The following is a 72,089-nucleotide window of genomic DNA, read 5'->3' on the forward strand; positions in this document are numbered from 1 at the left end:
AACAAGGTATGAAGAAATGGAGCAGCAAGCTCTCTCTTTGGTGTTTTCCATCAGAAAGTCTCGCTCCTATTTATTACCTCGACCATTTTTCTTCCTTACCTCTCAGTCTGTATTAGCATATCTAGTTCGCAAGCCTAATCCTGTGGGGAGATTTGCAAAATGGTTGTCAGAGATTCAAGAGTTCTCTTTCTCTTTTGTCACTGAAAATACCACTAGGTCCACTATGGCAGATTTGCTCACAGGACGGGAGGATCTAGGAGAAGAAAAGAAATGTAAGGAGAATATTAAAGATGAAAGGGATTTGTTTTGTATTTTGATGGGGCTTTTAGTCCTTCATGCCAACAAGGAGCCGGGGGGATAGTCTTGATGAATCGTGAAGGTCAAGAGGTATGGGCAAGAGGACAAGAGCTTCCAGGTATCACAACTAACAATGCAGCTGAGTATAATGCTTTGATTCTTGATTTAGAGGGTTGTCTTCAAAGTCAAGTTAAAGAATTGGAAGTAAGAGGAGATTCTCAGCTTATTATAAAGCAAATGCAAGGGCATTACAAGACAAGAAGTCCTCATTTGAAGGAGCTTAATCAAAAGGATATGGCACAATGTAGTCGGTTTGATTTTTGCAGGTTTGTTCATATAAACAGAAAAGAAAATCAAAGGGCAGATGAGTTAGCTAAAGCCATTGTAGTGCCAGACCGGGGGGTGGTTTTTTGGGTAGACACTGGATGGCCAAAACTACAAGATGTTCAGAAATATGTGGAAGAAGGCATGTTGCCTCGAGGGTTAACTCCACAACAGAAGCAGAGATTGGTTACTTTTGGCCATGCCTTCATAAGGATGTATATGAATGTCACAAATGGAACCTATCAGCTTGAGGATGTTGATGGCATGGTGATACCCGGATGCACCAATGAGTATCACCTTAAATTCTTCTATGCTCGACCACCTTGAGGGCCAGCAGACCCTCTCTGTACTAGAGAGGATCTGCTGGGGGGGGAAAGATGTGACGCCAAAAATTGATATTTTTAATTTGGCATTGGTATTGTTTTTCTCTATGTTTGATAAGAGTTTGAGTATCAAGTGATAGCCTAGCGGCTTTCACTTATTTCTATTTTCTATGATATTGTATGGGATGGAGAGCATGAGTGGAATGGCTCATTGTAAATACCATAGGTATGAATTATAAATACCTTGGTATGGGGTGAGAGTTATTTGTGTATTGGATATTATGGAGTTTTTAGAAAATAGGAAGAGTGAGTCATATAAAGAGGTGGGCTCATGTCCATGTGTTCCAATAATATAAGAGAGGCCACATGCCAAGCATGTGGAAGGCATGTGGAGGAGTGTGAAGTCAAGAGGAATCCTTCTAGAACTCCTATGTGGAATAAGGAGGATGTGCACATGTGGAAAAGAGAGGGTCCCTATGGGCTCCATGTGAGGAGACTCTTGACTTTCTCAATATTTTAAGAGTCATGAGCATCTTGTGATGGGACACATGGCAAGAGTAGCCAAAAAGGACATGGATGGTGACATACGTGCTTATGTGATTGATGGGGAAAGGAATCTACAGGCAGCAATTGTAAATGGGTGAAGGAGGGTAACAAAATCTCTATAAAAGGAGCCCTCCTCTCCCTCGTTCATCAATCTCTTCCACCATTAGGCCTCATGTTGCTGTAGCTCTAGTCTCCCCAAGCCTCTTCAATGAGCCTTCTCTCCCTCTTGTAGATATTCTCTTATGTAGACTCTTGAGTCCATCTCTCTCTAGTTTATTCTCTCTCTATGAGTAGTCTTGGAGCTTCCGCTCCCTCTTGTATGTATGAAACCTCTTTTTCTCCCTTGTGTTTATAGTGTTGGAGTGGATTCTCACTCTATTTGTAATGAAGGTCACTTCAGGTTCTCTCTCTCTTGACTGTCTCATCCCTTTTCTCTTTTAAAGCCTTGAAAGTTCTTTCTATTCGGCCACTCACTGTGCATACATGGTCCATTTGTTTCTCGAGCCACCATGCAAACTTCTTCCCCTCTTCTAGGCAAAATCTATGAGGGGTGGATCGTTGATGAAGGTGGAGTCTTGAGGGAGCATCCTGCTCAGGCGAAATTAGCCTGGTGGCAGTTTTCATGACAGTTTGACCCCCTGTTAGTATTTTGCTCATAACTTTCTGTTCGGTAGTCCGATTGTAATGAAATTTATATCAGCGCGAAGCTCTCTTCAAGGCGCATGTTTATATGTGATCAGATCTTGAATCAGATACTATTGCAAAAAGTTATGAGTCTCTGTGTCTGACAGTCTGTTTTTATGATAGTTTTTACCCCCGTCTAGTAAACTGTCCATAACTTTTAAACCGCTTCTCTATTTCTTACGAAACATATATCAGTGTGACTCTCTTTAAAGCGCATGTCTCTGTGTGCTTAGATCTTGAATCAGATACGGCTGCAAAATGTTATGAGTCTCTGTGTTTGACAGTCTGTTTTCATAACAGTTTTTACCCCCTTCCAGTAAACTGTCCATATCTCTTCAACCGTCTGTCTGTTTTCAATGAAACTTATATCAGCGCGAAGCCCATCTCAAGGAGCATCTCTTTGTATGCTTAAATATCTGATATCATGTCTCTACTGAAAGTTATAGGCCTCTGTGTCTAATGACAGTTTGTAGAGTATTTTGAGCTAAGTGTAAAGGTGTCTATGAAGGAGGTGCAATGTTTCCTCGGAATCTACCCATCCGACCTAATCAGCCCCTTCAAACTCCTCGATATATATCAGTTCATGTCATGTTGAGCTGCAAGATCTTCTTTTAACAACATATCGCTCTTCTCTTTGGTGTAGATCGGCTCGCTGAGATTATGGCCTCTACTGACCCTTTCCTTCTCCCTATGCTTGATTACAACATCACTTGGGATGTTACCATCTTCATTCTCATATGAGGGAGGAAAATATGGTGTGGTATCTTGGCATAAAAGCTTTTTTCTAATGTCCCATTCTCAATGATAAATATCTTTGGCTGTCAGTTTGAAAGTAGCAGGAAGTGAAGAGGTGTGTGAAGTTTATTACCCCCAACTTCATGTCACACTATCAACCAAGAAACAAAAAAAAAAGGATGTCGCAAACCATCAAAAATTGTGTAATTACATGAATCAACAGCACAAACATAGATAAATGAAAAATGAACCTTCAAATTAATTGACAACATACCTATAAACCACCCTATGGGCAGCCATGTCCAACTCAGATAGTCCATCTCGTTTTTTTCCACCCTTGCTCTCCATCTTTGTTTCCTTTGATCTTAGCACCACAAACATATGTTTTCTCCCCTCCAATTTTATATCCTCCATGTATTGCTGCAATGTGTAATCCTTAGGGGTATCCAAAGGCATGCCCATTGTTGTGATCACCCTCAAATCTTCAAGCACTTTCAATGACTGTCTCTCCACCTTCTCCAAAAATATCTCTCTACTAATCCTCCTAAAAACTAAAAGTTGACGCAATTTTATAATAAAAAAACAAGAGTCATGCCATTGGCAAGAAACAAACAAACACCATGAAAGATTATTTGTATTGGTAGAAGAAACACACCCTCTGTACTCAAGGTTGCCCACAGGCATGAAGTACATGTCTCGCATAGGTTTAGTGGCTTCTAACAAAGAAAGGAAAATATTTTTTTTTTCTAATCTCAAATCAGACTTTGTAATGAGTTGGAGCTTCTCCTATGTCATGCAAGATTCCGTACCATCAAAGCGCAAGGCAAACAACTTTTCCAACCAAGCCTCTCCAAGACCAAGATCTATACAATTCAACACCTATCCAAAGATGACATGTCAGTCACTTAACTTCAAAATAAATGCAACAAAGTATAGAAAATTCAATTCACACCTTTCCCATCCTATCAGCAATTCTCTTTTGAATTATGGTACGCTGCTTTCCTTCTGCCTCTCCCCTTTGATCTAAAGGTAGCTTTGTAGATATTTTGTCCATTGCTTTTTTAAGCTCTGTATTGTACTCAACCTACATACATAAGTTCCAATTAGAGAAAGCAAAGGAGTGATAAAGATCTAAGCATCAATACAAATGCAACATTCTACCTGGAAGACAAGCCTTGCCAGATAACCTCTTGTCAATGGAAACCATGGCTTCTTCCCTTTACTCTCTTGAGCCCTCCAATTCTCTATTGATTTGATCTCACTCGAAGACAATGTTCTCATAAACACCATAGAGTCACACTCACAAATGTTGTGTGCATTTATGAAAATGTCCCTTAGACTGGGTTTGATAATGGCATGTTCATTCATGCTAGAAAACAAACAGCAAAGTACACAACCCAATCAATAAATGCAAAGTAGCATAAAACACAAATGTGGAGAAGATTCAAAGAGTCCATGTACTTACGAATTCATTCGTTGTAGCCTTGGTAAGAGAGCAATCTCACTAATTTTCCTTGGGTCAATTATTGTGCATACCACTCGTACATGTCTTTTCTTGTTTGTAGGAAAGATTTCCTTGATAATACTCATCCATGAAGTGGTCCTATGATTGCCCTCCCAAACAAATAACATCTTTTGCGACATAAAATGAAAGTCAGTGTTAGACATCACATCTTTCTCAAACTCCCCATCCACCTCTCTCCAGGTGGGAGACCAACTCTTCCTCATATCATCTGTTACAACTATCTCCTCTCCATCACTCTTGCAGACAGATACAATGAAAGACCCTTTCTCTGGGAGATAGCCCTCCACTTGAAATGTACTTTTGAGTGAAAATACATCATCACGAAGTCCTCTCACTCTTGCATAAGGTATCAACCTACACAAGGGAATGCGAGGACACTGATCTGAATCAAGCATCCTACATTTGCCAATCACATCACCTCCTCCTTCCACCTGAACTTCACTATCATCCAACTCATCCTCCTCTACTCTTGGACCTTCATCTCTTTGAGTTGATGATACTTCAACCTCTAGACCCACCACAGTTTCTTGCTCTTCTGTTCCACCTACTGATGATTCAACATTGTGATCTACTTTTGCTCCTCTTGTCACCTTTGTAGAATGTGCCACTTGAACTTTTCTGCCTTTTTTTCCTGTCATCCTGAAAAGACAAAAAACACGGCATTTTTCCAATCATAGTTCTCAAAACCTTTTCAATAAAAACCAAAACTAAAAACAAATACATGTATCTACCAATGCAATTGATTTCCAGTTTAGGGAACATTCACCCACTTGTGTCCTAAAAGAAAAAGGTTCATCTCCAATGCACAGAGTATATCAACTTGCAGTGGTATCTATACACTTGGATATATGGAATTGCAGTGGTAAATATCCACTTCTATGCCTACTCCTTACCCTCATGAAAAGACACCTTGAGATGCGAAAAAGGATAGCGCGTTAACGCGCTATCCTTTTTGGCATCTCAAGCTGTCTTTTCATGAAGGCTTTTCTACTCAATCCTCCATGTATCAATACTTTCTTTCATACTCACAAAAGGTTGCTTCGACCATTTCATCTTTTGTCTACAAGTATGCTTTGGTGTACAGGTCTAATGGTCTTTGGAATGCTATTGGACTCTTGGAGGGATAGGTCACATGGTCTTTTGAACGCTATGCAAGGAGGGGACTATTGGACTGCCCGAGGGACCAAAATAGGCAGCACGTTAACGCGCTGCCTCTTTTACTACCCCCGACAGTCCAAGTTCCCCTCGCTTGCATCTGATTCGCACAACAACTCGCTCCTCAATCGAGTTGTTGTGCGAATCAGAAACTCACAAGAAAGAAAAACGATCTTTTAAAAATCACACACACATATCTGTGCTTTGAGGTTGGATTATATTCACCCATTTAGATCTAAGGGCTCTAATTCATTCCATGGTCCTACCATTTAGATCTTAGGACTCTGATTCATTTTATGGTCCTAACCGATTAGCCTCGTTAATATAGAAACAATGTATTAAGTTCCTCCATAGAAACAAAGAAATGGTAATGCGAAGCTTCACAGGGTTTTCTTTAAACGCCATGATCTTAGTATGAGCAGAGAAGAAAGCTTCTGCACAGATGCTGTGTAGAAAAGGCTTATGGGCGAGAAGCTAATAACATCCATAGCCAGGACATTGACAAAACACTTCATATAAATGCAGTCCAAACACAGATATGGTCGGTTCCTCTTTGTCCCATAACGTGAATGGCAGATCTTTTGCTTAATCTAAAGGCGCTGCACCCAGTTCAAGAAGCAACGTAGGACCAAGATGTATGTGGCTCCAAAAACACCAGCGACCAAGCCCTGAGAATCGAGATGGGCAAGATCCACGATGCAAGTCATGCGACTATTTGCCACCTTGAGGAAGTTGATTTTGGGACCCAATGAGAGAGAGCAAAGGCAAAAGATTTGTTAATCGATGGAAGCAGCAGCGGTGGTGCCATCGAAATCCGCAGCGAAGTCTGATGGAGCGACGCTCGGCATCTTAGAGAGGCATAGCATTTACATGCACGTGCAAAGGCAAACGATCACCGATCATCTACCTTGCTCAGGAAGGCAGTCCAACTTCCTTCCTGGACTGCCTGGGGCAGCAAAAGAGGCAGCGCGTTAACGCGCTGCCTCTTTTGCTGCCCCAGGCAGTCCAGGAAGGAAGTTGGCAGTCCAGGAAGGAAGTTGGCGCTGCCTCTTTTGCTGCCCCAAGCAGTCCAGGAAGGAAGTTAACGCGCTGCCTCTTTTGCTGCCCCAAGCAGTCCAGGAAGGAAGTTGGCAGTCCAGGAAGGAAGTTGGCACTCCAGAAAGGAAGTTGGTGGTTGGATTGCCTTCGTGAGCAAGGTAGATGCTGGTTTCGGGATCTAGATGTGTTTCGAGATCTAGATGGTATTGTCAGGCGCATCTTGCAGTTTGGCTTTGAAGTTATAGGACCTCGCAGAGAATGCGTTCTCGTAGCTTAGTTAATTCGGCGATCATGAACGGATCTCTGATTCAGATCTATGGCTTCGGTGGATGTTTGCAGGCCTCGACAAGTTGTCTGCAAGGCACTCTCGAAGCTCCTCGTGCGTATGGATTCGCAACTCTCAATTAAAGCAACGCCAAGCTCCTACGACTCAGCCCAGCCTTCAAAACCAATTGTGTATTAAAGGATACAGGCTTTTGCTCAATAAAAGACGTTGCAAGAAGTGACTCCCTTGGATCCTAGTACATTGTATTTCGAGGAAATTGTGCACATTGCTCAAGAGAACTTAACTTCACCTCTGCGAAGAGCGAGAAGAACCTTAGGAAACGCTTGAGCAGCTGGAATTCTCAAAACCTCCTGATACAGAAGAAGCGATGCTGCATCCTTTGGCAAGCCGTTCCCTGCTCTCTCTATCCTGATGACCTTACCACAAATGGGGTTGAAATAAGAGCAGTCAGAGACCGCATTCGAGCAGCCCTCCTTTCCCAAGCCATACAGTGCACACAGAAACGAGAGACAAACAATAATCTTGCAACAGTAGTAGCAGCAACATCAAATTCTAGGTTGATGGTGCAAAGCAGAGACGGAAGATTGATGTAAAAGAGAAATGGATGGAGTACCGAGCGCGAGGCTCTGCGGTAAAACTGATAGAAGCGAATGCAAGGTGATGAGAGGAACGGCGAGGGAAATGAGAGGGGAAGGATGGAAGGAAGGAAGGTGGGAGATGGTGAAGGCGATGAAAAGGAGGAGGAGGAGGAGCAACTGAGGAGGAGGAGGAGGAGGAGAGCCTGCATCTCCTCCAAGTGCCAAGTTCCAAGTAGAGCTTGAGCTGCTTGTTATCAGTTCGAAGAGCTTCAGCTTCCCTGGATAACTGCTCTTTCGGTGGTCATTGTACAAATCATATACCATTTCGGTGATACATTCCTTACTCTTAAATCTGATGCCGGCTCATTCCCTTCCAACACCTGACCAAGCCTACCACATTTATGATGGGGATTTGGTTTCTAGCCAGGCAGAACTATCCTCAGAAGCAAAACAAGTCACATTAAGTTTGCGTAACCGAAGCTGTACAAGGAAATTCTGAGAATGCAATAGATCAATGATGCGCAAAGAAAGCAACAAAGAATTGCAAGAAAATACATTTTCATCGTACTCTGATGCAAAGGCAGAAACGAGGAATAAGAGGAACTGACCATAAAGGAGACACCACGAAGATTGCTAAGCACAAACGAAAATGAAATACAATTTGCTAAGCACAATCGTATTTCATAAAGGAGAATAAAGATTGCTAAGCACAAACGAAGCCAGGATTAATGGAAGCGCTACCATTGCGCCACGGATCCCCTTGAATGTAAACGTATAGTAGAGCTCCCACTACCGCGATTGTGCGAAAAATTGTACCTCCCATCTTTGCATGTTCTGAAGAGATGTTCAAAGAGATTCAAGCTCCAAACAATGACACCTGAGGGAATTTGTAAATTTGTTGTCAAGCTCGATTTTGGTCGTGTTGTCCATGGAGATCGCACATCCAATTTTATTTTCTTGTAGGCGTGGCATCTCCCTACACGGTCTTCAAGGGACAATGGACACTCAGGCCACTCAGGCCGAACCTCCACGCACTCAGGCCACTCAGGCCGACTCTACAAAGGCTTGACAACCAAGCTCTTCTCGAGGAGAAGCCCAAGCTAATCTTTTGCCTCTTCACTACGTTGCTTCAAAGAAGGCAACCTTTGCAAGCAAAGAACATAATCAGAGAAGCTAAGACCATTGTAGGGAGAGTGTGCAAGCCCACGAAATTCAGCAACAGGCCATGCAAGCGATAGAAAAATCGGGAAGATGCACTCACAGCAAGCATTTTGTCTCTGATGCGAAAATGTTCACGGATAAAGCTTGTAAATCCCCTAAATCCCCATGTCCAAGGCTAACGATTCACAAAATCTCCACAGAGACCATACGAGACGTTACAACTTCAACACTCAGCGTTGGAACTGAAAACAGCATGCAAAGGGACACAGGACTCAGGAGTTGAAGGCAGGCAGTGCACCCAAGTCTTGCTTTGGGCTTGAAGATTCTCCATTAGCTATGGTGGCCACAAGCTTGCATCTTCTTTCTTTCAAGCTCTCTATATTCTACTACTGTGTGTAATCGCAATATATATATCTTACTCTTTTCCTTCTTCTTCTCCATCGACTTCGTATCGTCTACTTCATCTTCTCTTCTTCTCTTCGTACGTAGCTCCATTGACTTCGTATCTTCTGCTTCTTCTTCTTCTCCATCGACTTCGTACGTTCTGCTTCTTCTCCTTGTGCTTCTGATCATCGTCCGGGATTCGTCCCATGGATCCATTGCTCTCCGAGCTCCCAGCTTCTTCTTCTTCTACCCTCATCCTCCCCCCTCGTCTCCTCCACTGCCCTCCAACTCATGTAAATGCAAAGGCAAACGATCCACTAGCAAAGGCAGTCCAACTTCCTTCCTGGACTGCCTGGGGTAGCAAAAGAGGTGGGGTAGCAAAAGAGGCAGTGCATTAATGCGCTCGCATTAATGCGCTGCCTCTTTTGCTACCCCAGGCAATCCAAGAAGGAAGTTGGACTGCCTTCCTAAGCAAGGTAGATGATCGCTGGTTTCGGGATCTAGATGGTATCGTTAGGCGCATCTTGCAGTTTGGCAATCATGAATGTGTTCTCGTAGCTTAGTTAGTTTGGCGATCATGAACGGATCTCTGATTCAGATCTATGGCTTCGGTGGATGTTTGCAGGCATCGGCAGATCTCCTAATATAGATTTTTTATAGAAACAATCCCAATCCTTCGCACACTTCCTTCGCCTCACCCATCCTTCCTTGTCTTGCCACTCCCTCTGCTTGCCCCGTTGCTTTGCCGTTATCTCACCGCATGGACACCTTCGCTTTGGCATTAATGGTGATGGACGCACCCATTCAGAATTTTCGACCGTCGTTTCTTTGCCATCGCCTCCAAACAATTCCTCCCTCCCTTCAGTACGTATGAGAGAGAGAGAGAGAGAGAGAGAGAGCTGTGTCAAGTTCAAAAGCAAATTTAGCGACTCCATGTTGGGAGCCTCTTTAGTAATCCGTTTGTCTAATATAACAATAACTTTGAATCGAATTAACATCATTTTTTAGCAATCCATGTCCTAGTGTACTTTGTTATCTCAAGCACTCCGACCATACAAGTGTTGTGCCTATACGTTTGCAGAAGCAATGGGACAATTCAAGGGTTGAGCTGTTAGATTTGCACATTGAACATTTCAGTTCACTCGAGTCGTCCTATGAAGTTGCTAGTGGAAATTTGGAGTACTTTGCTAATTGCTTGTTTCTATAAAAAATCTATATTCGATGGATGTCTGCAAGGCATCTCGAAGCTCCTCGTGCATATGGATTGGCAACGCCAATCTCCTACGACTCAGCCTAGCCTTCAAAACCAATTGTGTATTAAAGAATACAGGCTTTTGCTCAACAAAAGACATTGCAAGAAGTTACTCCCTTGGATTCTTTCAAGCTTGATCTGATTTCCTGAACAGAAGACGTTGCAAGAAGTTACTCTTCATCATCGTAACAAACAAACATCCTCGCCACTGCAACAGAAACCTCCTCATTTCATCCATCTCACTCCTCAATCCTCACCTCACGATTTTGTAGTTTTGAATTCATGACTCCTCAGTACTCTACTCTGTAGCCTAGGCTCTAGAATCTAGCTCCGGTTTGTCTCACGTAGGTTGGATTCTGAAAGCATGCTTGTGAGTGAGTCCTCGCGAGTTTAAATATAGCAGCTGCTGCTTTCTCTTCCACTAAGTCCTGAAACCGACCAGAGGGCTTTTGGTTTTCGTTATGGACTTCAGCCGGTGCTCGATGATCTCGTACTTCTGTCTTTATGAGAATACGCGCTCAGCTACTCTTCTCATGTTTAGCAGAGCATCAAAAATCATCCGACATTTCACTCCTCCATTCCATTTCACGCTTCCGAGCCTCGAGCAAAAGAGGACTGCCTTCCTTCCTTCCTGGACTTCCTGGGGCAGCAAAAGAGGCAGCGCGTTAACGTGTTGCCTCTTTTGTTGCCCCAGGTAGTCCAACTGCCACCACAGCGAGTCACCTTTGGACTGCTTGTGATTGATCGTCTTCCTCATCGTTCTCTTCTAAGAATCTATACGAACATGCTTACCCTGCCCCAGGCAGTCCAGGAAGGAAGTTGGATAACCTTGCTCGCTGTGGTGGAACTTCCTTCCTGGACTGCCTAGGGCAGTAAAAGAGGCAGCGCGTTAATGCGCTGCCTCTTTTGCTGCCCCAGGCAGTCCAACCGCCACCACAATGAGCCACCTTGCTTCATATCTCTTTCGGCTCACTTTGCTTCATATCTCTTTCTTGCTTGCACTCTTACCGTTACACTTGCCTCCCTAGGCTATGGTCGTTGAATTTTTGAAGAGAAAAGAGGAGTACTTACCTCAAAAGCTCTTTGCTCGTTGATGTTTGTTGAAGGCCGCAAGGATGTCGATGTCGTTGAAGTTTGTTGAAAGCACAAGGAGCTTGATGTCACGGCAGGCATCTTGGAAAGGAAGGAGTCGACATCGCCAAACTTTTGAACTGTGGGAAGATGAGAGGGCGGGAATGGAAGGGGGTGGGGAGTGTTGGAGGAGTGTGAGGAGCATTTGGGGGAAGCTTCAAAGCTGGAGAGAAAGAGAGATAAAATCGCTTCAAGGCTGGAGAGAAAGAGAGATAGAATCTGACCCAGCCCACCACGCCCTTCCTCATAATATCTCCAGATTTTGCAAGAGATTTTGTAGTAATGATTTTGCAAGCGATGGTCATTATTAGATAGATTTTGCAGGCGTAGCCTTTAGAGAAACGATTTTTGAGGGATTTTGTAGGCCTGGTCATTATTAGACGGTAGGAGAACGCCGCATAACTAACACCTTGTAATAGTGAGGAGAACACCATGTAATGACTCATGATGGAAATAGTAATATTGCTCGTTCATGCAAATGTGAAGTAAACTAACACATTTCGATAGTTTTCATTTTAGATATGGATTTGAAGATACTACTCATTCTAACTATTGCTAGTAAAATATAGTAATTATAAATCTTTAATTTTTTTCTTGATATTTTAGTCTTTCAATACCAATATATAAATTTGAAAGTTACTTCTCCTTTTATTCATTTATATTAAATGTACACCCTTACTGAATGAAATGCATGGAAGTGTCATTCAAGTTACTATATGCATGAAGGCATCTTGTTCAAAGATTACCATTATTCTAAACAAATAAACACATATTGTTCAATAAAGACCTGCAATTAAACGACCACCTTGGATGCTAATAGTGACATCCATTTGCATTTGACACTTACAAAGATGAACTTGCTTCTCTCCCATAATTCAATGCAGTGGCTCTTTCAACACTTCTCTTTGCTCCATTCTCTTTGGTCTCCAACACATCTATGCCATTTCTTCTTTTTCCTCCCTGCTTTCGGACCCTTTGTGTAGCTAGCTTTTCACTTGTTCTTTGGTTGGTGTCGTCTGATGCTACATCTTGGCTCTAGCATTTGAATCATGCCTTTCTCAGTTTTCATTTGCTTTGGAGAACACGAATCATTGACCATTCATTTTGACACTCCTTTCCTGGAGGTTTCATTGGTGGAGCTTAAGGAACACTTTCACATTGAGAACGAGGACATTGAGCTGCATCAAGAAATCGGAATAGATGATCTTGCCATTGTACTTCCAGTGGTGAACTTAGAGGATGGTCAGAAAGGGTTCAAGATTAGTGGTGGCCAACAATCAACCTTAAGAGTTCACATGTCCTATAAGAGAGGTACTCATGGTGACTTTATGAATCATGAACTGAATAGTGTGGTTTCACTTATAGAGAGGATGCCTTTGAATAGTTCTCTTCATAATGCACTCAAATCTGCAGTTCCGGTGGAGAAGGTTACTGAGCTTCCTCTAACTTACGATGGATATATTGTCTTCGAACTTCCACCTATGCCTAAGGGTTCACCAATGTCTGGAATGGAACAGAATGCTGATGGTCATGTTTGGACAAAATATTCCACATGTTCGCAAGACTGCTTCAATGGTGTTGTGAGAATGAGTAGATGTTCAGGTTATTTGAGATGTTGTAATTTGGATTGTCCTTTCCTTGAACGAATGGGAATTTTAAATGATACACAATGGAAAGGAAAGCTTAGGAGGCCTCCTCTACCTGGTCCCATTGATCCTGCCTTGGGGTCACTTTTGTGCAAGCATTGTGATGCAATACCAGAGTGTGTTTACCTATGCAGTGCTATTATATATTATTGCTTTCCCCATGAACGAGTGAAGACAACGAGATGCGCAGTGCATGTGGGTTTCCATGACCATCCAGTTGAAAAAGGTAGAAGTCGAGCAAAGGAAATGCAAGTAGAGGATCTCATTTCAATGCATGCTAGGTTGAATAAAAAATTACTCTTGCAAAAATATCGAGGTGTCTGTGGCACAAGACCTTGTGATGGAGATAATGCTAGCAAAGGATGGGGTTGTTGTGGAGCCACTAGATGATCAAAAGTTCGAAGAAGTGCTTGAAACCATTACACCAATGACCCAGAGAAGGAGGCTTCAGAGAGTGGTGCAGAGCGCAAGAAGTGAGGCTAGAGGTGGGGATGGTGGAATGGATTCAATACTTGATTTAAAGAGGAGATGTAAATATCCATACCTACAAAGTATCCTATTTCCTGAACAATTGCAAGATGAACAACAACCACATATCTTCATAATGTCGACCATTGGTCCAGGATCAAGAGTTGATCTAGTGAATCGCATGCGGCCTGGTGGAAGCTTGGGATCACAATGGGTTCATTTTAACCATGTGCATCGAGTGAGGGGATGGTCAACAATGGGTGCTCATGTGTATGACCCATTCATAAGGGAACTATTAACTATAGCAATATGTGAATTCAAGGTGGAGGATAACCATGCTCAAGTTCGATTCTGGGAGCTACTGAACAATACAATGGAGAAGAATGGTTTTAAAAAACCTGAATTCCATGGATTCATGGCAGATGGAGCAGGAGCAAATTGGCTGGCTGTCCACACTGTTTACAATGGTGGACCTGAAAATGTGATGGATGGTAGAGAAAGAACTTGTGTTTTCCATTGGGAGATGAGCATGGTTGAGCACACCAGACGATGCATTGAGCCACAATTTCAGGAGGAGAATAAAGTTCTATGTCGGAAGTGGAGAGAGGCAACAACTTCAACTTCTGCAAACCAATGCAAACAAACATTGAATTTGTATTGGTCCCCGATTCGTGTGAAGGAGGGTGAGCTACCAACATTGCATACGTGGCTTGCTTGGTGGGATGTTAGAGTCAACCAGTGGGGGTGAATGTTCTTGCGGCAAGAAGAGCACTCTGGATTTGTTCCTACAGTGAACCTTTCAGAGACAAAACATTCTAGCATGAGAGCAGCACATGGATATGCAAAACACATAACATTGTATGATGCTTGTGTAGCAGATCTTGCAATGAGTGTCCTTCAAAGTGCCCACTACAATGCCTTTATGAATGGAAGACACTTGGGTACAGGACCAAATTTGGATGCTCTCCGGCAAAGAATACTTGATGGTAGTGGGTCTGGTAAAGGGGACAGAAATAGGCTTGTGGATTTATCACACATAGTGATTGAAGAGGCTGGGATACAATCTCCTGAGATGAATAGGCCAATAACAGAACCGATGAGCATAAGAAGAAAGAGGGGTTCAAAATGTTCAACATCGGTCCATGGAAATGATAGTCATCGACCAGAATACATGACAGTGACAACAAGGAGAGTGATAGGAAAAAGAAGACAAATTGATTTTAAAAGTCCATCACAGGACATGGTTTGTAGAGAGATAGATATTCATGAAGCCAATTGGGCGATCAGGAGAACCAAACCACATAGCGTTGTCACATGCTTTGGCTACTTGGCAGAGAGCCGGAGATGATGTGGGGCACTAATCAATTCACTTGGTAGAAGTGCAAGTTATGGTGTGCCAGCCCCTTGTTTTAAGGGAAGAAGGCAACATTCTCATGGAGTGATAGAGCAGTTTGTATAGTTTTGTAATACTTCTGTCACCCATACATGGAATGTGGATAAATCCATTCAAGGTGTTCCTGGGGTCTCTCCAGGTGTATGGAAGGTTGCAAGTGGGACATCAATCACTGTAGATGAGAGGGGTGCCCTTGTAAGGGCAGGGTTCATATTTAATAGTGATGATTCTATTGGTGTGATGGGACCTCCTTATGCACAGCAAATCCATACACCTAGCCATGTGCACCCTTCTCATCGTGATGGAAAGCTTGTTTCATGGAGAAGTAAGTTGAATAAAGATTTCAAGGAAAGGATACACAAGGTAGTTACAAAAAATGGGGAGGTGGTGAGAGAGAACATCATTATTCCACATGAGGTGCATGTATTCCATGTTTGTACAACAAGATCAATGTCCAAGGGGCTAACATATAGTGTCTTGATTTCAGAGTTTCCATGTTGCACATGCCTTGATTTCACAGAAAGGGAAGCAAGAAAAAGTCCCTACATGCCTTGCAAGCAGATATACTTTGTGTTTATTGTTGTCTTGGGCTTAAGTGAAATGGTGCATCAGTTTATGCATCAGGCGACATTGACAAAAGTTGAATTGTTTCAAGCTCTGGGTGGTAGAAGAAACCCATCAAGTATGTAGTGTATGGCTTGGATGCCCTTTTTTTGCATTTCCTTCAGAATCGGATAATATATGTAGGTGTGCTTCCTTGCATGAAGCTGCACTAAGTTGTATTTTTTGAAGGTGGAAGAAACCCATCAAGCATTTAGTAGGCAGCCTAGATGTCCCTTTTTTATATTTCCTTTGGAAGCGGATGATATGCATAGGTGTGCTTCCATGTTTTGGCAATGCACGAAAAAACATTTTGTACAATCATTCCAAGGGTTGGAAGATATTTTGAAGCATCAAATTTTTATATTAATTTTTGTTTGTATGACATATGCTTTTTGTGATATGGAGTTAATAACTTTTAGAAAAAAGGTGTCTTCTGACAACATGAAGAGCAATTCATGTAATATGTTACTATTCTCATTATTGAAAGCATTCAATGTTTTATTTTATCATTACTTTTTCACAGCAAAGGAAACATGATTTGAACATGTACTTCTGGAAACATGCTAGCCAAGATGCAGGCGAGTGGGTAAGCTTTCTTGGAGCATAAATTGTGGTAATTGGCTGTCCTGATGAATATGATGTGGTTGTTATTAAACAGATAACACCTTGCATTGTTGTTTGTCCACGCTCGCTTATTTGGCCTCGCTCGCTTTTCTTTGCTCGCTTTTTGGTAATCCTCGTGGGGAACTCATCTCCCTCATAGATCATGGAGGTCAAGGGTTGAGAAAGTAATCTAAAAGGGTAAGGGTTTAGGGAAAGCATAGGAGTGGGAGAGAAAGAAGATGTAAGAGCATGGGAGTGGGGGAGTGCGAGGAGAAGGGAGGAGGAGAGAAAGAGAAGGAGTTGCAAGGTTGGAGAAGAGGGGAGTAGGCAACAAGGTTAGGACATGCTTCTAAACATGGAGCGCAAGGGAGCATGGACACTCGGAGACAATTGCATAGAACACCAAAATAGAAAACACAATGCCCCAAAGAGTATGGGCTTCATTCCATCATGGGATATTTAGACAAGTTGGAGAGCTTCTCTCTCTACACAAAGAAATTGTAGGACTTTCTCTCTCTACATGTAAAGCATGCATGTAGGACTTGCATGTAGAATATGCATGTTGGATTCCTAAGAGAGATTATTCCTAGCCTAATGCAAGTATAAGCAGAGCTTTGCTGCTACTCCACACACACATTCTATGCCACTTGAGTCCATGTTGACACAAAGTTAACATACCCCAGGATCCATTTTATTACTTGTCCTCCGGTTATGGCCTATTGTGATCACGGAGTTGGGATGCCATGCATGTAATCTAGTGGCTATGAAACTTGTGGAGAGTCAGTCAACACCATAAATTTCTCCTCTATTTCTAGGAAACCTGTTGTAATGTTTGCACATCATAAATTTATGCTCTATTTCTAGGAAACCTATATCCACCATATGAGTGGAGATCCTACTGGTGTGAGTGGAGATCCTACTCATGCTCATTGCTAAGGGACAAGGTTGCAAGGTGGGGCTGAGGTTGCGGACTCTTTTGTCAAATCTTCTCTTCTTAAGCTTTGGAATATATTCCTATCACGCATTCATTTTGGATGGGATTGCTCCCGGATCATTCAACTTGTAGATCAATTTGCATGCAGGTGTGATATTTGTGCATGAGGAGGTAGCTGTGATATTTGGCGAGGATCTAATTGCTAAGGCTGGACTCTTTTGTTGAATCTTATTTAGCTTTGGCATTGCTTCCTATCCTGCATCCATTTTGGATAGGTTGTACTCTTGGTCATTAAACTTGTAGATAAGTTGGTATGGAGGGGCAATCTTTGTGCATGAGGAGATGGCCGTGATGTTTGGTGGGGGTTCGCTATGTTGAGGCTATGGACTCTTTCATGGAATCTTCTTTAGATTTAGCATAGCTTCTTGTCCTGCTTGTGAATTCATTGCATGTTTTGAGAGTGTGAAATAATAAAATTTTTATTGATGCAATTTGCTATGTGCCTATTCAAAGTCATGAGTGCACGTGACCTAACGACTAACTTTATGCTTATTTGGGGGATTTCGTAGGGCTGCTAAGACTCTGTCATCACTTTTGAGCCCTAGGTTGAAATCGATTAGCTCTACCTATATGTGCAAAAATGTGCATATGCCAATGAGTGTCCATGTACCAATCTAGTTTTGATTATATGTGTGCAAACATGCATATGCCAGTGAGTGCGAAAATGTGCATATGCCAGTAAGTGCCTGTGGAACAATCTAGTTATAACTAGGGAAGGATTTGGGATTCCCTATTCTTTGATTTTGTCCATGTCTGTTGCAATTCCATGTTGAGACTGCTTGCAATTCCATGTTGCCATACTCCCTGGATCTGATGAGACTGCTTCAAGGCACTATAGGTGGTCTTGTTTGTTGGAATGGATGCACATTGCACAAGTCATCTAAGAAGACCTATAGAAACTTATTGAGAAAAGGCTTCAAAGCGATGAACATGGTTCTTTGGAATGTGGCTGGGGCATTGCATTATCCAAATGGCATGACTCTATAGGAAAAGATCCCCCAATCTGTTGCAAAAGCTATTTTAGATTGATCTTTAGGATCTATTTGCACCTCGTTTGGATCTTGCAATTGCTTATCAACTTCAAATTGAGCTTGTTCCTTCTCTACCCATTGTCGGAGTGCTTGAAATCGAGCCGTCTCCAATTCAGCATCAAGGTACGGAGCATTTTTGAGAAGTGGATCTAAATTGGCGGTTGAAGTACTCGGCACTTCTTTGCTTGGCGAAGGAATTGGCGCCTGTGCTTTCTTTTGGAGAAGCTTTTTTGCTTGGATAGGAGCTGATTGCTTGCCTACCTCTTTTTGTTGCCATGTGATGACATTTACTGGTGGCAAGAGAGTGTTTTTTGTCCTTAAACTTTGTTGATCAACCCCAATGATGCCTATTGGAACATCAGGCTTAGCCTCATTTTATTGCATGGGTTTGGTCTTGAGGGGACAATCCATGCAAGCATGGCGAATGCCTCAGTCTCTGCAAAGTGGTTGGAAAGTAGCAGGGCTATCACAATGGGGGCACTTGACGATTCGATGATTCTCTCCACAACCGTAGTAGCACTTGATTGGTGCTCGATATGTGTTTGGTCGAACTTGATTTGCATAGACTGATATCAATCCTTCTACTCCTTCCACATAGTATATTGGGTACTCAGCCTCATATTCAAATTGCGGATCCACATCCTCGTCTTGAAGTTGTTATAGTGGAACTGCTGGAGGAGGGGGATTTGGTGCTTTTGCGTATTGCTGTGGATTTTTGGGCAGCTGAGGAGCTTGGGTTTTCATTCTTGGAGTTGGTGGTGCTTGGGTAAATGTTGGTTGTCTATATGCTGAGATGGGTTCCGGTTTGACATTGTTGAGGTCGAGGTGGGTTGTTGCGCATGTTGAATATGCAATTGCTCTCATCATGCCCATCGACTGCACAAATATGACACCATAGCCTTGGAGGTGGATTTGATTGTTCATTGATCCTAGACCTCAAGACAAGGCATTCATTTGCCGTATGGTTTTGCCATGTAATACGGACACCAGACATGTTTGCGCCTGAATAGGTTGGAGATTACGATTGAGATATGCGAAGCTTTTGCTCCTTTGCTTGCATCATTTTATCCCTTAGCTTCATGGTCATAGTGACCTTCATCAAATGTTTCTGTAGTTAATTTAGATTTGCCTTTTTTTGGAGCATCTATCCTTACCATCATCATTGTCACAGTCAGAATCCGTCATGCCAACTTCAACATCCATCGTTGCCACATAAGCAACATTGAACATCTCATAATAACTACTTATATTTTTCAGTTCTTTGCAAATCTTCTTTTTCACACTAGTAATGAACCAAGCCGCTAGGTATTCGTCATTTGGACATGGCTCGCATTCGGCAATCCAATGCTTCATTCGGCCCACATATCTATGAATTTCTTCTCTACGGCCTTGTTCGATCTTGCCCAAATGGAGAGCCAGGTCATCTTGAAGGCCGCTGGTTTGGAATTGCTGCTTGAATTAGCTTGATAGGATGGCCCATGTGGCATGTTTCTCTACTAGAAGATCCAAGTACCATTCAGAGAGTTCGCCGACCAATGCCGTAAGGAACCAAGCAACTTTAGTCTCGTTAGATTGATCACCTCCTACTCTACAAGCGACATCAAAGAGTAGAAGGAACCTTTCTAGATCACCCCACCCATTGTACTTTGGAAGTTCAAGCTTTTCCAAGGGTCTTCTTCCATGGTTGCTGAAGTTTGGGTAGTGGAAGAAGGGGGGGAAGGATTGAGGAGAAGAAGGGAGTGGGGATTGAGGAGAAGAAGGGGGGGTGATTGACCTCTACACATTGGTGTCTATTAGATGGCCTGATTTGTTCTTTAAGTGGCTGTTTTTTAAGAAATATAAAATTTCTTAAGCTAGTAACCAAAGGTTTCTGATTGGGATTTTGATTTTTGGCTAGAGATGGAAAAATTAGGTAATGGAAAAGACTTCCAACAAACATCATAAGGCCATTCTCTCTCATGACACTTTTGGAGGCTGTACTTAGATTTCTTTAGCCTCAAAAGACTGCTTTGACACTTTAGCAACCAAGAAGCAAGAACTTGAGAATATGTCCCTAGAGATAAGAATTGATTTCCAAGGTGTTGCACTCTTTCAATTGAATGTTTTCACTTCTGGGTTAAAACTAGATGTACAGAGCTCATGACACCCTGTTCCACACAACTTCTGCACCATAACACATCAGGTAACTGATTTATGACATTGAAAGCATTCCTATCCAAAAAAAAAACAGTAAGATTTGTGCCATCCTTGTCGTTATAAATTCTAAGTCAAAACAGATGACTCAGGTCACTCCTCGATACACAACCTGCAAAGCAACAGAGAAACATATTTGTATGCTTGTAAGAGTGTTGCCATGTACTCATGCTCTCTTCCAACTGCGATGATTCCTTCATTTCTTTCAGTGCTTCAACTATCTCTGGAAAAGTTGGTCTCTTGTCAGAATCAGTACACCAGCAGTGGTACATTAGCTCTCCCAATGCTCGTGGGCAATTCATGGGAAGAGGAGGCCTTGCATGCTGCACCCATTCAATAGATGCAAAGATTAGAATAATAACATCAACGATCATGCAAACCCCGCCCAATATAGTGCCTTTTTCCTCCCATCAGGGTTTCTTTCTCAAAGCAGCACACATCAGACGCCTCACCCAAACTATCTAGCTATTGTATCTTATAACATCGTCCAGCACCAAAGCATACCTTGTGTGTGACTGCAAAGGCTGCTTGGACAGGCGACAATCCCTCGAAAGGGATCTTCCCTGTCAAAAGCTCCCACACTAAAATCCCAAAACTATATACGTCAGTCTTTTTTGAGAAATTCTTACTGCTGATCATTTCAGGTGCCATCCAGCGGTATGTCCCAACACCATCAGTCATGCTAGACATATCCGACTGAAAACAAGCCACCCCAAAGTCTGTAATCTTCACACATAAGTCATCCTGTATGAGCAGATTGTCTGACTTTAGATCTCGGTGTAGCACATCTTGTGAATGCAGATACTCCATGCCTCGGGCAATGTCAAGAGCCATGCTGATCACCAATTCCAGTGGAAGGGAGAATGGCCCTTGGTTGTGTAAAAAACTCCTTACAGAACCTAACGGAAGGTACTCTGTGATGATGCAACATACAGGAGGCTTTCTGCATGCTCCAACAAACTGCAAAAACACACACAGCATTGTCTCCGTAACAAGATTCAATCTACAAATGTTCAATCAAATGACAGCAATCAGAAGTGCAAATGATTAAACTCGAGTGTGGTTCTCAGTACGCCGAGTACATCTGGTCTGTTAAGTATCTACACGAAGACGTAAATAAAGAACCCAAACTCCTATATTGTGAACACAGGTAGGAACAAGTTACGATTACTCGTCTAAAAGAGAGCACCGCGTCCAAACTAAGAAGACCCTGTGTTTTTCACTTCATTGTATCCTGTACTATGGAATATGCCCCCGGGGGGAGGGAGGTTGGAATATCCTTTCACAGTAAGAGCATAACGACAGATTAAAAGTAAGACAATGAATTCGGTTATCTCGTCCGCTTGGGACTACATCACCAGTCCTTTCTATTGTACTCCTTATTATGAAGACTGATAAACATTGAGGGCTTTCTGCAGCGAGCACTCATCTTGCGGAGGTAAACAGGAGCACAGACGATTGAGAGCACAGACGATTGAGCAAGTCAGAGTAACATCTGGAAAAGAGATTCAAGAGGAATTTAGGGAGCCCAAAGCGATACCTATCCCCCTCAGATTGATAATAATCACACGTTCAGGACTTAAGCTATGCATTGAGAGAAAAAAAAGGAACTAGGTGTATGACCACCAACAAAACGCGACATCCAGCAAGTACACCATCGTGGGGAAAGCACCTTCACGATGTTCCGGTGATGAACTCGTGAGAGCACATTGACTTCACATCTGAACTGCCGATCGAGCCTTCTGGCGATCTCCTCGTCATTTTCAGGCAGCCTCAGAATTTTCACAGCTACAGCGGTATCCTTGTATTTGCCAAGATATAGGCGACTGTAGGCCCCCGAAGCAAATTTGGGTCCTATGAATAATTCCGACAGATCTACCATCCATTCTTCGGCCTCCTCCACTGCATACTCGCCTCCAGATGTCGCAAAGCACTCCGACCAAGAAGCAGCTCGATCTGATTCGCGATTATTCTTCCTTCCAGGGAATTCCGCTTCATAGACCTCACTCTCGTAATTCTCTTTGTCGCCATCACTTCTTCCTGTTCGAAAAACGGAGCTTGATTGACGGTTTCGTCCCCTTCTGCTTGCAACGGGTGAGTCCGCAGAAGAAGTAGTAGAAGCTGCTGTCGAACAGGCACGTCGCACGATCTGGCTTTTGGAACATTGTTGAGCTAGTCTAGTGGAGCCGGATGCGCAGGCCCTCGGACTGTTGAAGATCATGTCATTTTCTATAAATTCATGTAGTTGAGATAGAGATCGCTGCGGAATAACAGCGCAACGATGAAGCCGATAGCAGATGGACCTCGAGAAATGCGTGCGCCCAACCCAAGTTGATGATTCTAGGCCAGAGCTATCGCGGCGGAGGTTCTCCATGGGAGATGCATTCGAATCTTGCAATTCATGGAACTCTTCGAGAGACAGATGTTAGCTTCTCGAAGACAATTTGAAGTTCACAACAAGAAGAATGTCGTACTCGTGAGCACTGCCTTCAATTGGTTGTGTCAAAGTAAAACAATTGTCAAGGTGAATGAATGATTAATTTGTAACACCCCTTATCCAAGCCGCGTATAACAAAGTTTGAATGATTTGCAAACTCCTTGAGAGAGAGAGAGTTCTTTAAAAAAGAAAGTGTGTGTGAGTGAGTGTGTTTGAGAGAGAAAGAACCACAATAGAAGAGGCCCACGTGGCAACAAAGTGTGTGTTTAACAAAAATGTAACTAGAGCTCTCCCTGGCAGGCAGTGCTAACAAAGTGAATGATATTTAATCATTCATAAGACCTGCCCAAGATTTTAAAAAGCAAGCAAAAAGGAATCCATTGGAAATGGTGTGGAGGAAGACTCCACTAGATAAAGGGGAGAGAGGGGGAGCATTTCTACGGGAGATAGGTTGGGTACATGTCTCTCTTCCGATAGCATTTCGTCAAGAAGATTTCTAGAATCACGGGTACATGAAGATTCCTACAGGAAGTAATCGGAATCAGGGGCACATGTCAACCTGAAGCTCGGTAGGTGAGAGAAGCATCCCTATTGGATATACCCCTCTTGCCGGACCTTGCCTGCCTGTGTAGTACAATTGCATGAGTCAGGTAGCCGAGTGCCTTCCGATTGCCTTCCCTACCTGAACCACCCCAAAAAAGCTACATGTGCCAAGGGTGAGAGAGAGAGAGAGGGGAGGAGGGGAGACTCAAACGTGCCACTTGTGCAGGTTCACCACATCTCTCACCTACAGGTTGCCACAACGCAATCACCTCCCAACGCCCTCTTGGCCAACGGAAGTCGTCTTCTTGATGATGATGCGCCTTTTTGTGGCTAATTATTCTCTACAGATTTAAATGCCTTGCACTTGTTAAATGCCCTTTATTTTTAGTGCCTATGTGTTATTATCTAGTGAGCTCGATTTTCCAATTAGCCCCTATCGGATTTTTTTGGAGCTTTCTGGTATTTAAAGGGTCATGATTAAACGGCTAATACTAGCCGACCAATGACCTTAATGGAGAGGAAATAGGTAGCCCATGGGGCCCTAGCTTAGTTGTTGAGGAAAGTGTGTGTGCGCACGCATGCGCACACACATGCATGAGTTTGATATCTCGAGCAGCACTATGGTATTCCCTTATGCTCTACAACATGCACCATGCACCATGGGAAATAGAGGAGAAATACTGGGGAAATATTTCTCAAAAATAAAGGGGAATATTTTTAAAAAATAGAGGGGAAGAGTGTGGACGCTAGAAATAACACTCCATGCTCTAGACCTCATGGTGCTATTTCCCACACCCTTGAGAACCATTGATGTAACGCTTCTCTACAATTGATGTGACTATGAGAGCACTCTCCCATGGGATAGCCCACTTGATTGCACCAAGCACCAAGAGCATGCTACAACACATTTTCTTTCTTGGCCATGGTAGCAAGTTGCCCATGCAAGACACATGCGGAAACAAGAGTGCACGTGGGCACTTGTTCCTAGTATAGTGGTAGAGTAAGCACTTTTGGATGCAAAAGAGAACTGAAATAATTTTTTAAAGGGCATTGGGCTATTAAAAGGAAATTTTTGTAGGATGATCTCCATAGATGGCAACTTGAACATACAACTTGAATTTTTTAAAATAAATTATCGTGAAAATTCACAAAAGAGTTTCTACCGCTACCACGGAGGCAGTGCTAACAAACACAAATGCATCCCACCTAGTTTAAGAAAGCAAGCTCACAACAGAGAGTCTCGGCAATTCACAAAAGACTTTCTACCATTATACGAAGGCAGTGCTAACAAACATAAATGCATCCCACATAGTTTAAGAGAGCAAGCTCACGGAGAGTCTCAGCAACATAGGAATCCACTCACCTGACATTTCAACTCGCATCCCACTTTAGGCATCCATCAAAGTTCACTTATGGACCTTATTTCCAAAATGTTTACCCGAAGGTATATCCAAAACTTGAACTTGTGACTACTCACATGTTTCTTAAAATAGTTCTACAATGTTTACTAAAACTCAATAGATTATGCAAATCCTTGAAATTTTGAACGAAGAATTCCCTTGTATATTTAAAAACTTATTGATCCATTGTAAAGAATTCTATGGTATATTTGAAAATTTACAATTTATCCATTAATGTACAAGTTTTGCTAATTTCCTCACAACCTCAATGACTTTATTATGTGGTCTTACTACTATCTAATTTTAGTGTGGACACCTCTATCCTAGCCCTTACTTTAGAATAGATCTCCCACTTAAATGCTCTTTCGCCTTTGTCTTACATTAGTAGTGGTATGGCTATAACATCAAACAAGTAGAACCATGTATGATCAAGATCCTCATGATATGCAATGGAGGCTGGAGGCTATCACGTATATATATATGCATGAGATGGGATGGTAAATGGTAGCATGCCATTGTCCACATCCTCACCCTTGTCCACTCTGCAATAGGAGACATAGAGGTAAGAAACGATTTATCCACTCATTCTCTAGTAAATAGGCTCTCTAGTAAATAGGTATGATCGCCTATACAAGACCCACGCTTCCATTGCACAATCATGCCACCGAAGAATAAAATATTACAAATTTATTGACAAGATAGTTGGTAAATTGTGTAAATCTTGTTCGATTTGCTCACATATGTTGTAAAGATTCTCAATAGCACGTTTATATCAATGTGATGGAATAACAGGCCAACCTCTTAGCAAGGACATATACTCCTTGGAGAATAAAGGACATACATTTGATCTAGGGAAGGTAATTGCTACTCCTTGGTGGAATCAACTCTTCTATATTGGTGGTGGGCTAATGCCTATAATCTTATTGAATCAATTATCCAATAATAGAAAATTTGTAATCACAAGCAAAGGATTTGTGCTCCATAGTTGAATTTTAACAACGGTAAGTTTAAAAGAGTCATATATAATATAGAAAACGATGACCTATATTTTGATCATTTGAGCACACATTGATCTCACTACATTAATCTATAATTTCCCTTAGACTTTTCTTCAATTATAAAGCTTTACTTTTCCTACAAGTTTTCCTTCACAATAGAGAAAACTATGCCTCTAAACAACAAACACAACTTCTTACTTCTCTTGTTTGCTTAAGATAGGTACATGATAGGATGCCCATGCTTGAGGTTTAATAGCTTTAAGGAAGTTATGGATGTTCCTCACCCTTATAGCCCACAGAAAGAAAAATAATTCCCTCCTTATTCAAGATAGATTTTCATGCCCTCTCTTTTTTCTACATGTCAAGTGTACATTGAAAGGAGAGAGTATAGGACAAGAATGGGAAAATGAAGCTACAAGCAATGCGAATGCAACATATAGGCCTTGGCATATATCATGCCTTCCAGAACTACTATCAAGATCATTTCCATCGTTTCATAGTTACTTAATACCTTGGGTAAATTAAGCCATCCATGATGACTGAGATACTTAAAACATGTCACATCATTGCTTACATTAGCCATCTAAAGACATTATTTTTTATATAGCACCTTTATTACAAAAGAAAATAGTAGATTGACTTAAATTTTTTGGTCAAGGAATCTGTGATGACTAAGATTCTTTTAGCACGTCATGTTCGTGATCCTTGCATTTGCCACATAGAATTAGACATTCACATCATTGTTATAATATACTAATGAGTCCAATAAATAACCAAAGATTCTTATGTGTGACAAACAAAAAAGGTACAAATAGACTTAAAGGAAACTAAAGTCAGTTTAAAGTTCTTGTCCCTTGAATCATATATCACCCCTACTATTTCTTCATTACCACAAACCCACACGCCTCTATAAAAGTCACGATCAACATGGATTTATGTTTCTTGAAGAATCTCTTCTTACACGCCATATGCTCTAGGGCCCCTATGTGCTTGTTTTGGACCTTCCTTACAATATTGACTTTTGAATGACATTTTGGAAAGCATTGTGCTTTTTAAGCTACAATTCTCTTGAGTCCCACTTACTTGTCCTTCTCTTCTTAGAATATGAATTAACCCTACACAATACATATACATACATACATGTGTGCATATGTACATATATACATACATGCATGCACACATACATATATACAAACACACACACATACATACTTTCATACATACACACATGCATACATACTTTTATACATACACACATGCATACATACTTTTGTACACATGCATACATACGCATATTTGTATATACATACATATATCCTTACATCCATAGATATATATACACAAATTTGTGAATGGAATAGAAGAGTTGAGTGATTTAAATACTAAGTCATCTCTTTTTGCATGTGGTCTACAATTTGGCATTGGTACATGTGATATTGGTGGAGCATGTCAATATTGTGTATAGTAATTTTAGAGTCCATGGGGAGCATTTGGTACATGTCTTACAAACTCAAAGGATTGAGCTTTCATACAAGCTCCTCTTTGATTCTACAATTGCCAATCTTGCTTTTCCATAACAACATCTTCCCTAATGTGTGCATTATTAGATTTGTGGTTTTCCCATCTTCTTTATAACCATCAATGTCTCCATCATGCATTGCCTTGCCTTTTGCACCTCCCTCGTATCCTTATCTCTATCTTTTATTCCATGTGGTAACATGGACTACATACAACCATCTCGGGTTAGAATGACCTAAATGAAAGCCACCAATGTTTACTATGAAAATGTAAGTATTAATTAAAGTAAATAAATACATGACACAAATGCTTCAAAGTGAGTTTGAACGTAATACGTACATACCTATTCACATTGTTTAGTAAGAACAAATGTATCACATTCATTTGACTAGAGTTTGGCAGAGTCTATCGAGAACAAGCCATTACTATCTTTCCTCACTATAGAATTGGGACCATTGTAGATTTCTTTGAACCGTTTTACATCAAGAATCAAAATTCTAGATTGTCTAATTCCAAATTCTAAGATGTATTATATTAGAGAAACTAAGGCTCGAGGGGCTCAAACTATTGAAGCATAGCAAAAACAAGTAGAAGCAAACAAGTGAATCACATTCCATTAGAGAACGCCTCTTTAAATAGGCCAAAGTACATTGTCTACCCATCCACATGTCATTTTCTCAAATTCCTATCTTCTTAGTCCAATCAAATTCTCTCACAACTCTCTCATCCAATCACATATTTTCTTCTCTTTTACTACTCTTCTACCCTCTCTAACACCCCACCTTGATACTAGGCTGGTTATAACCGAATATCAATGTCATCAGATCTATAATGTGAACTTACAATGATAATTTCTCCCCCCCTTAGCCCCCTATCAATCTCATAGGCCTATGGTGTCACAATGATGTGGGAATTTACACACACTCATAGGCTCCTCCTCATAAGGTAGGATGCTCTCAATGCTTCCTTAGCTACATCATCGATGCCTAAGGCAAGCTCACTACAAAAGAACAATTTCAAAAAAGACCCTCATTATTCTGGAGTGATGTTTTCACAAGATTAGCTTGGTAACATTTCCTTTCATCATGTCCATATTTCTTGCAAATAGTGCATTGTAGTTTGCCCTTATTCTTGGTTTGTCATTTCACAATAGCTGCATGGTTTGTCATTTCACTGAGCTTCATTTCACCTTTCGATTTCCCTTTTGGAAACCTATCTTAGTACTTCTGAATGCTTGATCATGAGCAAAGTTGGAAGCTTTGCCCCCCTTTAACTTGTTTTTACCTTCTCTTTCTAATAGAGATGCTTTAATATCATGCAATGTATATTGGACAATCTTTCAACAAATGTACTATATCCATCAACTGTTTCAACAAATGTACTATATCCATCAACATCACAACAACTAGCAAACAAAATAGCCTTCGATTCATCATCATCAAGAGCATTTTTTAGATTGCCAATTGTTACCGTATTCATTTGTACTTGTTGAGATGACTAGTAAGATCTTCCTTTGGGTCATATTTGAGATTATAGAGTTGCCAATTGTTGCCATATTCATTGGTACTTGTTGAGATGACTAGTAAGATCTTTATTTGTACTTGTTGAGATGACTAGTAAAATCTTCCTTTGGGTCATATTTGAGATTATAGAGTTGTATCAACAATTTTGAGTGTTGTACATCCATGCCAAATACCTTATTTAACCCTTACCATGCATGCTTGGCATGAAGGATACCATCAATGTGATGCATAACTTCATCACCAAGGTTGTAGGCTATATAGCCAATTGCCTTTTCATTTCTTCTTTCCCATTCATCTTCTAGAGTTTCTTGTGTGTCACGTCCCTTGATTAATCCCCACAAATTCTTGCACATGAGTAAATACATTATTTTAGATTGCCACGTATGGGATCCAACACCCATAAACTTCTCTACTACATCATGCAAAGCCATTAGAGTGGTCTTACCAAGCTTTACTGATTGGCAGTGTATAACTATTTTATAAAGAAGTCTCCACAACCATATAAATTCATGCTATTACACAAAAAATCAGAAAAGGCTTGTTGTTTTGCATAACTACAGTACCAACTCTTAGACTTACCCTTCCATTTAGATGTGGTTCTCTTTACCTTCAACCTCTTGTAATTCATAGATTCACAAGCAGATGGCATCATGTAGTGCGAAGTCCTTAAGAGAGAAATGAGAATACCTTAGAAGAAGTAAAGGGACCAAAAATTAATACTACCATGTGTCTCAAGGGTGGAGATTTGGTAAAGAAAAAAGAGATGTAGATCATCAACATTCAGAGACCATCATGTAGAAGTGTTGTCCATATGACAACAATGCTATATGCTTTTGGAATACAATGAAGAAGCATTGAAGTAATGAGGATTTACATTAGAAAAATGGATGCCATGGTCCTTAAGCACATAAAAATAAGGATGAAATTAAGAAGTAATAAAGACGTAAATCATAGCCCCTTGCAAACTACCACTCTCATTCAATTACTTTCTCCCCATTATATTAAGCTTGGTGAAGAGATTCTCCTAGTGAATGATTTGACATGCCATTCATGAGAAAAGCATGGTCCTTTAGTATGCTTATACAAAATGTGTATGCGTCCAATGGTCATGAAGCTTTGGATGGACCTTTTTCTGAGTAAACCCCCAAAAATTCAACCCTTTAGATATAACTAATATAACGTGGGAGTGTCTTTTTATGGACTTTACTCTACTGGCTTACCTAAATTTTAGACTAGCCATGATACTATCTTTGAAGTGATTGATAATCTTACTACAATGGCCCATTTTTATGCCTACAATAACCACTAGTTCATATTTAGACATTGTGAGAGCATTGTTGAAATGTGCTCTTTATAGTTTCTCTGTATCGTTTGGCCTTTTCGCGTTATTATGCAAAAAAAGTGGCATACCAAGATCCATGCACATAAGGAACTTAGGGATATATACCAATCACTCAACAGCAAACCCTTTTTTACCTAGGTTTTAATAACCTATTCAAGGAAAAGATCCCCAATGATTATGAGCTACTCTTGCAATGGCTACCTGATGTACCATATGTAGAAGCACATGTGCCTAGATTGTCATAACCTTGAGGGAAGCTTCCTATCAAACAAGCACAATACTTTGATAGTGTCCACCTATTCTTATCAATTCTTGATAAGGAGATATGATTTCATATCCATCCTTTCCACATGGAAAAATAATACTGGAATAGTATACTCATCAAGTGTATATAATGGAATAGTATATTCATCAAGTGTATATGAATTTAATAAAATGATATGGGATGATGGTAAATAATCATACCTGGTGATGCCACCAATGATGTAGATGGCTTCCTTGATGTTTTTTGATATGCATATTTTCACTGCAATTGGGAGAATTACCTATACTTACAAAGTCACCTACATTGAGAAGTTATAATTAAAGCTTATAAAAGCAATCGATTGATAAGGATTTAGAGTTGTCATTATGACGTACCAAATCAAAAGACAAAGAAACCTGTATGAACTTATGCAGACTTTGTCATTATGACATACCAAATCAAAATACAAATAACCTTATGTGAATCATGAGACTTTAGGCCACTAAGCTTATTAACCTCTGTAAAATCCCCCTTTGGGTAATGCATGTGCCCCAGTGGCCAATGTCTCTTCCATATTGGTGAAGATCCATGGCACCTTCAAAAGCACAACTCTATTACCATTTCTTTTCTGGTCATTGTGTCCTTTTCTCTCAAGCTTTCTCATGCTCCCCTCATGTCCTTCTTACCAATAGAATGTTCCCAAATGGCACATCTCACATCCTTGAAGATATGCATAGGATCTAAGTGGTGATTGATTTGCAATGTCCCTAACAAAGAAGCTTGTGGAATACCAATAGGATCTTCAACTTGGGTAGGAGACACACTCCATCAATTGTCCATGCCTCTAGCCAATATTTGGCCTTTAAGGTAGGTCATTTGAGACCAATCATCCCATCACATTCAAGATGGTCATGTGGGAGTATTGAATATGAATTTCATATATGACCTTCAAATATCATGAGAGTATTGTGCCTTTAATCAATCACCACAAAATAGGGCATGAATGGTACCCACATGTTTGAAGGCCTAATAGATAAAAGTATGTGTCAGTGTCATACATATTTGCATGGTCTAGGAGAGAAACACATGGGGAGACTCATCACTCACCTAAGCATTCTTCTCCATATGTAGACATCAAGATGCTCTTGATCTAAATATAGGGGTCTATAATAAGATTTGATAAGGTTATTTTTTGGAGGACATGAAATTATTGCAAGAAAATTGTTGTGTAAGATTGTTTTCTGGAGAATATGAATTATTGCAAAAAAATGTGAAGATGAAAAATAATTTCTCAAAGAAGGTTCACGATAGTGAACGCATATAATATATGAATCCAACTATTTAGAACAAAAAACAAGTTGAATAAGTCATATTTAACTTGATTGTAAGGAGGTCACCCAGAGAGAAGGAACATCTTGAAACAATGTAAAAGATAGGGACTTGCTTGACAATGATTGACTAAGATATTAGACTCACTCCAAGGTGCTATGCTTATAGAATAGATGGATAAATTTGGTTTTTATCCAATAGTGGAGATTTGAGTCATATGCCTACGGTCCCTAATCTTCTACGATACCGAGCAAAGTTGGGGTAACTAGTGCACTTGTATAGTACGTTCGTCACACACAAACCTTAGGCTCATAAATTGGAAAAAGAGCCAGTCATTTTGCACTCAGAGGTGCAACGTTAGGAGGTTGTTATCCTCATCCCGCGACATACATTGATTGGGCACAATGGGATAGTGGGCCACCCAAGTCCTTTGGGACATGCAGATGTCTCCTCGTGGAGGTAGAAACACAACAACAAGCACATGCACATAGATTATAGAGATTGAGGAAGCTACCCATGAGTTGGTAAGGGTGATTATGCAACCCTTTGGCACCCCACCATTGGTTTGAATAGTTCTTGAGAACTAGGGTGCCTCTTAGAATTCAGTTTGTGCAGCTTCTTCTAGAAGATTATAGAGTATGGCCTGGGGACCTTCTCCGGCTAAACTAGTTCACCCCACTAAAATAGATTCATATTGCATGGTGGAGACATCATGGCAAGGCCAACCATGGTGTAAATCCACAAAGTGGGGACCTCACCATTGTGAAGAGAGTGGGAGAGAGGTAAGGAGTCTCACTTGCAACTTTCTCACATACACAATGGGGGAATACACACAAAGGTGGAGGCTGAAAACCGTTTTCCTCTTCTTAGTTGTGAAAGCCAAAAGAACTCTCTCTAAGTACAAAAGGAATAGATGAACCATATATGTGACAAAACATGTGTGCCTCAGGATCTATGGAGCACTCTAAGGTGGATGAAACCTGTGTGGAAACATGATGAAGAGAGTGCTCATGACATGTATCTCAAGTCAATTAGGTTCCAAGATAGATTAGCTTGGACTCATAAAGAGAATCTTGAGATAGTGCAAAGTGCTTGATTGATATTACTTCAAATGAACCTCCCTTTTATAGGTGAGGGTACTTACATCCATTTTGCTTGCTCACATGTGGGATATCTCCTCCATGCCATGTGGCAGCTTACCCTTTGCTCATACCTTTGCTCTACATGTGCTCATGGCACCATATATCTCAACACCTCCCCTTGGTGCCATAATCCTTTGGCTACTGCAAGGTGGTCAGATGTGAGTTACAAATCCATCACCTCCCCTTAGTGCATGCATTGCTACTTAAGGTGGTCAAGTGTGGCTTTTACATGTCAATACCTCCCCTGGGTGCTTTCATAGCTACTCTCAGGTGGTCAGGTTTGATTACAAAACATAATAGGCAAGGTTGGCAAGGTTTTTGCTTTTCAATACATGTTATTTCTGTCATTCTGCTCATGGCTTGATGATGATTCCACGTAGTTGACCTGCTGGTTCTTCAATCTGAAATCTTCTTCTTTGTGTAACTTCATGCATGATGCTTTGTTCTTCCATGTGCCTTGATGCTTTGTGTGTGGATGCCATGCTTCCTACTATGGTCATCTCATGCACTTGTGCTTTCAGCTTGCTTCTGACAATGATGTGTGCATTCATGCTTTGCTTTTCCATTTGTTGCAAAGGTCTTACCATGAGCTTTATTTTGCTTCAATGGTAGTGTCTAATTGCTAACAATGATTCTGATCCAATAGGCGCGTAGAGCTCGAAAAGACAATCAATTTTCCTTTTTGGAGCATGTGCAAATTCTTCCTGGATTGCAAGTTACACCTTGTTGAAGCTTTTGTGAAGAAGAGGACCTTTGATGATGTGGCATAGGGATTCACATGCAGAATTCAAACTGTGCTTAACAAGGGGTTATGTGATTAGGTGGCATTGTAGGTGATGTGGCATATTAACCAACCCTAACCATGGCTTAGTAAGTGAGTTAATTTAACCATACACTTAACTAAGGTTTAAGATATTCAACCATGGTAAAACTCAATCCTGCCACGTGTCAGGCAACGAGATGCTGACGTGGAGAAAACATTTGTGTTTTCGTCTCCCTACGCCTCGTTGCCGTATCTGTGCCTTATCTGCTCCTTCTTTGGTACTTTCACTCTGCCTCGATCTTCGTCCCTGAAATTCCTTCTTCCTGTAAGTTGTGTTGCAGCTGTGTGGTCTTGGTCATCGTGGGCGTTGGCTATGGAGGTGTTGCTTGTGGTTGGGCTGAGGCTAGCGGGCGTGAGCCGAAGCTCAGAGATGGAGAGATCCATCGTTGTTGGAGCCACTGTTTGGATGGAGCTGGCTATGGCTCTCTAGAGCATAAGGTCGAGGCTGTAGCCCCGGGAAGGAGCTCTTTGATGGAGAGGCTGCTGTGAGCCGTCTATTGCGACTGTTGAGAGGCGCTCATAAGAGCTCGTTGATGGACTGCTTCAGCTTTTCCACAACTCCATCTCGCTTCCTTTCTTGATGCAGCTCTCCTTAAGAACTTGTAGGCGACCCTCATCAGAGTTCTCGTTGCATCAACAGTATCGCAATTCCATTCTCAATATCGATTGTCACCTTCCTGGAGCTTTGCCTAAGTCGTAGAAGACACTACCACTGCTACTGCAGCGTCAAGCGTCGTTGGCTGCCTGTTCGGTTGGCAGAGCTCGTAGTAGGCATTGGACCGATCTGTTGCATGTGCCATTTTTCTTGGAGCGTGGGCATCTTGGAACTGTTGTCCGATCTACAGAAGCAACTGGTAAAGAGTAGCCTGGCTGAGTAGAGGCGGTTGCTCTCAGTCATTGGAGTGAGACATACGTCTCTACAGGAGGTGATCTTTTTTGAGAGGCATTTGCTTGGAGGTGGGTGTAGGTAGAGTTTTAGGCTCTCTCTTCCTTTTCTCTCAAATCTCTCCCAAACAGAGGATCTCTTAGCAAATCCCTAACATGAACAATCACTCAAGAGGCATGAACATAAATCTGTCTCTCTCTCTCTCTCACAACCAAAGAAATTGATCTAGCACTCACAAGAACAGAAATATCTCAAGTTTTCATGGACGGAATTCTCTCAATCTAAAACTAAAACTAACCTAAGAGAAAACATGTGCTTCTAAGGCATGCCTACAACTAATCTAGGAATGGAAGCAATCCTAGTGAACTACTAATCAGCTAAACTAGGAGAGCTAAACCTATGCTCTGATACCATGACAAAACATGTGTGCCTCAGGATCTATGGAGCACTCTAAGGTGGATGAAACCTGTGTGGAAACATGATGAAGAGAGTGCTCATGACATGTATCTCAAGTCAATTAGGTTCCAAGATAGATTAGCTTGGACTCATAAAGAGAATCTTGAGATAGTGCAAAGTGCTTGATTGATATTACTTCAAATGAACCTCCCTTTTATAGGTGAGGGTACTTACATCCATTTTGCTTGCTCACATGTGGGATATCTCCTCCATGCCATGTGGCAGCTTACCCTTTGCTCATACCTTTGCTCTACATGTGCTCATGGCACCATATCTCTCAACAATATGTGGGTCTCAAACCAAACTCAGCTAACCTAGGTGGCATACTAACTGAGCCACTAACTAGAGTATATAAAGATAGCTGTCATCCAGCTATTATTCATGGGCGGTGTACCAACCGCATCTACATCTAACAAGTTGGTGACATAAATGCACAACGGTCACCCTGGCATATCACGAGTGGAGGTCGATATCTCAACACCCCCCCTCGAGCTCAATCCCAATTCCTGCATACCAAGCAGGTCTCTGAACTTGCTCAGCTTCTCTGCACCCAATGCCTTCGTGAATATCTCAGCTACCTGATCCTCTGTGCTGACATAAACTAGATCAATAAAACCTACTAGAACCTTCTCTCGCACGTAGTGATAATGCACCTCAATGTGCTTTGTTCTAGCATGATAGACTGGGTTATTTGCCAAGTGTATACTGCTCATGTTGTCATAATAAATGACAACTGGCTCATCTGTAGACTAATGCATATCATAAAGTAGCTTACGCAACCAAGCTACCTCACATGCAGCCATTGCTGCACCCGTGTACTTAGCCTCTGTGCTTGGACAAGGCAACTGTAGGCTATTTCTTGCTGCTCTAAGTGACTGCAGCACTCCTAAAAGAGAACACATATGAGACACATATCCATTGGTATATCGTCTATCAGAAATACTACCAGCCCAATCAGCATCAGTGTATCCATGCAACTATATCTGAACCCCAGTCTCATAAAATAGTCCATACTGTAATGTGGACTTCACATACCTCAATATGCATCTAGCTGCATCCAAATGCGATTTCCTTGGAGCCTGCATAAACTGACCTACCAACCCAATAGCATAGCTCCAATCTGGCCTGGTAATAGTCATATAAATCAAACTTCCTACCATGCATCTGTACATAGTAGGGTCTTCTAGAAGCTCACCTACATCTGCGCTTAGCTTCACATTCTGCTCCAAAGGAACTGAAATAGGCTTATAGCTTGTCATCCCATATTTGGACAGCATGTCCAATCCATACTGCCTCTGCAAGAGCCATATCCCACTTGTGGATCTAATCACTTCAATGCCCAAGAAGTAACGCAGCTCTCCCAAATCCTTCATCTCAAACTTCTACTTCAATAGCATTTTCACATGAAGGATATCTTCATCACTATCACCTGTGATGATCAAATCATCAACATAAATGACAAGCAGCGTCATACCTTTCTCTATTTTTCTTACATAAAGTGAGAAATCTGCCATGGAAATCTGAAAGCCAATAGTGACAAATACTGTTCTATCTTGTCAGACCATGCTCTGGGTGCTTGCTTCAAGCCATACAAGGCTTTCTTCAACCTGCAAACAAACTCAGGATGAACAGCATGCACATAACCTAGTGGCTGCTCCATATAGACCTCTTCTTGCAAATCACCATGCAAGAAGGCATTCTTTACATCCTTCTGATGTAAAGACCATCCCTTTGATGTAGCCATAGCAATGACTGCTCTTACAGTTGCCATCCTTGCAACTGGACTAAATTTTTCTTCATAAACAATGCCAAATGTCTGCGCATACCCCTTGACAACTAATCTTGCCTTGTATCTGCTCACAGAACCATCTGCACTGTGCTTTACCTTAGACCCACTTGTAGCCAATTGCATTCTTGTCTTTAGGCAAAGGCACCAATTCCCATGTAGCATTTGCTTCCAAGGCATCCATTTCTTCATCCATGGCTCTCCCCAATTTTTCTTTTCCCATGGCTTGCTAAAAAAAAGTGGGTTCTAGTTCTTGTATCACTTTGACCATATAGGCATAGTGAATGGCTGTAAATCCATCATATTTCAGCCTATCCATAGGATACTTAACTCTGGTAGACCTGTGCAAAATAGGCTCACTACCATGTGCTCTCAAAACATCCCTTATCTTTCTTACCCCAGGTGTAACAATAGAAGGAATACCCAACTCATCATCAAGGCTCTGTTCTGAGCCACTGGATTCACCATCCACATAAGAGTGACCTGCATTCACATTAACCATGGGCTCTGATCTACTTTTTCTTTTCCCTTTTGTGATACTTGCATACCACTATTTGCATTGCTTTGAGGAGATTCTCCTAATCTCAATCTGCTTGTCCGTGGTGAAGTATGTGAACCGCTGCTAGAAGACACTACAGGTCCACTAATATTTTGTGATTGCTACTATGAATTCTGTGTAGCAGTACCATTTTGTGCATTTACATCATCAATCACATTTACTGGTTTATACCAGCTGCTCGTCTCATCAAAAATAACATCTGTGCTCACTGTAAACTTACGAGTAGAAGGGTTATAGCATCTATACCCTTTCTACTACAGAGAATAGCCAATAAAGATGCACTTTTTAGCTTTTGGATCCAACTTGGATCTCAACTCATATGGCACATGAACATAGGCAATGCAACCAAAAACTTTCAAATGAGAAATATCTAGTTTCCTACCAGTATACCTCTCCTCTGGCTTCATGCCATGTATTGCTACAGTGGGAGTCTTGTTCATTATGTAGACTGCTGTAGGAACTGCTTCAGCCCAATAATAATCTGGTAGGTCTTTTTCATTGATCATAGCACGAGATACCTCTCCAATATGCCTATTTTTCCTTTCTGCAAGTCCATTTTGCTGTGGTGTATGACTGCATGAATATTACTGCTTTATGCCATGCTCTTGAAGAAACCTTGCAAACTCATTTGAAAGGTGCTCTCCCCCTCCATCTGACCTTAGGCATTTTATTTGTAAGCCTGTTTCTTTCTCAACCATAATGCCCAAACACTTCACTTTTCTTTTTCATAAAATACACCCAAACTTTTCTGCTATAGTCATCAATAAAAGTGACAAAATAATGACAGCCTCCAATAGATGTAGCTTTAGTAGTCCACACATCAGAGTGGATTAATTCCAATGGCCTCTTACTCTCTTGAACATGTGTAGGAAATGGTTTCCTTGCCTGTTTTCCAAATTGACAGGCTTCACATACCTTATGTATTTCTACAACCTTGAACTTAGGCAATCCTTCAACAATATTTTGGGCCTGCATTAATTTAAGTCATTGTACATTAACATGACCAATGCGTTTATGCTAGATATCAATAACTTTTGCCTCACAAGGGCAAATCTGCAAAACTGACGAAAGTGGTATTTGACCACACAGTCACTTCCTAGTGACGATTTTGTAAGAAAATAATACGTCTGTGCTCAACAGATAACAGGATCTCGTATGCAAGAGAGAAAACAAGATAGTATGGAGAATCAAAAAATTTGATTACTGTAGAACTGATACAATAGATGGCGCTGCCTCCCAACCGTGCGCTCCTGTGAAAAAAGCTTCGATGGCATGCTGGAAATAGTAGAAGATGGAGGCTGGATGCTAAGGAATCAGGGTTACTTTAGCCAGTGATGAAATGGGCTTCACGGGCTTGCTCTTATATAGCCACCAGTCGTAGTTGATTAGGCTCAATCGGGTGACCGACCCAAACCGCCCAAAACGATCGACTAGGGGTCGGTCTCGAAATAGGCCACCGACCATACGATAGAACCGGTGCGCAAAACAAAGCAACTAACTTACGGTCTCCATTCGGCCCAGAGCCATCCGAGATCATCTGAGGCTCCAAACGGGCCCCGTAACCCGAGAGTGGGCTGCCCTGGGAAATGCTCCATCTACCCTTAGTGCGGTCAGTCAAGGGATGCCTTCCAGCACTTGCATGTAGCCTAGTTGGCGGTGTGCCAACTCTATCTGAAGTCATCCAGCCATTAGGCCACACATGGCCCCCATCTGGTGTCTAAACCAGGACTAAACCAGGACCTACCGAGCTACTCAAATGCCTTCTCCTCATATGGGGGGCTTACAAGTAGAGTTAGCTGGTTTCCGCATAGTTACACGAGAGTGGAGCATTGATATCTAACAGATTTTGCATCAACAGGCAATAAGAATGATTCTGTCACTCCCAGTATCTCTACGCATAGGCATACCATGCAATTTTTGCGACAACTTTTCACCGACCTGCAAAGCAGTGGTCGCACAGCAAAAATAGGGCACCTTTCTAAGTGCCTGCGAAAAACTTCCGCCACCAAAACGAGCCCTGAAATGGCTTCGAATCAAAAAATAATGTTACCAAGGGCTTTGCCCTTGCCCGCAGCACATACTACCCTCTCGCCACACCGCGAAGGGCATCGCAATCTGAGGCAGTGCACTCTTGCACTTTTCGGTTGTGCTACCTACAGAGATTCGCTCCCAAACTCGAAAAAGGAAAGCAAGACGGATCCTCTTACCAAGACAAAGTGAACTTGGTTTGCTTCCTCTTACTCCCTCCTGCTCCTCCTCCTTCCTCCCTCCTCTTTCCTCCTCCTTCCTCCTCCTCCTCCTCCTCCTGCCTCCTTCTCCTCCCTCCTCCTCCTCCTCCATCTCCCTCCCTCCTCCTCCACTCTCCTCCCTCTTCCTCCTCCTTCCTTGTCCCTCCTCCTCAACCCTTACCCCTCGAATCCGCGAAGGAGACTAGCTCTCCACTCCTCCTAAACACTGCAACCTCCTCTGAACCTTGGAACTTCTAGTTAGCTCTCTCAACCCTATCCGAAATCCACTTCTAAACCCTTGAACTTTCGTGGAGGCAAGAGCCTCCATGAATTGTTATAATCAAGCCCTCTTTCTCATTCATGTACCCATGAGATTTGCTTTCCATGCTTTAGCCTACACCTCTCACCGGAACACGACCTGAGGACCTATGCTACACTTGTGAGCACCTATGCTACAATGAGCAATGACACGACTGTAGGTGACCAACACCCTCAGAACCTACATTTGGGTAAAACCGAGACAACATCCCCCCACCAACCAAGGGCCAATGGGAGCTTAAATTTTTCCATTATCACTACCAATTCTACGACAATAACCCCCACCACCCCGGATCACTCCCATAAACCAAGTAATCATCAAGGAGACACCAAGTGAGTGGGAGGACCCTGACTATGTCTTACCAACACTTGAGTCATCCTCGTATGAGAGTCCCGCGTATTAAAACCAATCTAATTCTGTTAAGTTAAAGATAACCTTGACAAGGGAATTACATTCCCATTGGTACCCATTATGTTATGCATGAAGTGGTCTTGACTCAAAATTTTGGGGGGGGGTCATAGAAAATGGTTTATTTCATCAATCCAAACTCTACTCTCTAAAGTCAAGGTCAAGATAGATTCTTCTTTAAAACCTTTTGAACAAGTACCCATGTTACATAGTTTGACTTGTTATTGACCATGAAAATTTGTTAACAAAATTCTTGCTTAAAGTGGCATGCCCACTACTCAACCTTAACTTTTTTTATAATAAATAAATAAATAAATAACCACCTTGCATTAGGGGGATGGTCAATCCCCATGAAAAAGGACTTGTATACAAAAACTTGGCCAAAACAAAGGGGCAACTACCCATGGCCTACACTACAATCATTAACCTCAGCTTACCCTTAATCATTAAATTTCTACATTCCAACTTCTTTCTCTTCATAGAAGTCTTAAACTACCTGTTTTGAAAGGTTTAATTTACAAGCATTTTTAACAAGCTGCTAAGAGATTTAAGTTAACTAGACTTTGTAAATGCTAATGGGAATGCACACTTATGTGAACACTCCATTGATAGCCTTAACTAGTGCTCATTGATTGGTAGTGGGAATAGGCCTTAAGATACCCTTTGGACCCTTCCCCAATTTTCAAATACCCACATGAACAAGTGGAGGGTTGGTGCACAAAGATGGTTGGCACCTCATCATTCCTTCTCAAATTTTAATTCATCGCCCATTTAACATGCACCACTGCTCCTAATGACTTCATGGGGTCATTTATATGGAAGGGTGGCACATGGGCATACCTTGCTACATCATCCACTTGTCATATTAGGTTATATTTTGTATAATGTACACTTGGGTCCACCGACATGGAAGGGTGACACATGGGCAAACGTTACATGTCAACTAAGGGCCATTGTCCTACTTATTTTATGTTATTGATGCCAAATCCTCACATTGATTACACTAATGGCCACATTTCTATTGGTTCATTTCATTACCACAGCATCCATCTAAATTTTATTCAAAGGAAAGCATATGTAGATGTTAATTCAAGAAGGTGGTATCCTTGCTTCTCCACATTTCTACCTTTAATATGTAAGAAAGAGGACCCAAAATCCTTTGTTTAAAACTACACTTTTTATATCTATAATGAGATAAGCATTTCTCTCATTGAGTGTGAAGTCCTCCCCATCATGCTTATATAAATAAGTATCTGGCCTTAAATAGTGATTCCTTGAAGCATTTTTGAGAGCACGAGGGTTTCTCTTTAACCTACACACACAATGTCCTCCTACCCTTCCACAACATATCCCATAGAGGGGAAAAGATGGAATGCAACTTAAACATTCATTTATTGCATTTTCCATTTTTTGGTTGTAGCCAAGATAATCAATAATCCAATGGTGATAATCTATACTTATCTTAAGGAGGGAGAGGGACGTACCTTACCACGTGTAGTGAGGGGAGGGAGAGCAAACCTACCACATGCCACGAGGGGAGGGAGGAGGGAATTTCAAAATTCTCTAAGAGAGAGGGTCAGAACCATGAACAGCAATCAATGCCGCCGCCACCCTCCACATTGGGCTGCGCACCCTCCACCACCCTCACACAGCTCGCACCTCCCACTGCTCTTCGGCTGTGCACCCTCCACCCTCTCACATAGCTCCCTCCTCACAGACTGCACATAGTAGTCCAGTGTCCTTGGACCTTGACTCCTCCACCCAATGCTCGCATTCCGCGCTCCCTCCTCACATTCTGCACACAACGCGCTGCTGTCCTCTACAGCTCCCTCTCCATTCTGCCCACTTAGTGCTATCCTAGGCTATCAGCTCGCTATAGCTCTAGTGGTCCAGTAGCTCCAGTGGCCAGCCTACATTACCATGAGTCTTGATGTCCCGTCTCTGTACTCACCTCCAACCACTGCACATTCGACAACACACAGACCTTTGAAGTTCATCCAGGAATCTAGTTGGCCCTCCGTCCCTCCGTGCTGCTCCAGTTCGTACTCCATCATTTTATTCTCCATGGTCCATGGTCCCTGCTACTCGGTGCTCCCACTTATAGTGTAGAACTGTATTTATGTCATAGCATTTTGAACTATCTACAGCTTTCTATCATGGCTTTTGCTGTTAAATCATGATGTTTTTGCTGATTATGTTAAATGTTACTTAATATTACATGAGCGACATTTACTCATGATATTCATTTCATTATTTCATGTACATATTTTTTTAATAATTGTATTGAATCATTATGTTTCTACTTATGATTATGTAAAATATTAAATGCGTGATAAGTTGAATATATAGTTTTTTGTAATCTTTCACTTCTAAGTATTGATTCCCAATGCTCCACTCATGTTATTTGAATCCTTTCACTTCGACGTTATGCTCCCAATGCTGCTCTGTGCTCTGCCCTGCTACAATTCTTCTTCGACGTTCGTTCATCTCTGTCCGTGCGCATCTCTAGACTCTAAGATCTATGCTCCATGGAGTCCATGCTCATCTCCAAGTGTGTGCCCAGTGTCGGGTGCCCGCCTCCTCTCTCTCTCTCTCTCTCTCTCTCTCTCTCTCTCTCTCTCTCTCTCTCTCTCTCTCTCTCTCTCTCTCCCCCCACTTCACCCTATCTTTCTATATTTCTTCTGCGTTCAATGTCACCCATTTGAAAGCTCTCTCTCTTGCTTTTTCGATGGCTCTCTTTGAAGGCTCTCTGCTCTTCCTTGGTTGTAAAAATAGCTTTATTATTATTTTCAAAAACAACTTCAATGCATTGTTGCTTGAAATTTTATGCAAAGTTGCATTGGATCATCCCTCAAGAGGGTTTTTAAGCATGGGCCAACACGATTTCCATTTTTTAGAGAGAGAGAGAGAGATTATATGTGTATGTGAGAGATTGTGTGTGTGTTTGTGTGTGTGTGTGTGTGTGTGTGTGTGTGTTTGTATTTTTGTGAGAGAGGGAGAGGGAGAGAGAGAGAGAGAGAGAGAGAGAGACAGAGAGAGAGAGAGAGAGAGATCCCCCCCCCTTCTTCCACTTATCTTTCTCTTGCTTGGGTAGAAAAGCACACACTTTTGTACCTCTACCCTCTATCTATTGCATGCATAGAAATGTACGGGCCATTTTGAGAGAGAGAGAGAGAGTTGGGGGGGGGCTTTTTATAGAATTTTTGTATGTGGTTTTAAGAGAGAAAGAGAGAGAAAGAGAGGTGTAGGGGTCGATCGATGCTAGGGGAAGATGAAAGGCCATGAATATTTAAGGAAAGGAGATGAAGAAAATGAAGATAATGGAGGAACAAAAGAAGGTAGATTTGACCAAGCAAGGAGAGATTTTCCTAAAGGAAAAGAGTTAGTGTGCACCCTACTATAGGTCAATTGCCATCATGCAACCTTGCATGTAGACACATAAGCTACACCCTCCTTTCCCTTCAACTAATTAACTGATTTTAGCATATTCCTTAAGTTAGGGGACATGCTGGCACCAGTCTTCCACGCATTTTGGGAGATAGTGGCATTTGAAGTTTTGTATTTTTGTGCCTCTAGCCTCTATCTATAGCATGCATAGAAGTGTATGTGCCATTTTTAGAGAGATGGAGAGAGAGAGAGAGAAAGAGAGAGAGAGAGATTATGTGTGTACGTGTTAACACCTCTAGCTATGGTTTTGTGTGTGCATGTGTGTGTTGAGATGTGCATTTCAAGAGATAGTGTCATTAGTCATTTGATAAACCCCCCCTCCCTCCTCCCCTCTCTCTCTCTCTCTCTCTCTCTCTCTCTCTCTCTCTCTCTCTCTCTCTCTCTCTCTCTCTCTCTCTCTCTCTATCTATCTATCTATCTATCTAGCTACAATTGTGTGTGTGTGTGTGTGTGTGTGTTATTAGCCGGAAAAGAAATCGAGACCAGAGGCTAGAGGCTAAGCATGGCAACGCTCAAGGGCCATAGAGAAAAGGAGATCATGAGGGCGAAGGGTTGTCATAGGAGGGAAAAAGGAATTAGAACTGGAGGGAAGGAAGTGAGAGACTATGACACAAGGGGAAAAGGAGAGGGGGAAGAGAAGCATGTACAAGATAGGAGGAGGAATGTTGAGATGTAGACATCAAGGGAAGAGAACCATACTTTATTTGAAAGAAGGGATGAGAGGGAAATATCAAAATACTAGCTAGGTGGCTTTACAAGAATGAGCGTGTCTCATCAAGGAATAGCCCCTTCCTTTTATAGCCAAAAGAGGGGGTCTCTCCCCATTAATGTATCCTCCCACATGCATGGTGGGTGTGGAAAAGTCTCCCATGTGGGCTAGGCGGTTACGCACTCTCAATTGTGTGTGACAACCCTTTGCCTCAATTTTCCACATAAATCAAGCCCCATATCTCAAGTCTATGATACTCCCTTGGTCTCTTTCCAATTTTATAATATGTTCAAACCTCTAGGAGGACAAGTGGAGGGTTGGCACAAGGAATCTTGCCACCTCATCCTACTTTCCCCATTATTTAACCTGCTCTCTTGGACCTTCTATACCTCCCCCACATGGGCCTATCCCATATGGAGGGAATAACTCAATATAATAGCCATCTCCACCTAAATTATATTGCTTCTCCCATGGACTTTGAGCCATATCTCACTAAATGCAGCCTAGGTGGAGGGGTGGCACATGGAGGAGCCATGCCACCTTGCATTTTATAATATTACTATCATGGATTATGTACAACACACCTTATGGGTCCTCTTACATGGAAGGGTGGCACATGGTCATGCCCTGCCACCTCAACCTTGGGACCTATGCACAACATATTCTATTATACTATTGCCACATATACAAACACACATACATATTAATGCCTTTTTCCTTAGACAATTTTATCCATAGCAGTTCCCCCCCCCAGGCAGGGAATGCACAGCATTTCCATGCCTGGGTCCATCACGCACAAAGAAAGGCTTGAGGTAACGCTTGTTGATCACCTTCTTGCCATATGGTTCATGCAGCTCCTGAACTTGTACAGACCCATTGCTACGTTCTTTGATGACTTTGTATGGACCAGCCCACAGTGGCAGAAACTTCGTATCCATTTGGTGGTCCAATCTGTTATCAAAGCATAGCACAACATCCCCCTCAGCAAAGTGTCTTTCCCATCCCTTGCGAATCTTAGCATCCAATCGGGCCTTTTGTCGATTCTTTTGGATCTCTGTTTGGTGTAGTGCAAGGCATCGGGTTTCATCTAACTTCTCAAGTTGTACCAATCTGGCCTCTACATGTTCATCTTCTGTCATCCTCTGTTCTTGTGCCAATCTCAAGGCCGGAATCTCTATCTCTAGTGGTAAAACTGCTTTAGTACCATACACCAACTCAAAAGTGTGACCTGTAGATGTTTAATGAGTGATGTTGTAAGCCCACACTGCTTCAGTGACCTTTTGATCCCATTGGCTCCTATTCCCTGCGGCCATTTTTCCCATGGTTTTACAAAGGAGGCCATTGGTCCGCTCTGTTTGACCCATGGATGCTGGATAATAGATGCTAGAAGTGTGATGATCAATACCCATGCGATCCATGAGTAACTCCACTGCTTCATTTAAGAATGGACTCCCATGGTCAGATACTATCTCCATGGGTGTCCCAAACCTTGTGCAGATACGTTCAAATATGAAATTTGAAACTGCCTTGCCATTTGCAGCAGGGAGGGCGATAGCTTCAGCCCACTTAGTGACATACTGAGTGGCTACCAAAAGATACTTCTTTTTGCGGGCAGTCATGGGCAAGGGCCCGACAAAATCTATTCCCCACTTCTGAAACGGATGGATGGACATCACTGGGTGATGTTGCCCGGGACGCAAATCCTTCCTACCAAAGAATTGACATGGTTCACAGGTTTTGCAATACAAAGTGACATCCTTGAACAAGGTCGGCCAATAGTATCCAGCATGTAAAATCTTCTTAGCTGTATAGTCACTGGCATAGTGGCCTCCACAAAATCCATCATGATAATGCTTCAATACCTTAGGCACTTCATTTGCATCAATGGCCCGTCTTAGTACCCCATCCATGCCTTGACGGTACAACACCCCATCAAGGAGGGTGTAGCGCCTACTATCTCTGCGGATCTTCTTTCTCTCATAGCTAGTACTTTCTGAAGGAAAGGAGAAAGCAGTCAAAAACTTGTAGATACCACCATACCAAGGATCCCCAACTTCTATGGCTGCTACAAGGGTTACATCAAGGCACTCCTCTAAATCAATCAAAGCATTCTTCAAGTTGGAACAACACCCTTTTACAATTTTGAAAGACAAATCATATTCTTGTAGAACTGCCAACCATTTGGCCAACCGGCCCATGGGATTTGGTGATTGAAGAACCTGCTTTGCAAGACCAGTGCCAGTGAGTATAAAGAAGGACTTTCCAGCCACATAATGCTTAAATTTCTCAATGCAAAACACCAAAGACAAGGCATGCTTGTCGGCCTCTGAATAGCGTCGCTCAGTGTCGAGCAATTGTCGAGAAGCAAATCGAATGGGATACATGAACCGATCCTCCCCTTGCTAGAGAAGAATACCTGCCAGAGTGTGCTCACCAAACCCAGGATTGATATAGAAGGTCTTTGACCAGTCTGGATTACGTAGAATGGGTTCTGAAGCCAGAGCATTCTTGATTTGTGCAAACCCATGATCACAATCCTCATCCCAAGAGAAATCAACCCCATCTTTTAATAGCATAGTCATGGGCCGTGTCAAAGCAGCATATTGATCAATGAAGCGGTGATAGTATCCTGCTAGATTGACAAATGAGCGTACCTGACGTTTGGTTGTAGGTGGGGAGAGCTTGAGGATGGCTTCTACCTTCTTGGGGTCAGGCTTGATGCCCTCAAATGAGACAACATGTCCCAATAACCTCCCTTGAGTGGCTCCAATGGTGCATTTCTCAGGGTTGAGACTGCCATTTGCATCATTGACCCTCTGGAAGGCCAATCTAACCTTCATGATGTGCTCCCTACATGACAAGAATATACAGAAATCATCTAAAAACACCTCCAAGAAATCCCCCAAATAAGGAGCAAACACCATCTGCATAAATCTTTGAAAGGTAGCAGGAGCATTGGTGAGGCCAAATGGCATTACTGTTGGGGAACTGAAAGGAAAGCAAAGAGTGGACACAAACTCAGAATACTCGCATTACTTGCTTGTAGAATGAAGAAGAGTGAGGTCCTGAAGTAGGCACCTCATACATGCTCACTGACATCACTGATGACTTCAGAGCTCCACAATCATCTCCTCAATCTGCTCCTAGATTCTCTCAATCATCCTATGTGGCTCTTCCACCACCTAACTGTGCTTGTGGGCACCTAACTGTGCCTCTAGCACTCACACATAGAAACATAAGGTGTGCCTGAGGCATACACCTTGAGATATCCCAACAAACCCCCCCTCAAGGAAATGCCTCAGGCTATGTCAAGGATACATCTAGTCTCATAGTTTCTCATGCCATCTCATGGTGGTCAAGGATTAATCTATTGCTAGGTTCTGAGGTAGTCAATAGAGCGAGCGAGAAAAAGCGAGCGGGCCCAATGAAGCGAGCGAGTTTTTTTACAATTCCTCCGATGAGAACAAATTTGAAACCGAACTTACTATAGCAAGATGTTGTCATAATAAGCATACCAATAATCAGACTTACAATCCACCCTATCTTTCACTTGAAGAACATAAACTAATTACCAAACTCATAACATAGATGACTATTGATATACCACTTCACCCACAAAATGCACTAGACCAAAACTTTCCAAATGTATCCATGGTTCACCACAACAATTATCAGTCTATGAACAAAATGATGTTTTAAACCATGTTCTAATCCCCCTGACATTCATCATCAAGAAAGTAGTTGCGCGCATGTGGTTTATCTAATTGCCACTCATCATATCTCTTGTCGGCTGTCATGAATCTTGCCATTTTTTCTGCATAGCATGGCAACAAACTACAACAAAACATACATTTCAAAGGAAAGTAAGTCAAAGTGGAACAATGAAAATAATTTCCAATAAGAAGAACTTGCCATCCTTATGTGTTATACAAAAGACAATTTGCTACCAACAAAAAGCAAAAAAAATCAATTGCTAGATCAAGGCCTTACAAACACTATCCAAAGCATCAAAATTTGTACTTTCTTGATTCAAAGGCACCCGTAAATGTTCACTATCTACCATATTATAAAGATGCTAAATAACACTTTCAAAGTCCTCAATTTTAGCATTCAAAATATATAACAAAAAAACTCAGGGCTAGTAGCATACTACTCATCAAAGGGGTTTGTGACAGGTTCCACTCTCTCTTCTTCCCCCTCTCCATCATGCTCTGACCTGATCCGTTTTCCAGAATGATCTGCCACAAGTGGCTCAACAATGCTAGCCATAATACCGTTGTCTGAATCAAATGAAAAACAAGGCTTGCCAATGGCCTGACAAGCACACATAAGAGGGGCTGTACCACAACCCATCTCTAGAACCAGCCCTCCAGGAACACAGAGAAGAGACATAATGCAACCTACAAAAAAACTACTCCTCTCTAGTCCGCCTCATGCTAGCTGAGAAGACATCAACACAATTGTCCTTGCAGAGGGAGGTATGTAATGAGTCGAGACATCTTCACGTGGATCAATCAAAAGCTGTTGGAAAAGTGGAAAGCTCTCCTCCCAAAAAACTATTGGATTCTTCTTTGCTCTACGTATTAGAGCTAATACTGAAGATTGCATCTGGAAACCACATGGAGAAAAACATGTATAGTATATTGACTTCAACTAGCAAGCATTATAGCATGAAAGATGGCAAAGATAGCATGCATAGGACTTATCCTTCCAAACATAGCATGCATAGGACTAACGAGGAGATATTTGTCAAAGACACTTTTATCATGGAATGCAAACATAGAATGCATGGAATGGTAGCTTACCTTAACACTTTTATCATGTTCTCTACAAAATCCATATGGAAACTTGTCATGAATGATCACACGTCTGACAACCTCCAAGCCCTGGACATATGCAAACTGTTCCATCCAACCAATACATTGTCCTACAAGCAATTAATTTTATTTAAAACTAGTAGAATGGAAACAAAAAATGTGAAATGTCAATTGTGGTATTGTGCCTTACCTGCCAAAGGACATATGCATGCCAACCAACCACTATCAGACAAAGAAGCTGATGCAACTGCAAGCCCATGCCGCACATGGTCCTCGAGCAAGACATTCCAAGTAGGAGTGGATCCTCTCTCATCAAGTGGATAGCCAGATGGAAAATCGAGCAATATAAAATCTGAAGCCCACTTCACCTTCTTACCCATCCTCTTGTAGTCTTGATCTCGACTAGCCACTGTAATAAAAAACTCATGCAAAATAGCATACTTATCATTTCTTTTAGAGTCAGCAAAGTCTTTGCCCATTGCAATGTAATCTCCAACTGTACAAGCAAACAAAGGTGTGATGCCACGGGCCAAGGAAATGTCAGGTGACTGTGATCGATGGAACACGTATTGCTTCACAAGTCTCGAGATTGATTCTCCACCTATATGCAAAAGCAAATTAATTACAGGTAAAACTAGTGTTAAAGGAACAACTACATATGTAGAACACAATAACACCCTTACCTACACTCTCTATGTGATCCATTTCATGTCGCATAGGACTAGATGGTCCCTCATCTAGAAAGAGAACAATCATAAACTTATTAATGCACTAACAAAACAAATTGAAGACAACATCAACAAACAATCATATTGTATCTTCCTTACCTTTTTCTGTAGGATGTTCTTGTTTCTCTTTCTCTTTCTTATCTCTCCTTGAGCTTCCCTCCACTTTGTCCTTACTTGTTTCATTGGCTTTTTGTGAAGCATAAGTATTGTACAAGTCTCTTTCTCGCACCAGTACTTGTCCTTTAGGAAAATCTATCCACTAGGGACAATGTGCTAATTCCCATTGAGAGAGACGGTGCATGCCAGGTGGATACATGCATGTAGCATGACCAATCTCCACCCAACTCTTGCACAAATTTGGAATGTCAGAGATCCTTTTCTCTATTGCCAAGTGGGAGAGATATCTATCAACCAAGAAACACAAAAAAATTGGATGTCCCAAACCATCAAAGGGTCAAGAAATCAAGTGGAACAACCATCAATGATTGTGTAATTACATGAATCAATAGCACAAAAATAGACAAATGAAAAATGAACCTTCGAATGAATTGACAACATACCTATAAACCACCCTATGGGCAGCCATGTCTAACTCAGATAGTCCATCTCCTTTTTTTCCACCCTTGCTCTCCATCTTTGTTTCCTTTGATCTTAGCACCACAATTATATGTTTTCTCCCCTCCAGTTTTATATCCTCCATGTATTGCTGCAATGTGTAATCTTAGGGGTATCCAAAGGCATGCCCATTGTTGTGATCACCCTCAAATCTTCAAGCACTTTCAATGACTGTCTCTCCACCTTCTCCAAAAATATCTCTCTACTAATCCACCTAAACAGTAAAAGTTGACGCAATTTTATAATAAAAAAATAAGAGTCATGTTATTGGCAAGAAACAAACAAACACCATGAAAGATGATTTGTATTGGTAGAAGAAACACACCCTCTGTACTCAAGGTCGCCCACAGGCATGAAGTACATGTCTCGCATAGGTTTAGTGGCTTCTAACAAAGAAAGGAAAATATTTTTTTTTTCTAATCTCAAATCAGACTTTGCAATGAGTTGGAGCTTCTCCAATGTCACACAAGAGTCCACACCATCAAAGCGCAAGGCAAACAACTTTTCCAACCAAGCCTCTCCAAGACCAGGATCTATACAATTCAACACCTATCCAAAGATGACATGTCAGTCACTTAACTTCAAAATAAATGCAACAAAGTATAGAAAATTCAATTCACACCTTTCCCATCCTATCAGCAATTCTCTTTTGAATTATGGTACGCTGCTTTCCTTCTGCCTCTCCCCTTTGATCTAAAGGTAGCTTTGTAGATATTTTGTCCATTGCTTTTTTAAGCTCTGTATTGTACTCAACCTACATACAAAAGTTCCAATTAGAGAAAGCAAAGGAGTGATAAAGAAGTAAGCATCAATACAAATGTAACATTCTACCTGGAAGACAAGCCTTGCTAGATAACCTCTTGTCAATGGAAACCATGGCTTCTTCCCTTTACTCTCTTGAGCCCTCCAATTCTCTATTGATTTGATCTCACTCGAAGACAATGTTTTCATAAACACCATAGAGTCACACTCACAAATGTTGTGTGCATTTATGAGTATGTCCCTTAGACTGGGTTTGATAATGGCATGTTCATTCATGCTAGAAAACAAACAGTAAAGTACACAACCCAATCAATAAATGCAAAGTAGCATAAAACACAAATTTGGAGAAGATTCAAAGAGTCCATGTACTTACGAATTCATTCGTTATAGCCCTGCCAAGAGAGCAATCTCACTAATTTTTCTTGGGTCAATTATTGTGCATACCACTCGTACATGTCTTTTCTTGTTTGTAGGAAAGATTTCCTTGATAACACTCATCCATGCAGTGGTCCTATGATTGCCCTCCCAAACAAATAACATCTTTTGCGACATAAAATGAAAGTCAATGTTAGACATCACATCTTTCTCAAACTCCTCATCCACCTCTCTCCAGGTGGGAGACCAACTCTTCCTCATATCATCTGTCACAACTGTCTCCCCTCCATCACTCTTGCAGACAGATACAATGAAAGACCCTTTCTCTGGGAGATAGCCCTCCACTTGAAATGTACTTTTGAGTGAAGATACATCATCACGAAGACCTCTCACTCTTGCATAAGGTATCAACCTACACAAGGGAATGCGAGGACACTGGTTTGAATCAAGAATCCTACATTTGCCAATCACATCACCTCCTCCTTCCATCTGAACTTCACTATCATCCAACTCATCCTCCTCCACTCTTGGACCTTCATCTCTTTGAGTTGATGATACTTCAACCTCTAGACCCACCACACTTTCTTGCTCTTCGGTTCCACCTACTGATGATTCAACATTGTGATCTACTTTTGTTCCTCTTGTCACCTTTGTAGAATGTGCCACTTGAACTTTTCTGCCTTTTTTTCCTGTCATCCTGAAAAAGACAAAAAACAAGGCATTTTTCCAATCATAGTTCTCAAAACCTTTTCAATAAAAACCAAAACTAAAAACAAGAAACAACATGTAACAATAGATAGAGTACAACCTACGGCAGGTTCAAAGGTCTTCTCAAATATTTCCATATGATCAAAAAAACATGAGAGCTTTTTCACATATATATATGATAAAGGTTTTGTTTATGAAAACATATGCAATACATATCACGAGGGCAAAGCCCCAAACAGATTATGAAGTGTGTACACCTCACAAGGAAAAAGCTACAAACAAATATCTCAAACTGCTGACATATATGAATGCAAAGGTGTGTAAACTCGCACTTATGAATAAATATCATTTTACATATCTAGACAAAAATACATGTATCTACCAATGCAATTGATTTCCAGTTTAGGGAACATTCACCCACTTGTGTCCTAAAAGAAAAAGTTTCATCTCCAATGCACATAGTATATCAACTTGCAGTGGTATCTATACACTTGGATATATGGAATTGCAGTGGCAAATATGCACTTCTATGCCTACCCCTTACCCTCATGAAAAGACACCTTGAGAAGCGAAAAAGGACAGCGCGTTAAATGAAAAGACACCTTGAGAAGCGAAAAAGGACAACGCTTAACGCGCTGTCCTTTTTCGCTTCTCAAGGTGTCTTTTCATGAGGGTAAGGGGTAGGCATAGAAGTGCATATTTGCCACTGCAATTCCATATATCCAAGTGTATAGATACCACTGCAAGTTGATATACTATGTGCATTGGAGATGAAACTTTTTCTTTTAGGACACAAGTGGGTGAATGTTCCCTAAACTGGAAATCAATTGCATTGGTACAGCAAGGCTTTTCTACTCAATCCTCCATGTATCAATACTCACAAGAGGTTGCTTCGACCATTTCATCTTTTGTCTCCAAGTATGCTTTGGTATACAGGTCTTATGGTCTTTGGAATGCTATTGGACTCTTGGAGGGATAGGTCACATGGTCTTTTGATTGCTATGCAAGGAGGGGACTATTGGACTGCCCGAGGGACCAAAATAGGCAACGCGTTAATGCGCTGTCTCTTTTGGTCTCTCATGCAATTCTAGAGCATAAATAGGACTGTCTTCGAAATGCTACCTAGATGCCGATGGTCTACAAGGTTTTCTAAAAATTTTCCTCTTATCTCTACACTTGAACATTGGACTTGCACTCGCTCATTTGTTTTGTAAACTTCTTTCATCCGTTCAAGAGTTGAATATCACTTGAATGCCTCACATGGGAAAGGGTCTTGGACTGCCTGGGGCAACAAAAGAGGCAGCGCGTTAACGCGCTGCCTCTTTTACTGCCCTCCACAATCCAAGTTCCCCTCCCTTGCATGACTTTGGGTAACTCTAGCAACCACATACATGCCTCGTATATATGGTTTGTAGAATATGGGCACAAATTTTTGACGGCAAGTCCTATGAAATGAAATGATACCTCGGGCTGCTACACAACCAAGTCAACAAAAAACCTATGAACACCATGGAGTCCTAAGCAACAACCACCGAGCAACGCAAGCAAAATGGAGTAACGAAACAAAATGGAGCAAGCAAAAGTCGTGAAGAGCCTGAGGAGATAAAATCCGATGCCAAAATGTAGACTAATTAGACTATACAGAAAGGCGTACATCCCATAGCCTGGGGCAGCAAAAGAGGCAGTGCGTTAACGCGCTGCCTCTTTTGCTGCCCCAGGCTATGGTGTGTATGCCTTCCCACACTTCCCACAGTTCAAATGCTGTGGTGGCAGTTGGACTGCCTGGGGCAGCAAAAGGGGCAGTGCGTTAACGCGCTGCCTCTTTTGCTGCCCCAGGCTATGGTGTGTATGCCTTCCCACACTTCCCACAGTTCAAATGCTGTGGTGGCAGTTGGACTGCCTGGGGCAGCAAAAGGGGCAGCGCGTTAACTGCCCTCTCTTGGATGTAGTGGCAGTTGGACTACCTGGGGCACCAAAAGGGGCAGCGCGTTCAGGTAGTCACCAAAAGGGGCAGCGCGTTAACGCGCTGCCCCTTTTGGTGCCCCAGGTAGTCCAACTGCCACTACATCCAAGAGAGGGCAGGAATGGAATCTCTAGCACGATAAGGATTCCAACCTTCAATGAGGTCGACTTGTCAATGAGGATTGGCGGTGAGGATTTGCGGTGAGGAGGTGAGGATTGGAGGCGGTGAGGAGGTGAGGAGCCAAGGTGGTGAGGTGGTGAGGAGGAGGCGGTGAGGAGCAGCCGATCTCTCTATCTCTCCTGCTCTTTTGCAAATGGAAATGGCATCGTGAGGTAAGCCTCAGCTCTTTTGGCACATGCTCCTGCGGATGAGGAAACCATCACTTTAATCGGTGAAACAGAGGAAAGGTGGCGAAGAGAAAGATAGGAAGATGGAGGAGACAATGAGGTGAGAGCTATGGACGGAATGACGATGGAAGGAAGGAAGGATGGAGGCGGTGAGGCGGTGAAACGGTGAGGAGGCAGTGAGGAGGCGGTGAGGCGGCGTTGAGGAGGCGGTGAGGAGGCGAAAGAGTAGCAGTGAAGCGGAGTCAAAAGTAGCAGCATGCGGAGTCGAAAGTAGCGCGCGTGAGGCAAAAGAGCGAGTCGACGGCAGCAAGCGAGCGAGACTTAGAGTGAGACTCAGGTCAAGCGAGCGAGCGAGAGAGAGTGTTTTGCACGCTGCGAGATCTACGTCTGTGGAGAGGGAGGACCACGATGCGATGTCAAAACAACTGCTATCGTAACTTCGCAATGCAAGTAAACGAATATTTAAGCTTGCACTTGCCATGGGTTCTTCCCTGGTACATTGGTCGTCGTCAGGATTATTTGTGCTTCGAAGAGTTAGTTCAGATTCTAATCACTGTTGATTTTGAGAGGCTATTCGATATGGATGAATTTGAGAGTTTACGCTTGATTCTTGACGAGCACAAGAAAAGCTTACATGAGAAAGTCGCCCGCACATCATCCATCCATCCGTTCGATTCATGATTAATGCCATTCCTTTCTTCTTTTGATTTCGCGGTTGTCCACATCGCTGTGTAGTAGTGTGCGGGAAGGCTTGGAAGGCCAAGAGACGGAGAGCTGCAGCGTGCGAGCAGGATTATGAAACCAAGTGGCATTTTAGAATGATGAAACCAAATGGCATTTCAGCACAGGCGAGGCGATGATTTGTAGAAACGAGAGCGGGAGTGTAACAACACAAGAAGAAGCCGAAGAACAAGGAGAAGGACTCCCGCCAGGAAGAATCCAAATGTGTGGACGATATCTTCACTTTTGAATCGTTAGAATCCAAACGTAGGATTTTGCTCGCTTTGGATTTTACAAGCGCAGAATTTGCTCGCACGCTGGAGTAACGAAACGTAATGGCGCTGGAGAATGCAAAGGAAGTGCAGTCGGCTCTTTTGCCTCTAGCCTCTTTCACTCTGCAAGTACCTTTCAATAAGGAAAATTGCAGTGAAAATGCAATGGACTTACTCCCTTAACAAAATGAAGTAAAATAATAGACTTCGAGGAGCTATCTGCGTGACGAGATGCCGGGTAAAGAATTCCAAGGTTTCAATCTATTTTTCATTCGTGCATTCACAATCCTTGGTTTGATTCGATTTAAAGAGCTGTCTCATGCTTGTTCACCGCCAGGAGAATTTGAGGAAGAACAAATACCACCCAGCAGAGGTGGTACCGACCTCGTAGAGTCTGTTGAATTTTTCATAGCGGATTTTGGTGTGCTATTTTCTAAAATCTAGTAACTTGTTTTCTCGATTCCCATCATAGAATCGAAACGCGAACGATTCGCAGCCGAAATTCTTTCCTATTTTCAACAAGCACAAGAAGGTATCACGCACACGTTAATGCAAGACCTTCTTCTAGCGTTTCTGTTGATTTTGAATTTGTGGATGTTATAATCAGAATCGGTGAAGAACTTAGCTGCCTTGAATCGTGCAAATGCTTGGGAGGTCAAAATCTTGCGAAGATGGGCATTCTGTTTGAGATTTAATGCTATAAGTTAAGTGCCAGCCCAGAGAAAATTGCAGAGATCGTACTTGTTAAATCTCTGAAAATTGCAGAGATCTCTGAAAATCTCTAAAAATTGCAGTGAAGTCATGGGAAACCTTTCACTCCCGCTATCGACAGAGGATGCAATCGGTCACCCACTCGCTCTCGCATCAATTTTGGATAGTCACCAAACAAAACTCCGGCGCATACATTGTCAGTTAACGTTGACGCATTCCAACGTTCAGACAAGGAATGGCTCTCCTCGAAAAGGAGCAATTGAAAAGCAATTGAGTGGAGTGGCCTTATGGGTTTATGTTTCCATTATCAACCGGTTAGCTACCAACTAGACTCTAGAATGTGGATGCTAGAGCGTGCTTCTTGAGATCTTCCTCTTCTTTTATGAGCCAATGTTTTCCATCAGTTTCATCAGCATTTACTCCTCTCGAATTCCAATGGACCTGTCACCCCACCCAACGCTCAATCGATGGCAGGCCTAGCCTTTAGAGAAACGATTTTATCAGATTTTGCAGGCCTGGTCATTATTAGACGGTAGGAGAAGATGTGGGTATGGGTAACGCTAGAAACCGCATAACCCTTGTAATAGTGAGGAGAACACCTTGTAATGACTCATGATGGAAATAGTAATATTGCTCGTTCATGCAAATGTGAAGTAAACTAACACGTTTTGATAGTTTTCATTTTAGATATGGATTTGAAGATACTACTCATTCTAACTATTACTATTAAAATATAGTAATTATAAATCTTTAGTTTTTTTCTTGATATTTTAGTCTTTCAATTATATAAATTTGAAAGTTACTTCTCTTTTTATTCATTTATATTAAATGTACACCCTTACTGAATGAAATGCACGGAGGCGTCATTCAAGTTACTATATGCATGAAGGCATCTTGTTCAAAGATTACCATTATTCTAAACAAATAGACACATCTTGTTCAATAAAGACTTGCAGTTGAACGACCACCTTGGATGCTAATAGTGACATCCATTTGCATTTGACACTTACAGAGACGAACTTGCTTCTTCTCTTCTCTCCCATAATCCCTCTCAGTGGCTCTTTCAACACTTCTCTTTGCTCCATTCTCTTCGGTCTCCAACACATCTATGCCATTTCTTCTTTTGCCTCCCTGCTTCCGGACCCTTTGTGTAGCTAGCTTTTCTCTTGTTCTTTGGTTGGTGTCGTCTGGTGCTACATCTTGGCTCTAGCATTTGAATCATGCCTTTCTCAGTTCTCATTCGCTTTGGAGAACACGAATCATTGACCATTCGTTTTGACACTCCTTTCTGGAGGTTTCATTGGTGGAGCTTAAGGAACACTTTCACATTGAGAACGAGGACATTGAGCTGCATCAAGAAATCGGAATAGATGAGCTTGCCATTATACTTCCAGTGGTAAACTTAGAGGATGGTCAGAAAGGGTTCAAGATTAGTGGTAGCCAACAATCAACCTTAAGAGTTCACATGCCCTATAAAAGAGGTTCTCATGGTGACTTTATGAATCATGAACTAAATAGTGTGGTTTCATTGATAGAGAGGATGCCTTTGAATAGTTCTCTTCATGTTGCGCTCAAATCTGTAGTTCGAGTGGAGAAGGTTGCTGAGCTTCCTCTAACTTATGATGGATATATTGTCTTTGAACTTCCACCTATGCCTAAGGGTTCACCAATGTCTGGAATGGAACAGAATGCTGATGGTCATGTTTGGACAAAATATTCCACATGTTCGCAAGACTGCTTCAATGGTGTTGTGAGAATGAGTAGATGTTTAGGTTATTTGAGATGTTGTAATTTGGATTGTCCTTTCCTTGAACGAATGGGAGTTTTAAATGATACACAATGGAAAGGAAAGCTTAGGAGACCTCCTCTACCTGGTCCCATTGATCCAGCCTTGGGGTCACTTGTGTGCAAGCATTGTGATGCAATACCAGAGTGTGTTTACCTATGCAGTGCTATTATATATTATTGCTTTCCCCATGAATGAGTGAAGACAACGAGATGCGCAGTGCATGTGGGTTTCCATGACCATCCAGTTGAAAAAGGTAGAAGTCGAGCAAAGGAAATGCAAGTAGATGATCTCATTTCAATGCGTGCAAGGTTGAATGGAAATCCCTCTTGCAAAAATATCGAGGTGTCTGTGGCACAAGACCTTGTGATGGAGATGATGCTAGCAAAGGATGGGGTTGTTGTGGAGCCGCTAGATGATCAAAAGTTCGAAGAAGTGCTTGAAACCATTACACCAATGACCCAGAGAAGGAGGCTTCAGAGAGTGGTGCAGAGCACAAGAAGTGAGGCTAGAGGAGGGGATGATGGAATGGATTCGATACTTGATTTAAAGAGGAGATGCAGATATCCATACCTACAAAGTATTCTATTTCCTGAACAATTGCAAGATGAACAACAACCACATATCTTCAAAATGTCGACCATTGGTCCAGGATCAGGAGTTGATCTAGTGAATCGCATGCGGCCTGGTGGCAGCTTGGGATCACAATGGGTTCATTTTGACCATGTGCATCGAGTGAGGGGATGGTCAACAATGGGTGCTCATGTGTATGACCCATTCATAAGGGAACTATTAACTATAGCAATATGTGAATTCAAGGTCGAGGATAACCATGCTCAAGTTCGATTTTGGGAGCTACTGAACAATACAATGGAGAAGAATGGTTTTAAAAAACCTGAATTCCGTGGATTCATGGCCGATGGAGCAGGAGCAAATTGGCTGGCTGTCCGCACTGTTTACAATGGGGGACCGGAAAATGTGATGGATGGTAGAGAAAGAACTTGTGTTTTCCATTGGGAGATGAGCATGGTTGAGCACACCAGACGATGCATTAAGCCACAATTTCAGGAGGAGCATAAACTTCTATGTCGGAAGTGGAGAGAGGCAACAACTTCAACTTCTGCAGACCAATGCAAACAAACATTGAATTTGTATTGGTCCCCAATTCATGTGAAGGAGGGTGAGCTACCAACATTGCATACATGGCTTGCTTGGTGGGATATTAGAGTCAACCAGTGGGGGGGAATGTTCTTGCAGCAAGAAGAGCACTCTGGATTTGTTCCTACAGTGAACCTTTCAGAGACAAAACATTCTAGCATGAGAGCAGCACATGGATATGCAAAACACATAACATTGTATGATGCTTGTGCAGCAGATCTTGCAATGAGTGTCCTTCAGAGTGCCCACTACAATGCCTTTATGAATGGAAGACACTTGGGTACAGGACCAAATTTGGATGCTCTCCGGCGAAGAATACTTGATGGTAGTGGGTCTGGTAAAGGGGACAGAAATAGGCTTGTGGATTTATCACACATAGTGATTGAAGAGGGTGGGATACAATCTCCTGAGATGAATAGGCCAATAACAGAATTGGTGAGCATAAGAAGAAAGAGGGGTTCAAAATGTTCAACATCGGTCCATGCAAATGATAGTCATCGACCAGAATACATGACAGTGACAACAAGGAGAGTGATAGGAAAAAGAAGACAAATTGATTTTAAAAGTCCATCACAGGACGTGGTTTGTAGAGAGATAGATATTCATGAAGCCAATTGGGCGATCAGGAGAACTGAACCACATAGCATTGTCACATGCTTTGGCTACTTGGCAGAGAGTCGGAGACGATGTGGGGCACTAATCAATGCACTTGGTAGAAGTGCAAGTTATGGTGTGCCAGCCCCTTGTTTTAAGGGAAGAAGGCAACATTCTCAGGGAGTGACAGAGCAGTTTGTATGGTTTTGTAATACTTCTGTCACCCATACATGGAATGTGGATAAATCCATTCAACGTGTTCCTGGGGTCTCTCCAGGTGTATGGAAGGTTGCAAGTGGGACATCAATGACTGTATATGAGAGGGGTGCCCTTGTAAGGGCAGGGTTCATATTTAATAGTGATGATTCTATTGGTGTGATGGGACCTCCTTATGCACAGCAGATCCATACACCTAGCCATGTGCGCCCTTCTCATCGTGATGGAAAGCTTGTTTCATGGAGAAGTAAGTTGAATAAAGATTTCAACGAAAGGATACACAAGGCAGTTACAGAAAATGGGGAGGTGGTGAGAGAGAACATCATTATTCCACATGAGGTGCATGTATTCCATGTTCGTACAATAGGATCAATGTCTAAGGGGCTAACATATAGTGTCTTGATTTCAGAGTTTCCACGTTGCACATGCCTTGATTTCACAGAAAGGGAAGCAAGAAAAAGTCCCTACATGCCTTGCAAGCACATATACTTCGTGTTTATTATTGTCTTGGGCTTAACTGAAATGGTGCATCAGTTTATGCATCAGGCTGCATTGACAAAAGTTGAATTGTTTCAAGCTCTGGGTGGTAGAAGAAACCCATCAAGTATGTAGTGTATGGCTTGGATGCCCTTTTTTTACAATTCCTTCATAATCGGATAATATATGTAGGTGTGCTTCCTTGCATGATGCTGCACTAAGTTGTATTTTTTGAAGGTGGAAGAAACCCATGAAGCATTTAGTAGGCAGCCTAGATGTCCCTTTTTTATATTTCCTTTGGAAGCGGATGATATACATAGGTGTGCTTCCATGTTTTGGCAATGCACAAAAAAACATTTTGTTCAATCATTCCAAGGGTTGGAAGATATTTTGAAGCATTAAATTTTTCTATCAATTTTTTTTTGTATGACATATGCTTTTTGTGCTATGGAGTTAATAACTTTTAGAAAAAAGGTGACTTTTGACAACATGAAGAGCAGTTAATGTAATATGTTACTATTCTCATTATTGAAAGCATTCAATGTTTTATTTTATCATTACTTTTTCACAGCAAAGGAAACATGATTTGAACATGTACTTCTGGAAACATGCTAGCCAAGATGCAGGCGAGTGGTTAAGCTTTCTTGGAGCATAAATTGTGGTAATTGGCTGTCCTAGATGAATATGATATGGTTGTTATTAAACAGATAACACCTTGCATTGTTGTTTGTCCACGCTCGCTTATTTGGCCTCGCTCGCTTTTCTTCGCTCGCTTTTTGGTAATCCTCCCAGGTTCTCATGCTAGCAAGGGTTCCCTTGGGTGTAAGGTAAACAAAAAGGGATACAAAAAGACCTTCCAATGGTTATCTCCCCTGCATGTACATGCACACAATCTCTGCAGGAGGTACCATGGAGCAAAACATACACATGGCCTACATCATAAGGTGACCAGAGGTGTTTACAAAACACACAAAACACAATAGTTTATTTTCATTCATTTTGGAGGACTATCCAGGCTGAGTACCTTGACATAAAAAGAGAGATCTGGAGCATACATAGAGATGATTTAAAATGCATAATCTTCAAAGGATGCCTCATCTTGTGGAGGCAAAAAATCCAAGTCAACAAGGCAAGGTCTTACCACATGGGCAGTGTCTAGTGCCTTATAAGATGGTACTATGATAGAACAAGTGGATCTGAAAATCATATCCTTCAAGAGAACAATTATCTTGTCGTCTCCATAGTTGTGTAGAGAAGCATATCTTAGGTATCTGACCTTCATCTTTTTCTTGTACTTGGAGTCAAATAAAAGTGCCATGAGAGGGTAGATCTCTGTAGTTGCTTCCTTTTTGGCAACCATTGTCTTGGCAATCTTCAACAAGGAAGTCAGGTTGGCATTTTCATCCTTTGTAGCATAACAAGACATTGCTTTATGTTTTGGCTTTTCACATATTTTGCATAAGCAAGCCATGAGAGGCTCTAACCCAGGTATTGGGTAGTGTCTTCTCTCTTACAGGGCTTAGAATAACAACTGAAATGCTTCAAAATATAAGCATTTAATGTAGCAAAGTCTTGTGACCAAATTTCAAACAATGATGCTTCTCCTTACATGCTTCATAGAAGTGGGTGAAATAAATACTTTCCAATCAAAACCAGGTCTAGTAATTCAAAACAAAACTGAAGCCACACTTGTACTGAAGTTATTGAAAGCTTCAAAAAACCAAAAATGCTAGAGTAGCATTTTATGTAGCATCATCTTCAAAAACTTGTCCAAAACTGTCAAAACTGAAAAGCTGAACTTGGAGGGCTTGTAGCTCACTCTTCAAAGAAAGGAAAAGAGGGCTTTCTAAAGCAAAAGAAAGCTCATATACTAGAGAAGGTCCAACACAGAGGTTGGATGAAATGGTGTGCACTTTTGCCCGGGAGAGTTGCTACAGGCTGAAACTGAGTTTTGATGATTTCTCCCTCGTTACTAAACCAAATGACCTGAAAAATGGCTCAAAATCTTCATCTTGAAGGTCGCCCATCTACTCCTAAGAGGGCTCAGGCAATGGCAGAGCAGGCAGGGAGTATTGAGCAACAGAAGAAATTCGCTCTTTGGAGAATGGCAGCCACCACAGACGTTTTTTCTTCAATTGCTTGCAGGTGGAAGTTCGCCCATACTAGAGGAGTTTCCAGCTCAGAGGGTTTGGGCAATGGTCGTTTGTAGGTGGAGAAGCAAGCTCTCAAAGATTTTGGGAAGAAAGAGGAAAATGGAGAAGAAGAAGATGAAGAAGAAGATGATGATGTGGTAGAAATGGGCTCAAGGGGGATCAAATGGCTCTGATACCATGTTGGGGAACTGAAAGGAAAGCAAAGAGTGGACACAAACTCAGAATACTCGCATTACTTGCTTGTAGAATGAAGAAGAGTGAGGTCCTGAAGTAGGCACCTCATACATGCTCACTGACATCACTGATGACTTCAGAGCTCCACAATCATCTCCTCAATCTGCTCCTAGATTCTCTCAATCATCCTATGTGGCTCTTCCACCACCTAACTGTGCTTGTGGGCACCTAACTGTGCCTCTAGCACTCACACATAGAAACATAAGGTGTGCCTGAGGCATACACCTTGAGATATCCCAACAATTACTTTGAATGCAAATGTCCCCCACAGGGTGTGGCAAATGTGGTTTTAAGCACATCTTCCTCGGCAATTCTGATTTGATAAAACCCAGAGTAACCATCACAGAAAGTATACATCTCATGACCACTTACCTTCTCAAGAATGAGGTCTTGAAAGGGCAGAGGATGATGATCCCTCTTGGTGGCAGCATTGAGCTTCTTATAGTCGATGCAGACCCGCCACTTGTTGTTTTTCTTTGGGATGACTACCACTGGTGAAACCCATTCAGTATTGTGAACCGGAACAATAAACCCAGCCTCTACAAGCTTCTGCAACTCTGAGCGCAAAGCATCGGTCTGCAGGGTCCCTAATCTCCAATACTTCTGAGCCACAGGCTTCGCATCAGGCTTCAGCTCTATCTTGTGCTCTATGGCAGTCACATGGCGAAAGTGGTGGTAGCTAGTTGCAAAGAGGTCAGGGAAATCTTTGAACATTTCTAGAAACTCATCTTTCTCACTTGGAGTGAGATCTGGGGAAAGCATAGATTCAAGCTGTTGAGGATTAGCTGTTATCTTTTCTGCAGGTGGCAGGGTCAGAGACACCCCCATCATGTAAACTTCCTCCTCTGAGAATTCCTCCCCCCCGTCTGATTCTTCCATGGACTCAGACACTGAGGATGAGAGAGTATCACTGTCATGCTCCTCTTCTTCTTCCGGTTCCATGGCACCAGGTTGCACCAAGATCTTCTCCTTGGAAGCACCAAAAGACATGTGTCCTGTCTTCCAATAGCTGACTGCATCACTTTTTCTCAACCATGGTCTCCCGAGTATGGCTGGGTAACTTCTACCTGTATCTTCAATGTCCACTACATAGAAATTGACAGTGGTGGTCAACCCATTGACAGTGATGGGCAAATCCTCAATCACTCCCATGGTGGCGAGTCGTCGACCATCTGCTACCTTGATTCGAGTGGAGGAATGCCTTGTACATTTCAAATTCAATTTCTTCATGATTCGGGGCACCATGATATTACATGCAGCTCCCCCATCAACACACACATTTTTGACACGGCAATTATCTATGATGACATCTACTGTATGCGGGTACCGATCAATTTCTTCAGAGATAGAAGATACCTCTCGTACCTTTCCCTTTTTCTTGCTCTTCCTTGTTGAGAGACCTTGCTGCAGTTCACGTCTCACCTTAGGGCTTAATGCTATTAGTTGAGGGAGTGTGATGCTCAAAGACCGATGAGCAAGGTCCTAAACGACTGAATAGTCCTCTTGCCCTGAGCCGATGGGAAAATCCGAGGGTGACCACTTACTCCTGTGAGATCTTTTAGTCTTCTCTGTTGGTGGGTCTGCCATCTCAGCATCTGAGGGCTCTGAGAAGGACACCTTCTTCCTGGGGCGGCCCGATCCATGGTTTGGAGAGGGGTCTGAGGTGGCACGACTTCTTTTCCTGAGGTCAAGGATCTCTACATCAGAATCCTCAGTGCCCGACTCACTTAGAAGATTCACCCTTGGAATATTGGGGCATTCTGTGCGATAATGACCCTTCTGGTGGCACTCGTAGCATACAACATTAGCACGGTCTCTTGGAGGGCGGTTGGCTTGATTTCTGATGCCCACCATCTCAAGCCGAAGATCATTCAGGGCCTTGGCTAGGTCATGGACTCCAGGTTCTGTTGCAGGGGGGGCCTCTTTAGTTGGAGGGACCATGGGAGTAGAGAGGAGGGGGGCTCGTGGGCGAGGCTGGGGAAATCTTTGAGGCGGAGGGTGAGGATATCCACCTTTTTGAGGGTAAGCATCTAAGGGAGGACCATACATTTGAGGTGGAGGCGGTGGATACATCCCTGATGAGGGGTGGGGGTATGCCCCTGAGTTAGACCCCCTAGGTTGTTGTTGCAGGAATTGAAGGGGTTGCGGAGGGACAATCATCTTCTTTGAAGCGGGGTCAGATTGAACTTTATCAAAATTTTGAGCAATCTCATGTGCTAGCACCATAGTTTCTGGATTCTCCCATTTAAGTTTGAGGCGGAGTTCATCACTCGCTCCTGCTACAAGGTAGCCCAGCACATGCTGAGTCATTCCAGCTCAAAATCCGACATTGTCCTCCTGTGTGGCAATCAAACGGTCCAGGAGCACGGCCGCTCGATCCACATATCGATGTGCCGTCTCACCTTCTGACTGCTTCAAGTTTGCCACCTACAGGTACACATTCTCCTACTCCTCTTCTTTGCCGAAATACTCAATCATCGCTGCTGTCAACCTTGGCCAGCTTTGGCGAACATGTTCAGCTTGCTTCTCATACCACACTTGAGCCAAACCCTCTACAAATGTGGGAAGAACCAATAGCCATCTGTCTTCAGTAAGAAAGTTGAGAGAAACACAACGACGCTTGAAGGCCACAAGATACTCATTTGGATTTTCTTCCACCCATCCACAAAACACGGGAATGTCAGCCATGCTTGGAAGATGGAAAAGATAGGCTTATCTATGGACGAACAATAGTAAGAGGAAGCTTGAACTGAAAATTGGGTGAAGATACATCCAGAAAGCACACATAGGCAGGGTAGGGTGTGACTGGTGTAGTGAGAAATACTACACGAGAAGAATCTTCAGCATAGAATAGCACATAGACAATCTTAAAAGGACCAACCCTCATGATATCACATCGATCTTTACAAGCGAGGGTTAGAGGCGTGGCGTTGCATGAGGTTGTTCATCAAGGCAAACAAGAATGCCATGACAAATGTCAACAGTTGGAGAGCTTGCACATCACCTTCAGCTTCTTCCAGTTCTTGTAGTCGCCATGCTATTTCTTCAAGGGGTGTGCGGTCTGGCATCCTTCTTTTGAACAATGTCCTTGAGAACCCTCCTGATGATCTTTCGAAGTCGGTGAACTCGTATCAAGTATGCCCAACACTTAGTTTCATGATGACCACAACCTTTGCATTCCTTACAAATGATCACCCTCCTTCATGGCTTGCGGCTTTGTTGGGGTGGCAGTTCCACTCGCGTCATGCGTGCTTGAAGCACAAGCTTCACGTGCCAAGAAATCAGCAACAAGATTTCGAGCTCGAGGGATATGCTGAATTTTTACCTCTTCAAATTGGTTGCAAAGTTCCAAGGCTTGTTGATGTCATGGAACCAAGCCTTTGCTCCGCACCTTCCACCTTCCACTAACTTGTTCACACACTAGTTGAGAATCTCCTTGCACCTCCAATTGCTTGGCATGATGTTCTTGTGCCTTTTGTAGCCCAAAAATGAGCGCCGAGTACTCAGCTTGATTGTAAGTACTTGCGGGTGAAGACTTGCTGTAACAATACTCCTCACCACTCGGTGAAGTGAGCTTCACACCCACGCCAGCCGCCTTGGTCGAAGGTTTGTAAGCTCCATCAAATTGAAGAATCCAAGATGTCATCACACCAAGACTAAAATTCGGACATCCCAAGTTTCTCGGTAGTCCAAGATAGGTAGGAGGAGAGGGTGGGGAGAATTCAACACTTGAGCCAAACGTTCAGCACCAAATAAACTTGCAATCCTTTGTTGATAGTTTATCTTAAGACCAAAAAGAATTATAACTTGAAGCTCGAAATGAGGCACAAAAGGTTGATTAGGTACAAATGGATTCCTTGGTCGAAACATTACCAACCATAGCCGAGGCCTAGAAACCTTTGTAGTGAGATTGTGAATAAACCATTCAGGACGAGCTTATCCACAGGACTCAACAAGCAAATGCGCCAAATCTCCCCCCAAGCTTGGGGAGCATCCCACCCTTCGATGAAAGACACCATTTTAATTACCTCTGAAGCAGCAAGTAGTTCGATCACCGCACAATGAGTAGAAGTAAAATCAAAATCCTCCCAGCGTATCAGTAGTTCTTCACCATGAATCATCAACAGTGTATCATTCCACAAGTCATCTCCTTCAATAATGCACTGGACAATTAGCCGTTGAAGGTCGACATGAAGATCAAGGAAGACATCTCGTGCATTGGTAGCCGTAAGGTGCGGAGGACCAGGCACCAATTCCTTAAACGCGTCGAGAAGTGACATAAATGTCCACCCTCCTCGTGTGGCGTGCGTCTGTGAAGTGAGCTTGGAGAAGTTCTGAATCGGCGATCTAAAAGAAGATGTGGATAGAGCACATAAAATGAAGTATTTTTGCTTTTTACAGCAAGAGCAAACTCCCTACGGTTAGAGAGTTACAGTTCCCGCGATTTCAATATATGAACAAAAATCATTACATTTTTCCCACTTCCAACTTGTTGGCCCAATGATAAGTCTTTCTTTTGTGAAGGGGGAGGTCTTGGGTTCAAATCCTACTCTTTAATAAAAAGAGAGGAGAGGAGAGGAGGAGAAGAGAAAGAGAAGGAGAAGAAGAGAGAGGGGGGCACGGGATCTGCTGTTACAGTTTTGCAGGGGCTCAGAAAACTGTCCGCGACCAGAAGCCGCAGCAGTCCAGAGAATTGTCGCACAGGTGAACACAGAAAACTGTCCGCAGCCGCAGTAGTCAGAGAAATATCGGAACTGTTGCACAAGTGAACGCAGAAAACTGTCCGCAACCAGAAGTTGCAGCATCCCAAAAAAAACTGTCGCACAGGAGATGCGCAGCAATCCAGAGAACTGTCGCGCAGGTGAACGCAGAAAACTGTCCGCAGCCGCAGCAGTTAGAGAACTGTCAGAACTGTCACCGCGCAGGTGAACGCGCGCAGGTGAACGGCGCAGGTGAACGCAGAAAACTGTCCGCAACCAGAAGTTGCAGCAGCCCAAAAAAAACTGTCGCACAGGAGGCGCGAATCGAATGCACGCGCAGTAGCTAAGAAAGAGCACAGATGGTATAGTTTTGTAGATGTGACCCGTACGAGTAGAAGATTCGCCACTAGCCGTGGAGATTCGTATCCCAGCAGCCACACCAAAACTATTAGCCGGAAAAGAAATCGAGACCAGAGGCTAGAGGCTAAGCATGGCGACGCTCAAGGGCCATAGAGAAAAGGAGATCATGAGGGCGAACAGTTGTCATAGGAGGGAAAAAGGAATTAGAAGTGGAGGGAAGGAAGTGAGAGACTATGACACAAGGGGAAAAGGAGATGTATTAGTTAGAGACAAGTCCATGATGTGGTTGGATAAGTAAGCTCCAAAGTTAATTGTATCTTTCCCAGAAGCACCTTGATGAGCAAACAGTATGTCTAGAGACAAGCCTACACCTTAAGTTAATGTATTAGTTAGAGACAAGTCCATGATGTGGTTGGATAAGTAAGCTCCAAAGTTAATTGTATCTTTCCCAGAAGCACCTTGATGAGCAAACAGTATGTCTAGAGACAAGCCTACACCCTTGCCCTAAAAGATCTAATCAACCTCTTAACGAGAGTAGAGATTATGTATGTTTCATGTCATGTGCACTATAGCCATGAGAACTAACCTCCAGAGGTGAGGCGATTGGATATTAGGTGAAGCTACATCTCGAGAGGGTTTCCTCTACTTTTGAATCAAAGGCTACAGCCATTTGCTTTGCAATTGGATTTTCCATTCTGACACACCCCATGATGTCTACCTCCTTCTGCCACATCCTTAGGCACTCTAAGCCAATTGGATGATGATGAACCTACCATCTGTGAACTTGAGAAGGCATATAAGAATTGTGTTTTAATAGGTTAGCTTAGCTTGATTCACAAGGATCTAAAGCCATTAAACATATTGCTTTGTGATGATCATCGAAACCATTTTGATCTTATAATTCATGGATGCTACTACTGTATTGGGAGGGGGAAATTGATTTAAGAACTATATTTTGAAATGATAATGGAGGCGAGAGAGAGAGAGAGAGAGAAAGAGAGAGAGAGAGAGAGAGAGAGAGAGAGAGAGAGAGAGAGAGAAATATAATGGTCACCGAAAGTGAAATAAGTTACCCTATTAGTTAGAGAAGATTTAAATGTTTCTAAGGAGTTTAGATTAGATGTTTTAGCATTTACTTACCTAGAAGGGCTCTATGTTTAGATTATATATTTACTTACATAGAGATAGAGAGAGATGTACAGTTCACTTAGCTTTACTTTTTTTTTTGGGTTGTTTTTCTTCCAGGTGCTTCATTTTATTGTTGGACTAGCACTAGCTTCTCTCCACAACTTTTGTTTACCCAAGTAGGTGATTACTTTTTTTCCAATTGACCCTGCTTTCTATTTGGAATTATTTGCTTCCTTAGGACACATTGTGTGTGTGTGTGTGTGTGTGTGTGTTTGCATCATTTAAGACAACATACATTTTCAAAATCATTGAAACCATTCCAATTTTATGATTCGTGAATTCTTTGCTTCCTTAGGACACATTGTGTGTGTGTGTGTGTTTGCATCGTTTAAGACAAGCTACATTTTCAAAATCATTGAAACCATTCTAATATCATAATTCATGAATTCTTTGCTTCCTTAGGACACATTGTGTGTGTGTGTGTGTTTGCATCGTTTAAGACAAGCTACATTTTCAAAATCATTGAAACCATTCTAATCTTATAATTCATGGACACTTAGATTCTTGGGAGGGGAAAACTGAACTAAGAACCATTTTTTCAAAAAGGTAATGGAGGAGAGAGAGAGAAAGTACCGATGGATTTATCTATCCATATGTTAAAGCTACATTTGCATCATTTAAGACAAGCTACATTTTTAAAATCATCCAAACCATTATGATCTTATAGTTTGTAGATGTTTATATTATTGAGATAGAAGAACTAAAATATAATGGAGGCAAGAGAGAGAGAGAGAGAGAGAGAGAGAGAGAGAGGGAAAATATAATGATGGATAGAAGTGAATTAAGTTAGTGTATTAGTTAGAGACAAGGTCATGATTTGGTTGGACCAGTAATCACCGAAGTCAATTGTATCTTTCCTAGGAGCATCTTGATGAGCTGGCAGTATTTCTAGAGACAAGCTTGCACCCTCTGCCCTAACTGATTTAATCTAACCTCATATTTAAGAAGCTAGCCTTTCTTCTTGATGAGAGTAAAGCATCAAGTATGTTTCATGTCATGTCAACTATAGCCATGAGAACTAAGCTCGAGACTTGAGGTGATTGGATGATAGGTCGGGCTACACATAGAGAGAGAGAGGGGGGGGGGGATAGAAAAATAGGGGGGGATCGAAAAATATAATGGTAGGCCAGAAGTGAAATAAGTTAGTGTATTAGTTAGAGACAAGGCCATGATGTGTTTGGACCAGTAATCATTAAAGGTAATTGTATCTTTCCTAAGAGCGTCTTGATGAGCTGGCAATATGTCTAGAGATAAGCTAGCACCCTCTGCCCTAAGAGATCTAATCTAACCTCCGTTTTGAGAAGCTAGCCTTGCTTCTCAATGAGAGTAAAGCATCAAGTATGTTTCATGTCATGTGGACTATAGCCATGAGAACTAAGCTCGAGATATGAGGCGATTGGATGATAGGTGGGGCTACACTGAGAGAGAGAGAGAGAGAGCGAAAGAGAGAGAGAGAGAGAGAGAGAGAGAGAGAGGGAGAGGGAGAGGGGATGGAAAAATATAATGGTAGACCAGAAGTGAAATAAGTTAGTGTATTAGTTAAAGATAAGGCCATGAAGTGTTTTGACAAGTAATCATTAAAGGTAATTGGATTTTTCTTAGGAGCATCGAGCTGGCAGTATGTCTAGAGATAAACTAGCACCCTCTACCCTAAGTGATCTACTCTAACCTCCTTTTTGAGAAGTTAGCCTTGCTGCTCAAGGAGAGTAAAGGATTAAGTATGTTTCATGATGTCATGTGCACTATAGCCATGAGAACTAAGCTCGAGAGGTGAGGGGATTGGATGATAGGTGGAGCTACACCGAGATAGAGAGAGAGAGAGAAAGAGAGAGAGAGAGAGAGAGAGAGAGAGAGAGAGAGAGAGAGAGAGAGAGAGGGAGAGGGAGAGAGGAAAATATAATGGTGGCCAGAAGTGAAATAAGCTAGTGTATTAGTTAGAGACAAGTCCATGATGTGGTTAGTTAGAGACAAGTCCATGATGTGGTCAAGCTACATCTCGAGAGGGTTTCCTCTACTTTTGAATCAAAGGCTTGCTTTGCAATCGGATTTCTATCATAGAGAATTTTTTGGACGTGGCGAACATGGAGTACATTGCCAGCACAGGCTTTTCCCTATAGTACATGGTTGCAGACTTTTCCCTTTAGGATGTTTGTGTGTCTATTGTAGATTCTATATGTTCAGTTATGACTTTGTTTGCAGATGTGTATTTGGACATATCAATCAGTTCTCTGGCTTCACTTTCAGATGTAATATTTTGAAGTACTATGTCATAGAAAATTTTTGTTACGGAAATTATATTTTGTGATATATCTTGCTTTGGATATTATTATTTTAGTCAAGTGTGACTATGGCAAAGTACTCCATAGGAGCGCACCGGAGGCGACGAGGGTTCTAGTGGATACTTTGTGTGGTTAGTTGGGGATGCCTGACTAGCTTGTGTTTTGCCATGCTAGATGGTCGGTATTGTGGGTGATTCCATGTTAATACTGATGTCGCTAGTGTTATTGGTGTTGTGCTTTGAGGGAAGTTATGTTGGGATCGGTTGATTTGGTGATTCGTTCAATCAATTGTTAATAACTAATGTAATTAGCAGCTTGAGTACAGGTGATGGAACTCATAGCAAGGATTGGAGTTAGTGCGAGGGTACCGATCAAGGTGTCACACAGCACATTATATATGGCCATGAGCCAATTTTGTATTTGTTTTATTATTGCAAGTTTGAGCAATATATTTTGTAGTGGACATAATACATTTTGGA

General features: G+C 42.1%; 2 protein-coding genes and 1 long non-coding RNA gene across 3 annotated transcripts; all 3 read right to left on the reverse strand.

Annotated features, from left to right (window-relative positions):
- Window positions 1–20,217: 20,217 nt before the first annotated feature.
- LOC147896201 (serine/threonine/tyrosine-protein kinase HT1-like) lies at window positions 20,218–22,815 on the reverse strand. Its single transcript, XM_087382746.1, has 3 exons — window positions 22,023–22,815; window positions 20,855–21,310; window positions 20,218–20,673 (listed from the first exon to the last, which is right to left on the reverse strand). The coding sequence occupies exons 1-3, from the start codon at window positions 22,722–22,724 to the stop codon at window positions 20,425–20,427; spliced, it is 1,407 nt and encodes a 468-aa protein (XP_087238872.1). The 5' UTR covers window positions 22,725–22,815; the 3' UTR covers window positions 20,218–20,424.
- A 25,332-nt stretch (window positions 22,816–48,147) lies between these two features.
- On the reverse strand, window positions 48,148–49,560 carry LOC147896202 (uncharacterized). Its single transcript, XR_015541876.1, has 3 exons — window positions 49,455–49,560; window positions 49,253–49,374; window positions 48,148–48,281 (listed from the first exon to the last, which is right to left on the reverse strand). It is a non-coding gene; the product is annotated as an uncharacterized LOC147896202 (long non-coding RNA).
- A 1,211-nt stretch (window positions 49,561–50,771) lies between these two features.
- LOC147896203 (uncharacterized) lies at window positions 50,772–51,567 on the reverse strand. The gene is made up of 4 exons (XM_087382232.1): window positions 51,439–51,567; window positions 51,230–51,361; window positions 51,087–51,156; window positions 50,772–50,821 (listed from the first exon to the last, which is right to left on the reverse strand). The coding sequence occupies exons 1-4, from the start codon at window positions 51,565–51,567 to the stop codon at window positions 50,772–50,774; spliced, it is 381 nt and encodes a 126-aa protein (XP_087238358.1).
- Window positions 51,568–72,089: the final 20,522 nt, after the last annotated feature.

Source organism: Dipteris shenzhenensis, chromosome 12, assembly GCF_047967505.1.
Source record: "Dipteris shenzhenensis isolate YYH24624 ecotype China chromosome 12, Dip_SZ_1.0, whole genome shotgun sequence".
NCBI lineage: Eukaryota > Viridiplantae > Streptophyta > Polypodiopsida > Gleicheniales > Dipteridaceae > Dipteris > Dipteris shenzhenensis.

What these genes read in the sequence shown, in the direction of transcription:
- LOC147896201 (XM_087382746.1), bottom strand. Translation starts at nt 22,724, where the DNA reads ATGGAGAACCTCCGCCGCGATAGCTCTGGCCTAGAATCATCAACTTGG. An exon ending in ATCACCGGAACATCGTGAAG is followed by an intron (nt 21,311 to 22,022) that starts GTGCTTTCCCCA and finishes GTGTTTTTGCAG; the next exon opens with TTTGTTGGAGCATGCAGAAA. An exon ending in CCTTTGCAGTCACACACAAG is followed by an intron (nt 20,674 to 20,854) that starts GTATGCTTTGGT and finishes GAATGGGTGCAG; the next exon opens with CATGCAAGGCCTCCTCTTCC.
- LOC147896203 (XM_087382232.1), bottom strand. Translation starts at nt 51,567, where the DNA reads ATGGTGTTTATGAAAACATTGTCTTCGAGTGAGATCAAATCAATAGAG. An exon ending in TAGCAAGGCTTGTCTTCCAG is followed by an intron (nt 51,362 to 51,438) that starts GTAGAATGTTAC and finishes TTTTGTATGTAG; the next exon opens with GTTGAGTACAATACAGAGCT. An exon ending in TTGCTGATAGGATGGGAAAG is followed by an intron (nt 51,157 to 51,229) that starts GTGTGAATTGAA and finishes ATCTTTGGATAG; the next exon opens with GTGTTGAATTGTATAGATCC.